This window comes from Zootoca vivipara, chromosome 13 (assembly GCF_963506605.1).
Source record: "Zootoca vivipara chromosome 13, rZooViv1.1, whole genome shotgun sequence".
Lineage (NCBI taxonomy): Eukaryota > Metazoa > Chordata > Lepidosauria > Squamata > Lacertidae > Zootoca > Zootoca vivipara.
In genome coordinates, this window is record NC_083288.1 from 31079412 (window position 1) to 31140359 (window position 60948).

Genomic DNA, 60948 nt, shown 5'->3' on the forward strand with positions numbered 1-60948 from the left:
AAAGGCATGGCTAGCTTGCTGGAACCCTGAACAGGAGCACTCTTAATCCAATCCAAATCTTTATTACAGGCATAGACCAGCATATAGGAGCACCCTATGCTGCAACAGTTTGTTGCAGGACCCACTTGTTCCTCCAGTCTCTCATAGCTGTCAACCCTCCCCCCCCTTTTTTGCGGGAAACTCCCTTATTCCAAGCCACAGCTGTCAACCTTCCCTTTTTTTTGCTGGAAATTCCCTTATTCCAGCACCGTTTCCCGCTGCTATCCTGGATTGTTAGATAATACCGTAGACTGTCCCCGGGACAGGTGAGACTGCTGATCCCTTATTTTCAAATCCGAAAGTTGACAGCTATGATTCTGATATAGTGGCAAAGAATGTGCAGTATGGTTTGGGTAGTTCTAGGTTAAAATCTCACCTCGAGCATAATCAAGTTACTCTGCTTTCAGCCTCATCCCTGCTACTGCAATATGGGGATGAGAATAATGGGCCGTTGAGAGGATTACAGTGGTACCTCTACTTACGAGTTTAATGTGTTCCGAACACACATTTGTAAGTCGAAAAAAATTGTAAGTCGAATCCCATAGGAATGCATTGGGAGAAAAAATCCGTAAGTCGAAGCAACCCTATCTTAAAGTTCGTAAGTAGAATAAATCCTATCTAAACCCCATCCAAGATGGAGGACGGAGCTCCATTCGTAAGTAGAAACATTCGTAAGTAGAGTTATTCATAAGTAGAGGTACCACTGTACTGAGGTAATCTGTGCAAAACACTTTGCACGCTTGAAATGTACTATATGAAATTATTAGGCCATTTCACAGAGAACCCAGTTATGGCAATATTTTCACCCCCCATTCTGATTTGTGGTATGAAGAAACTGTTTTGAGCAGAGCTGAGGCAGCCTCCTCAGCCACGAAGCATCTAAGGGTCTTTGACACTTTAACTCGCCTCACAGGGTTGTTGTGAGGATGAAATGAGATAAGGCACTGTTCCAAGAGCCTTAGATAAAGGGTGGGGAACAAATGTAGTTGAACAAGTCAAATAGCCGCAGAGGCTGGGAGCTAAGAGCGTTCTCCCTCTGCAACCTTAAGGACCAAAGGGGCCCGCAACATGAACTACATCGAGTTCCAGCAAGCCATCAAGGAGCTGAGCGGAAAGCGCTTCCAGGCAAAGTCCCCAGAGGCGGCTTTATTGGCCACATACCAGCTGATGGAGGGCAAAGAACCAGCCAGCACGGGAACAGTGAGTGTGGCTCTCCTATGAAATGGGAGGCAACCACTTTTTATAAATGAATAAATAAATAAATAAATAAATAATGCATTTAAATTAATTAAGTCATTCAGGGAATATATATACTCTGCATTTCTGTGGGAGGGCAGGGGAAATGTACAGAACGTAGTACTGAGAATCCCAGCTTTATTTTATTTTTGTAAGAGAGAGAAAAAAAGTTTCCAATCCTTATGGCTGGGAATATATGCCCAAAAACTAGGAACAACAACTCCTACAATCTCAGAAGGAATTAAGACAAGGGAACAAGGCTCCAGCGCCATGCATAAATCAAAATAATTTATGTAAAATCGCAAGTCTGTAGCAGAAATGCAAAATGAGAGAATATTCAAATTCCACTTGATTTGCCTAATTTATAAAGGCTGCAGAATTCACCTCTTGGTGCAGAATTTGGATAGGAAGAAAGCTGCAGCATTGGCCTACAGACCAGCATGGGAACTTCTTTAAAAGGGCCACTGAAGAGGGGTTTATCCTGAAATTATTCGGGCCTTGCAAATTTGACGGTCTCCATTTTTCTTTGCTGCAGATTTCGAATAGCTTGTGCCTGTTTTTATTTTTGTGCATCACATGCCACCCCGCTTTCGGTGCCCTACACAAATGTGAAAGGCTTAGAGTTTAGACATTATCTCAGAGGGACGAGGCAACAAATTCCCCCACCTCATTATTTTGCATTTTTAAGCATCAGCTCAGCGCTAACCCCTCCTTCCAAACACCACTGACTTTCCACTTGCTTGTCTTGCAGAAATCTACCGCGGCTAGTGTTGTGGAGAGGCTGACAGACACCAGCAAATATACAGGCTCCCATAAGGAACGGTTCGATGAAACTGGCAAAGGCAGAGGGCTGGCTGGACGTACGGACCCGGTTGAAAGCCACACCGGCTATGTCTCTGCCTACAAGGGGGCTGGAACTTACGACAAGTACCACTAGATGTGGGGCACAGCCTTCTGAAAACCCTGCCTGTTCCCACTGCCTTGGGAGGGGAGGGCAATAAACACCTGCTCTGATATGTTGTTTGCCCTTGGGTGTGTATTTGGCTGTTTCCAGGCCTACTTTCATGCAGGTGGCAAGAAGCGAAAAAACTGGAATGGAGGAAGGGGTGTCAGAAAGAGGGGGGGGGGAAAGGCCTGCAAGGTAACACCCCCCCCCCAAGTTAGGAGTAGAGAACTTCTAGGGCGCTAGCCAATATTGGCCACAATCAACGGGTCCGGATTAAAGCCACTTGGAGGCCCAGGGCTATGAGACCTCGGGAGGCCCAAAACTTAGCATCTGCTCATGAGAAACAAAACCTTGTTCTCTTCTTTATATCTGCAATGAAATTAGAACGCTGCCGTAATGTTAGCATTGATAAAAAGATTGTTTCCTTAGATGCTTCCCGCTTTTTTCTTGTTGGATTTGTCTGGGTTTGGGCGTTCAAAATTTCATCTTTAAGAATCGCCCATCTATCTTGGACTCCCTTCTCTTTGAGTATTTCTGACCATGGGATCTCACTCGGTAGCTCCTTCAGCTTTTTGAAATTGGCCTTCTTAAAGTCCAGAGTGCATGTCCGGCTACATTCCGCTTCCCCTTGCCTCTGTATCCTGAAACCCAGGAGGACATGATCACTTCCTCCCAAGTTTCTGAATACTTCCACTTCTTCGATCAGCTCCTCCCTGTTGGTGAGTACCAGGCCCAAGATAGATGATCGGCTAGTTGCTTTTTCCATCTTCTGGGAAATGAAATTGTTAGCAAGGCAATGTCAATCTAGCACTGCCAATGTAAATCCGGCACTCCCTGTCAGGGGGGCCAGTTTGGCCAGTGATGCCATTTCCCCTAAAACATTCCCACTGGTGTGCTGGCAAAGCAAGACCACCCACCTATCAATCTCCTGGTGTCATCATGATCTCAATTGATTAATATGTGGGTGGCTGTACCCAGTTATCAAATTTGGCCCACAGGGTGGGAGGATATTAAGATCTGTCCCGCTAGGCCAAAAGGTTTACCATCCCATCATTTTCTCGTCTATAAACCCAACATGGTATGTTGCTTTGAGATTCCTTTATACTGTATTTGATTTTTATGTCATATACAGGGTAATCTCAATTTACGCGGGGGTTCTGTTTCTGGAAGACACGCGCAAGGGATTCCCTTCTGCTCCCGTCCCGCCCCCTTTCAGTGCCGAAAAGGCACGCGTGTTGGCAGGAGAGCGTGTGCTGATTGCACGCAAGTGGGGGAGATGCCAGTGTTGATTTTGAGATCTTGTTTGTTTGAGATTTGGTCCCCATTTTGCACGTTGTTTTGACAGGCTTTTGTAAAGTACTGGACCTCCACGTTGTATAATGTTCTGAAACTGTTACATATGATTTATATTTTCTGCACACCACTCTGAAATTATTTAGAATATAAAATGATTAAGGGATTTTCTATGGAAGTCACTTTACAATGTTAAGAAAAGAAAAGGATAAGTAAGAAATTTTTAGTATTGTTTATTGTTGTAGTTTCTTTTTTGTTAGTGTTTATTTTGTTGTATGTTCTTATTTGTTTATGTTGTGTTTTTATAAAATGAATAATTTTTTTGGGGGGGGAAGGAATTTTATAAATGGAATAAAATCAATCAATCAAACAAACAAACTGATAGCCGATGCTCTAAAATGTACCCGAATTTCAAGAGTCTGTAAACCAGATTGTGAATCTCTGTGTAACCAGCAACTCTCTGGGTGCCATCTCGATTTCAAGTATGTACAAGAACAGCTATGTGAAATACCTTCCTTTCTGGTCACGCCTCTCTGTATTTCTCGCTCCAAAATAGTGTGATGTTGGACCAGAAGCTAGATGGCTTTCCTTTTACATGGAAAAACAACCAAAACCCTGCCAATCTGCAATGCAGAGCAAACTATGATGTCATAGAGAACTTGACACAGTCACAATGGCCGCCACAACTTATACCATCAAGCCAGTGGTGCTTCTGGCTCAGACCAGGCTATCCTTCCTAGGAGGAACAGGGCAGGGGCAGAACATCTAACTCAGGTAATCCCAACCTCAAATTAGAGCAGGGGTGGTGAAAATGTGGACTCCTGGAAGTTGTTGGTATACAACTCCCACCACCCTTCATTCATCATTGGCTACTCCGACTGGAACTGATGGGCATTGGTGGCCAACAATATCCAGAGAGCCACAGGCTCTCCATCCTTGATCGGTATAGATGGTTTTATTTGTTTTGTTTTGATCCTGCCCTTCCTCCCAGAGAGCCACCATTCCATGTTGTCATCTTATACGTAGAAGTGCTGAGCGTTGGTTCCAGGGTCATCATAACTAGACCTAACTTCTGGGTCCTGGCCCTACCCCACTATCCATTTTTTGAAGAAGATTGACTATTCCAAAAACATTGCTTTCTGGAATATTAAGGCATTTTGGGAAATGGAGGTGGGAAATTAGGCAGGGCATAAAAGAAAACATTTCCCCTCAACCTCTGCTATTTCCCCAGCCCAGTTCAGCAGAATGCTGTGCTCAGCATAGATGCTCCTTACCCTATCCAACCCTGGCTATATTCCTCAGTGTCTGCTTAAATATATGTAATAATAGATAACCCTTACAGTGATTGAAGGTGTGTGTGTGTGTGTGTGTGTGTGTGTGTGAGAGAGAGAGAGAGAGAGAGAGAGAGAGAGAGAGAGAGAGAGAGAGAGAGAGAGAGAGAGAAAGTGTGTTTGGGAGGCTTAATGTGGGAAAGGGTTGGATGCTTATTTGCACTGATAAGAAAGTGAAAACATTGTGATGTTACATACCTTAAGTCAATGTGATGTAGTATCAGAGCAGAACTGGGGGCACCCAGGTTCAAATCCTTTCTCACCTGTGAAACTCACTAGGTGACTTGGAACAGTCATTCTCCCTCAGCCTGACCTACCTTAATGAGGATTGAATGGAGAAGGGAGAACAGTGTATATTTCCTTTTGGAGGACAATGAGGATATGCATGCAATAAAAACATAATACACATAAATAATATATATTTCTTGTTACAGGTAGGTAGCCGTGTTGGTCTGGTGTAGTCGAAACAAAATAAAAAAATTCCTTCCAGTAGCACCTTAGAGTTTTGGGGGCCAAAAGGCTTTACAAATGTGTTTTATCATCTCAATTAAGGCAAGTGCCACAGGGTGCCACTTCAAATTTCAGTTGTTGGGAGTAAGATTCAGGGCAAGGGCGGAAGGCCAACCCTTGTATACAAGCGGTACATTTCAACAGCATTTGTACCTCATAATATACCTCAGGAAAATAGGTGCTTTAAAGGAATAACCAGGTGTGTTTGTTTGATAGACCTGTGTGTGCATGAGAGGGGGAGATTTCGCTCCCAAATGTTTACCCCCGGACCTTCTTACACAGTTGCCAAGGAGGCACAGCATAAAACAATGATGCCATCACTACAACACTGTTTACCCTCTGCCATTTTAATAGTTCAAAGAGGGCTTTCGAGATCGTCTTGCTGGAGGGAACCAGAAACCCACACCCCTTTTCATTCCCATTTCCTTCTATTGCAGGAGGCATGGCAACTGAGCTGGAAAAGGCTTTCCACAGATATGCTGTGTATGGAGACACAGCTGCCACTGGAACCGACATGACGGGCAAGAACTTCTCCAAGATGTTGAAGGAGTGTGGTGTGATGGATGGGAAGCTCGTAACCAGCACTGATGTGGACATCCTCTTCAATAAAGTCAAGTGAGCTGAGGGTGTGAGGGCTGGGTGGATTTGAGTTTGAACAGGCCTATTGGGCCAACCTCATAGCTAAGGGCCACTGGAAGGTTGTCCTGGTCCAAGCCCTGTATCCTCTCTTCTGTGGAGCGGCTCAACAATCCGGCAAGCAAAATCAGTCCAGCCTTTCTGTATGCTGTGAGGGAGATAACAGCACTTGACTTACCCTTCAGTAAGATCATAAGAACCTGCTGAATCAGGCCAGTGACCCACCTAATCCACCATCCTGTTCTCATAGTGGCTGACCAGATGCTTATGGGAACCCAAAACCAGGACCTGAATTTGGCAGGAAACCCATATGTTAACCCTACTTAGAGCTGACCCGTTGAAATTAATGAATCTAAGTTAGCCAGGCTCAATAACTCCAATGAGTCTATTCTGAGTAGGACTGGCATTGGATACATCCCATAAGCAATCTTGCACAGCTGATTCTAGATCTACACTGGAAACAAAATGAGATGGCAGAGTCCTGAGCTGGACAGATCTCTGAATGCTTCTGTGCTTTGTTTTGTTTTTAAATTCCTATGCAAGTAGAAAATGAGCACATAAGGAAAACTGCAAGCCTGGAACTTTCCTCATGGATTTACTGGTTTCTTTGTTTGTTTGTTTAACTTGAGATGCGATTAAAACTGGTTTCTCCCACCTGCGATGTAAAGTGGTGTAAATCCACACCCAGGATTCATGTCATCTGTGGATATGACACTGTGTGTGGATCTGTGAGCAATTGGGAGGGTCTGCTGTAGGTGGGGCTCAAAGATGATGCCGTTCTCTTGTCTCCAGGAGCAAGGGTGCCCGCAACATCACATTCCCAGAGTTCCAGGAAGCCCTGAAGGAGCTGAGCATGAAACGCTTCAAAGGAAAGTCACCAGATGATGCTTTGGCAGCCACACACCAGCTGCTGGAAGGCAAAGAGCCGGCCAACGCGGGGGTAACGGTGAGTGACAAAGAGCTGCCCTGTGAAGGAAGAGCACATCCAAACAGTCCTGCTTCCACCCCCACCCCCCAAAAAAGTTATTGGGCTCTTTTAGGCAAAAGCACCACACAAACTGCCATCCTAAGGACCTGACTACAAAACCAGATTTCCTTGAGGCAGGGCTGGGAATCTCAGCTGGAATGTGCCCTTAAACTTTGAAAATGCCTCTTGCTTATAGCAGGCACGTCCAACAGGTAGATCGCGATCTACCGGTAGATCACTGGACGTCTGTGGTAGATCACTGGCTCCCCCCAAAGCAGCTCAACAACTTTGTTTCCCTTAAAAAAAGCTCAACGTTTTTGCCCTGCACCCCCCAAAAATGTGGCTTTCCTCCCTAAAAGAAGCTCAATAACTTTGACCTGAACCCCCAGAAAGGGGGTAGGTCACTGCCAGTTTTTAACTCTGTGAGTAGATCACAGTCTCTTGTGAGTTGGCCACCCCTGGCTTATAGGAATGGGGGAGTGGGTAGCAGTGGGTGTAGAGACTAGTCAACTGCACTATCACGGAGCTCTCCTGAGGTTCAGCTGACCTTTACCTGCAGCCCAACCGTTATTGTGGCAGGCCCTGCCCTGCAGAACACCTTGCCAACAGAAGTCTGGCAGGAGCCACCCCTGCTCATTTTTGGACTTTTTCTAAAAACTGTATCATTCAGACGAACCTTTCAGATTTGCCAACCAGCTCCTCCTGATGTGCTTGACATTATTATTGTTTTCGTTGTAACGCTTTGTTTTCCGTCCGAATATTTTAGATGAAAGAGCGGTTCACGAATATTTAAAGAAATAATTACATTTGTTGTGGTGCCCACATTTGCCTCTGGTTTGGCCAACTATTGGCATGTGGCCCTCAGGAAGTTTCCCAGGTGGTAATATGGCCCTCGGGCTGAATCCACCCTGCTTTACTATCTCCACATTGGCAGGTGTCAGCACACATGTTATCATTGGGCAGCTGCTAGGGCCCCTACTGATGTGTGTCCTAATTCACCTCTATTTCCCCCTCTGGCTGCTCTTTAAATTTTCCACAATGCCCCTCAGCAAGCATTATATGTGGCACAAAAGGAAACTGAACAGATGGCTACTTCCAGCCCCTTTGTGCTGCTAGGGTCACTGCCACAACAGCCAGACCAATTGGGCCTCACCAGACCTCTTCCCATTATTAGACCTCTTACCAATATATAACAGGAATAGACTCAATGCAATCCTTAGAGCCCAGCCACTTTAGGGATATAGTTCCATCCTACCCACGAGCCTTTGCTGTACAGTCAAGGGTTGTGCGGACCAGCTACAGTTTGTGCACGTAGTTACCTGCCCCACCCCTGAACTTTCCGTAGGCAGGAATAATCCCACGACTCAGGCCCGCCAGCTTGGCCCAGTGTTGTGGGGGCTGGAGCACACCACCCACCTATGGCACCTATGCCATGACTAATCAGCACCCACCACAACCACCACCACTTAAGCGTTCTGCTTGCTTGTCTTGCAGAAAACTGTCGCGGCTGGTGCAGTGGACCGGCTGACAGACACCAGCAAATACACAGGCTCCCACAAGGAACGTTTTGACGAAAGCGGCAAGGGCAAGGGCATCGCAGGACGTGCTGACCTGGTCAGTAACAGCGGCTATGTGGGTAACTACAAGGGAGCTGGGACCTACGACAAGTCCCACTAGATGTGGGGCACAGCCTTCTGAAAACTCTGCCTGTTCCCACTGCCTTGGAAGGGTAGACAATAAACATCTGGCCTGATCTGTTGCTCTCCTGCGTCTTGTGTGTGCCTCTGGTGCCTGAAAGAGGAGAATGTTAAAACTCCCTTCTCCCGATCTTAAGAGCATAAGAACTTAAGGAGAGCCTGCTGGATGGGGCCAATGGCCCATCTGAGCCTGCAGCCTTTTTTCACAATGGACAACCAGAAGCTGCAGGGAAACCAGCAAGCAGGATTCTACCACAAGAGCGCTCTCGTCTGCCGTGATTTCCAGTTGCTGTTATTCCAAAGCATTGCTGCCTCCCAACTGTGGTGAACAGAGCACAGCGATCATGGCTAGTAGCCATCAACAGCCCTATTCTCCATGAATTTACCAAATCCATCCTATGCACTGGAGGAAAAAGTACTTTCTGTCCTGATTTTTCCCAGTTTGGTGTCACCTGCAAATTTGATCAGCACCCCCTCAATTCATTCTTCCAAGTCGTTTATATAGACGTTGAACAACAAAGGGCCCAGAACAGAACCCTGTGGCACCACACTTGTCACTTTATTCAAAGCTGTGTGTGGCAGACACCAGCAAATAAAACTTTCCCAGTTGCATGCTATGCTGCAATTGTGGCGGTCCCTATGCCCTTTTTTGCTGTGCAGTTTCCATCATGGCCAGCAGAGAGCAGCAGCCTACCACCAATAACCCTAGGCAATAGGCGCTCAAGTCAAAAACATGCCAGTACTCGCCTCTCATCTCCATAGGGTGTGTCTGCACCAGCTGTTTTTCATGGAACAGCTGGTCCAGTCTTTAGCTCCTCTTTGTTAGTGTCCGTAATTAGGGCTCGATTTCTTCTGCGGCTCATCATCCCCCGCCCCAATAATGTGATTAGCATTTTTAATAAGGAAATTGCTTTTTCCTGCACAGACAGAACATTTACCGTTCAGATGTATAAGCGAGTGCCAGCATTCATTGCTTAAAGAAAAGCTGGAAAAGGTCAAGAAAAGATGGAAACTAGGGAATGAAGAGTAGAGGATTTTCTACAGGGGCTAGCACCGTTATGGTTAAATGCTATGAGTTGTATCTAGTGTTAGACTCATTGGGATTAAGGGGCCTAAATTAGTAAATTAGAATTGACATTGGATACAGTCAATGGTTGTCCATGAATACTCAGAAGTAAACACCACTAAAAGTGCCAAGAGGTTTAGTCTCATGATGTAAGTGTGGCTAGACGTTTAGCCATAATTGGCTTCCTCATAGTTAACAAATAAATGGACTTGTTCATATTTTGAAGATAAAACTATTCTGGTATGTTAGCTAGATTCAATGAGAATGGGAGATACAGCTGTTTCTTCTAACCACAGAAGAAAGTTATTTATTAAATTGTAGATTACATTTCCTTTCATATATGTATCTCAGAGGTATTGATACTGAAGTTTTGAGAGATCTATTTTGAGATAGAAATAACTGAGTGGTTTAGAAAATAGATGATGAATAGGGTTGCCAGACTCAATGGAGGACAGGACTTCTGTGCCTTTAATTGCCCTGCTCTCTTTTGAGTCTGGAAACCTTGCAGACCCTTTGCTTGGAAATTAAACAAAGGGTCTGCTGGTTTCTCTTTAAGGTTTCCAGACTCAACTCAAAAGAGAGCAGGGCAATTAAAGGCACAGAAGTCCTGTCCTCTATTGAGCCTGGCAACCCTAATGATGAATCAATTAAAAATTATTTAATTAGTTAATAGCGTAGCTTCCACATGACATGCAAGAGCCCATCTCGCGGTATTTACACGTGTAGGCTGCCTATTTGGAGACAGAGCCTGGAGGAGTGTGATACTTCTTTTCACTTTGTTGAGCTGATACTTTAGCTTGATTTGAGCACAGCTGCAGACGAGAGACAAATGCTGTAACATCAAGGCCACCATCCTATACAGAGTTAAGCATGTTTAAGCTCATGGATTTCAATGGCTTCGAGCGCAAACTTCTTTGAATTGCAGTGGCTTGATCTCTGACAGAACATTACGTTCCCACCTTCCCCTTCCTTCTGAAGTGTCAAGCCTGCAGCCCAGTCTGCTTTTTGGGAAGCTGAGGGACCCTTGTGAATTAGGCAGGAAGATGCAGAGAAGAGGGAAATTGGCAGAAATAATCTTCTCCCACTTACATTAATGGGGGGAGCAGCTAGGATCTGGAGCAAGCCAATGCATCTAAAAGAGATCGTAACTCTCTGGCTGATTTCCCCCTCAAATATACAGAAGCGCCACTTTTTGACTGAGATGCTGGGAGTCGGGGAAGTGTGGTGCCCAAGCCAACTTTAGTTGCACATAGTTAAATGGGAATAGTGTGATAATATAATTCAGATAAGAGGACACCTGCCTTCCTTTGTGCTTCCGCAGACCTGAATCAAGTGCACAGCAGATCAATGTGGATTGTTTCCCACCTGTCATTTCTTCCACTTGCAGACATCCAAATTATGGGTTTGCTAGTCACATGGAAAATTGTGCCTGACTTGAAATAGATTGAGTCTAAGAGTCAGGGAATAAGCTGAAAGAGGCTTGTTTTTCAGCCATGGCCTAATTAAAAGGTCTCCAATAGGACTGCTTGCCCCCCCCCCACCCCCAGGATACCATGGCTTCAGCCTTAGAGGACGTTGTTTGGCATTCCAATCTCAACTTTTTTTGCTCTGCTGCCTTTTTAAACAAAAGGCCTTCCAGCCTCCTTGCTGGAAGCGGAGATGGGGCCCAAATTCAGTTTTTAGTGAAAACATTGGACACAGTCACATGGCCTCGAACTGGGATGAAGGCCCAGGCCTTTGCAGAGACAGGTTCAAAACTTCCCCATTCCACAATGATGGATACTCCTTTTGTTCCTTGAAACTAACAACTAACAAAGGCTTTGACCCTGCCCCCCCCCTCTCTTTTTGGAAGCAGTGGGGGAGAGGGAGCACTTGGCAGCATGAGTGGTGTTTTGGTCTTGGAGCTGCTTGCTTGGAGCACAATGGCAGAGGGAAAAGATTTACACTTTTGGCTCCTGGTGAAAGGTTAGCCCTGCAAAGAGGAATGTCAGCTCCACTGGGAGGAAGGCTTGGATGGAAAACAGATCTGCAAAGGGGAATTCTGCTGCAAGGGAGTCTCTAAAATCCCTTCCATGGGTGCGGGTTCTTTGAATGCTCACCTACATAATAAAAACTCCTCATGCGTATTAATTATTAGCTCAGGTATCTGGGTCCAAATTTGCTATCTGCAGGAAGCGTTTTAGTAGGGGGGGGGGGTTAGCATTAAACACCCCACCCACCTGCATGTTACAGTCCAAGCAGGACAGTATCATATTGCTCTACAGGCTCATCCATGCTTGTGTGATTTCTAGTCACAGGTCCAAGAGGTTCTTCTTTTGTCCTGCTGCTTTTCCTGGGAAAACTTGCTGTTTACTGCTGAATCAGAACAAATGTCAATCAAGTTTTCTGGGCATTGTCGTTTGTTCTGATTTACAAGTAAACGCTGGGTTTCCCTGGGGGAAAACCAAAACCTCTAGAACCTGTGACTGGAACTCATGACACAAACGGGAGTGTGGATGAGCCTTACCCCTTCCAAGCCCAAATACAATGAAAGAGAACTTTGGGATCTCCCACAGGAATATCGGCAAAGTTTTTGTTTGCTCGTTTTTAGACCTGTAAGAAATGATTTGAAGATCAGCAAGTTAAGTTCCCTAAACTTAACTCTCTCCTCAACTGAACTGGCTATTCAGACGATTCCCTCACCTGAAATCTGTACATGTCTCTCCCAGCTGTGGGGGGGGGGGTGAGGTGGGGGGGAAAATATTTGGAGAAGGGCATGGGGTTAAAGGTTACATACTGCCTTCCAGAGCACCAGATGCCAGTGTTGAAAGCAAAATAAAACGAATTAGCTAAGCATGACATGCAGATCCTAATCATTGGCTTGTGGTCTTCCTTGATGCATCACATCTGGCTTGGCCACCAATTCTCAGCCTTTTGCTGTCCAGATGTTGCTGAACTACAAATCCCATCAGCCCCAGCCAGCAATACCAATGGTCAAAGATGATGGGAACTGTAGCGCAACAGCATCTGAAGGGCCACTGGTTCCTCACCCATGATGCAGACTGTGAAGATGAGCTTCAGATTTTATGGGAAAATATAGGGGAGTGGATTTCCCCAGCCTTTCAAGCCAAAGTGGAGGTCCTAATCACCACTGAGGGTTGTGAGCAATGATCCGTTTTAGATTATTTGGTCTGGGACCAAAGTATTTCCTGCCCCCTCCCAGCCATAAGGAGGGCAGCAGAAACTTTCTGAGCTCTGTGGAAAGAAAAAAAATGGACCTGGGGTTTCTATAGAGTCATGGGTAAATGTGGGCAGGCAAGTGTCCATCACAAATCTTACTCTACACATCAGTTTCCTACATGGCCTTATCTCCCTCCCGCAATATGGAGGCAATAATATAGAAGAACTACCTTAGAGACTGTTGTGAAGATAAGCTAAGTCTCATAGGTGGCACCTGCAACGAAATGTTAGAGAGTGCATCCTTACCTCCCAGCCCAAGAGCTTCTGTTCAAGGTTCAGGTCGACTAAGTATTCCTTTAGGATATGGTAAACTGTAAGGGGCTCCATGCTCCCACCCAACTTCCCTTTTTCATTTGACATTCAACATTTCCAGGCTACCGAGTATCCTCAATCTTCAGTGGGCTGGGTTGCCTGCTTATGGGTTTTGTGGTTTGGGTTTATAGTGTACTTCTGCAAGCCTCAGGAAGCATGCTAGTTTGGGGCTACAAAGCCAGTGCCACTTACTACTAGGAGATGTGAATTGCTTGCGCATTTCCTCGAGGCATCCGATTGGCCAGTGCAAGAAGATGGCATGGTGAGGCTGAGCCTCGGTCTCAGTCTCCGACCCTCCCTACCTGGAAACTTTGGTGTTTCATTTTTATCACAGTGTGCTGGGAACTTCCCTGTCCTGTGGGAAATGGCCCTGGCTTGTTGCATGAAAGTGCCACCTTGGCCATAAGAAAAGAAGCAAAAACTCATTCCTCTAGAGACTTTATTGTTAAGAGTCAGAATTCACCATCAATGGCTCTGGGGAGAAGGAAAAAAAAAACACACAGAGCCCACACATTCTCAAATACAACAGGATCCCATTACATGGTGGAGTTTAAATTCCAGCTGGAATCCATTTCAAACAATGCCCATATATACAGGCAGCTAAACCATTAACCCCCAGTGCCTATTCAGGTTTGCAGAATAGGTAAGGTGACTTTCTAACTGGACCATTGTCTTTTGGGTTCACAAACAACTCTTTATTCTGGGTTTCGACGAAGCGTTCTGTGCCACTCAGAAGTTTACATACTGGATACCCTCACCTACAGCTGGTTCCAAGAAATTATTTTACCTTATTTGTTTTGGATTCCTTATTCTGTGAGATCAACATGGCAAACACTATCGATACATTTAGGTTGGTTCTTTTTTAAAAAAAAAATACAGCTGATGACATTCAGCGAACTGAAACAGTTGGAATCCCGTTACAGAGTTAAACTGACGCAAAGTTTCGCCCTCCACGGCACCACAAGAGCCCTGCTCAAAGCCAGCACCCAGAACCCACTACAGTCAGCCCTTGTTGCAAAAATAATAATAATTATAATAATAATAATCACAGCCGATAACAGTCGGGAGTCTCCTCCACTCATCTCATTACACAAAGCCAGTATGACTGTAGCCTGTTGACATATGTGCCTGGCACAGTCACAACAAAGCAATCCAGCTCAAGCCTCCAGCAAGTCTCCCCTCCCAGCATCCCCCCTAAAACATCCTGAAAAAGGAACAACCCCACCCTCCCCAACCCCTAATTTTAGCTTTGCCCAGCCTCCCAAAATGCCCCCAACTGCCCAAATCACTCGCTGTCTTAGCAGGAACCGTACATGCATATCACAACGCAGCTACCATCTACAAGGGGTTTCGGGTGGGAAAGAAAATGGCTAAGGTGAGGTGTCTGCATGGGGAAGATGAGAAACGAAAGCGAGAGAGATGACGGGCGAGGAGGAGCGGCTGAGGGCTCCGTTTCTATTGAAGTGAGAATGGGGAAGAATAGAAGTTGTCTAAGCCCTGGAGAAGGAACTCTAACCTCCCAAGGCAGACGGAATGGACAGAAATCTCAGGAGATGAGGCGGGCAATGAGGGCAGAGGGGTGATGGAGTTGGGGTGAAGCAACCGCCATGCTGGGGGGGCACTACGTCAGCATGACAGGAGCATAACAAGTCCTTCTAAGGGGGGCTTGTGCGTCTCTCTTGTGAGGTCCTGCTTTTTTTGCCTACGTACACTCCGGAGGGGACAGAGAGAGAGAGAGAGCTAGCAAGGCAATCTGTTGCCCATCCAGGCTACTCCAAGAACGAATCACTCAGAAATCAAGGGGAGGAGGAACCATGGTTAGTTATGATCTAGACAGGAGAGAAAGACAGAAAGAAACCCAACGCTAATCCAGACTTCCCTTATTAAGGAACCTAAGTGTGCAAAAGGAAGGAGGACCGAGGAGAAATTCAGAACAGGTGCAGGATGATTTAACACTTTAGAAAATGTATAGCATTCCATCCATACCTCCCTAGGTGCCAAGGGGGGGGGGTCACTAAGGGAACTGGGGTGGGGGGCCGACACTAGTCTTGAGGTTACGGGAGAGAAGAGGGCAGGGTTGGCGAGGGAGGGTGTGTATGTGTTGGGCGAGAAGGAAGGGTCATGGGGAGTTAATGTTTGTTTTAAAAAGAGTACAATTGCATCCCATCTGGGCCTCCCTGGACGTTTAGTACCGTTAGGGGAGATCGTCACATGGCCCAGTGGCCGGAGTGCATTGTGGGATAGCAGAAGAAGTCCTGTTTAGAGGTGGGAGGCGGCCTCGTCCCCTGGCCCGGCGCTCAGCAGGACACCTCCATGGTGGGGGCTGGCGGCTGAGGTGCCCCCACCTCGCTGCTCTGGGACAGCGTGCGCGAGCGGGAGCGGTTCCCGTCCCCTGAGGCTGCACTGGACAGAGAGGCGGTGCGCGAGCGGGAGAGGCGCGTCATGCAGGACGAAGCCACTGTGGGGAGGAGAAAAAAGAAATGGGCAGTCAGACATAGGTCGCTCCTCCCAGGTCTTGCTGCTCCAAGGCAGGCTGAGCAATCAGCCCAAGGTCAGCAGAGTCTTCACATGGCACTACAGCTTCTAAGACACATTTGGGGCTGAGCACCTTTGGGTGTGAAATACGGATCTGGAACTACCAGGGAATTGTGCAACACTTGTTGGTTTTATATGTGTGTACAAGTTCACCTTTCTTCAAATTCTCAGCACCTGTGTGCACTGAGACCCGCAGAGCAAGTTAAGGGCTGACTAGGGCGGTGGGAAGGGAGAAGCCCATCTCTGGGGGACCCTGGGTTCTGGGGCATCCACAAAATTTCCACTGTGGTTGCCCGTTGGGGCTTTTGGGGCCGATCACAGCCACAGAAGGGTCTGATGGGGCCTGTTGAGTCATGTGCGCCCCACACTGTGTGACGTCACACATGTGGCATGTGTGACATCACGCACGCACACCAGGCACCCCCAATGTGAGGCAGAACCCAGTGCAACTGGGCGGGGGGAGGGAGAAAGGCCTTAAGGCAGACTCCTCTGGGGAAGGCTCATGCAGATGATTTCAGATCTTGTGAATAACTTGCATCAACAAGGCCTGCGGTCCTGCTCCCTCGATCACTTATTGCCATTTTGCATTGTATCCCTTCTCCAAAACAAAGCCATGCATCATCACCACTTTCTTTCCCCCACCCCCAAATATTTTGCACAGTCAAGGCCTAGATTGGGGTGCAAATTGATCGAATTTGTACATAATTAGGTCATTTGCAAAGCATGTTGATAATGTGAGCAAATTTGTTTTGGAATGCAAACTTAGGGTTTGCATGGTGCAGAACTGCGGTAGTCCTTGTTGTCCGATAGTGTCATACAGCGTACAATATTATACAAAGGCACATCACCAGCCTTATTGACTTAGGTGCACGACAGAAATCCAAATAAACCTAATTTAGCTTTCTCATCGTCACTGCAAACAGCTCGCTGTGTCCTAACGGGAGGTGGTGTAAGTGTGAGTTTTAGAGAACAAGGGAGTGAGGAAGTCACAAGGGAGGGTGTGGCAGGCAAGCTGGGGAGAGAGTGTGTCAAAGGGTTATAGGTGGTTGGGTGGAAATACCACAGAAGGTACCTGACCCCTGACTCAGTTTCTTGTCCAGTACATAAGGGACTGAGGAGAAACAGGAAAATATACCTCAGTCTACAAAGAAAAGACACCCCCCCCCCCCGGACAAGAATTCGCTGCTGGCCACTTTTCAAGGGCCAACTGGCTTCAGTTTCCGGACATCCCCAGTTCCCAGGCAACTTAATCTAAGAGGCCCCCAGGAATGTCACAAGGAGGAGAATGTCAGCTGTGGGAAGGATGGAGGGAACTTTGTGCTTGGAAAAAGACTAATCCCTTCGTTACTGCAAGGGGCTATGGGGAGCACTGTAACTGGGTGCAGGGCCCAGTCAAGGTAGAGACAGTGGACAGGGTCTTCTGATGCTCACAGAGGAAGGAAGAAGATGGATCTCTTAGTGATCAGCCCTGGCAATCACACAATTGGATCAGGAAACCACACAGCTGAGGTATTGAGGGGACGGGTATTCTGAGAAATCTCTGCTCTGGCTCAAACATTCCCAGTAATGCATGCCCTCTGAGGGATGTATGGGGGAGGGGCAGAAGGTCTAGGATCGAATACTCACTGTATCCCATGCCTTGTACGAAGTACTTGAAAGCCTCAGTCAGTTTACCAGGCTGAAGGACGGAAAAGAGGGAAGAAAGAGAAAGAGCGAAGGAAAACATTAGAGGTGTGCTAATGTCAAGGTGGAAACATAACCAGCCAATCCTTTTTCACATCATGTTTGTAATCTTGCCTCCCTCTTTACAAGGTAAGTACTTAAAAAAAACAAAACACCCCACACCAATGCTTGGGGTTGGAGGTAGAAGAACCCACAATAAGTTAAAAAGCAACAATTGGACATAAGTTCAGTCACATTTTGGGAAGGGGTCTATACCCAGTTTCAGGACAAAGACAATTATTCTATGAATGTTGAATTTTATTTTTTATTATCCCCAAAAGTCTCATATTCTGGGGAAGCAGGTTTCTTGTACAAGATCTGCCAATCAATTGTAATTGATTGATCCTACTAGAAAACAGCAACAGTCCAGAAGCACCCACAGGTATATATTTGCAAGTTATTGGGACCTTGAAAACTTTTGTGAGATGCATCTGGAGCTGGAGAAACAGCAGCAGGGAAGGGGAAATTACGGTAAGTGCTTCCTCTTCTAACTCTAAACCACCCCTTCCCAAAGTGACTTTTCTGTTTAAATCGAAGTAGTGTGCACAAACTTTTGAAGCATGCCCTAGCAGAGGGTACAATGCATTGAGGAACATTAGGGAGGGTTTAACTGAGTGCAGCAGAATGGACAGAATCCAGTCCTGCCCCCAACCCTCCCACCAGTTGTGCCATCCTGTCTTACCTGGGTCAGCTGTGGTTGTCCTCCAGAATCTGCCATCTGAAAGATACAAAGAGAAATCTAAATGGGGAGCAACTGTCTACAGGCTGGAGAATATGCAAGACTAACTAAGGAGGAAGATCTGGCCTTTACTCTTAAGTGGCTGCCTCCCACTCCCAACGATTCTCTGTAAAGCACAGGTTGTTGTTTAGCGACAGCAGACGATGAGGAAAAGTTGAAATTGGTTTGTATGTGTGTGTGAAAATCTGAGCTGATTTCTGTATAAACATGAATAGACACACCAAAGCCTTGACACCAGTGGGACCTCAGTCACAATCTACCAAGAATACTCCCATGCCTTACCTCCTGGCACAGAGAATCTGTGTTCAGAAAAATCCTGCCCTACCCCAAAAGGAAGCCTTAAGAAAGCATTTATGCACTCATCCTTCAAAGATTTGAAGTTATATAAACAAAGAGGTAGCTGTGGTGTGTGGGAGGCAGCAAAAAAGATTTAGGCAAACTTTAGGAATCTCAAAAGTGATGTTATTGGGATGGTAGACCAGCCCTGAAAGACAGAGGTAGAGGAAGCAGAAGGTGTGGGGAGACAAAATGATGGTCCTAGAAGAAACATGGAGCAACCAGGTTTTTAACATTGAATTTCATGGGTATTCTTAATAGGTTATATTGCTTTATGTAAGGTGCTTAGAGGTTTTTGTCGGTGATTGTATACAAGTCTAGCCCAGGCATCCCCAAACTGTGGCCCTCCAGATGTTTTGGCCTACAACTCCCATGATCCCTAGCTAACAGGACCAGTGATCAGGGGAGATGGGAATTGTAGTCCAAAACATCTGGAGGGCCAAAGTTTGGGAAAGCCTGGTCTAGCCTAATAAAATAACAAATGGGAGAAGTGATGATAGAATATTTGATTTCTGCACTTCTTGCCTGTAAAATCTATGCAGACGATCAAATCGGATTGGTGACTTGTATTATCTGAAAATTTCCAGGCAGGACTTCTGAATGGTAACTGGCCTACCTTTTGGCAGATTCAAACAAGTTATTAACAGAGATTGTGGCTAGCTTTCTCTTTCTGACTGCAAAGCATAAAAGGAGATCTCTCCTGATCAAACCTATCCTGTATGGCTGCTGTTCTCGTGCATTACAGTTTTTAATCTGGTTATGTTATTTATTTTGTTCGGCTCACGTTTAAGTTCCACATTTTAAGGTATCATGTTATAGATCTCATTTTAGACATTCCTGGTATTTTATATCATTTATGCATTGCAACCCACTGTAATGTCTTTTGAATATTGTGCCATGTATCGCTGTTGGCTTAATTTTGTTCAGGTCTACAAAATAACAAAGGTACAGCAGCAAAGTTAATGGAAGCCAAAAGCTAGACTGGCTTCCTCTGCAGTGGCCTCGAGAGGCATTGCTTACCTTGAGGAAAGAGGTCTGGGTAGGGTCCAGTTTGGAATTGCACTCCACCTGGCGGGAAAGATAATGGCAGCGTGAGGATAAAGAGCAGAGCCAAAGTGAGACAATAGGTATCTTACGGTAGGTAGAGGTAAAGGGACCCCTGACCATTAGGTCCAGTCGTGACCGACTCTGGGGTTGCGGCACTCATCTCACGTTATTGGCTGAGGGAGCCGGCATACAGCTTCCAGGTCATGAGGCCAGCATGACAAAGCCACTTCTGACAAGCCAGAGCAGCACACGGAAACACCTTTTTATCTACTTGCACTTTGATGCGCTTTTGAACTGCTAGGTTGGCAGGAGCAGGGACCGAGCAACGGAAGCTCACCCCATTGCCGGGATTCGAACCACCAACCTTCTGATCAGCAAGCCCTAGGCTCAGTGGTTTAACCCACAGCGCCACCCACATCCCAATAGATATCTTAGTTCCTGTCAAAACCAGAAAGTAGAGGATGGGCTGAAGGTCCAATGGCTCCATAGTCTTTTGGTGCTGTGGAACTTTTGAGAAGATATCTGGCACCATCAATGACTCACCACTGCATCTTCATGAGGGGCCTGGTCTCCCACCACCAGCATCACAGGACATCTGGCAAGGTGGAGAAGAAGAAAAACATGTCAGAAAGCTAAAGCTGTAGTAAAGGTTGCAACTCAGCTTACTTGGGACTTGCAAAACAGGTGAACAGCTTTTGAGTTGGGGCATCAAGAGCCCAACTCTACGTTACATAAAAAGGTGGTTTGTAGAGCGTGGGGGGACGGATGGACCCCCAAACCACAGTATGGCAGTACTTTTATTAGCACCAACTAAATGTCAAAAAAAATAGCAAGCAAGCTTTTGAGTTCTCCACCAGTCTTGAGCAGGCTAAGCAGAATGGGGGAGTGGAGAAGAGAAGAAATGTTTTCAGCCTGAAATAGTCTGAAGATGGGTTTCCAGGAGTCTGGGCCCTTCCAGACTCTTGCTATTTTCAGGTGGGATGCAGTCACAGAGTGGAAAATTCAAGTTGTGCAATTAAATCCGATAGGGCACTTTTTTTTTGCACAATGATGGGAAAACAGACTTGAAGTATCAGATCACATTTGCTTCCCGCAACACCCCATAATGTCCCCACAAACAAATAAAAATGGATGGTCAGTAAGCAGGCTGCCCAGAAGCGGCCTACAGACTACAACAGCCTCCTGCAGCCTGGTGCTCTCTCTCCAGATGTCTTGGACGGCTGCACTGGCGAATTGTAGTCCAAAACATCTGAAGGGCTCCTGAGGTCTCCGGGTTGGGAAAGGCTGTGTTATACTGTCCACAGGAGAGCAGCTGCACTGCAGGAGAACTCTGAAGACTCCTCTCTCTCCCACACAGGCAGAAAAAGGCAGAAACTGAAGAGTGAAGGAGTAGCTGTTGGCTGCCTCACCCCCCCCCCCCGCCCCGCCCTTGCCCCAAGTGACTAATTTTTCCCAGGCACTCAGAGGAAGAGAAGTCGGGGAAGTTAGCTGTTAAAGAAGGAAAATAAGAGGAGATAAACAACAGAGGGGGGAAAGCAGCCAATGATTCCTCCTCCACTGCAATTGATCTCTATCACGTCCCACTCTCTCTGACTCTTGGTGCAGGAGCCATTAGTAATCACACCAAACAGATCTCTCAAGTGGTCCATGTAACATGTAGTTATGCTCTCAGGTGGCCCCGTCTTCACAGGGTACTGCTGGTGATGAGCCAGGCCTCTCTGGGTGGTGGGGACAGCAGGAATCCTTGCCTCAGAGTCAATCCAGGGCATGTCTATCCTGGAAGTTTGTGTAAAAGGGGACCTGGCAATCAGCTGCACACTCTTGCCCACTGCATCAGTTCAGTTTTGTTTGGGGTGCAGAGGTGCTTCCTAAGGTTGCTTAGCAACCACAGTACCCTACTGATACCCTCCTGTCTCAGGGTCAGCTCAGCCCTAGAGGCCATACAGACCATTTTGGGTGGGTGGAGAGTGGGGTCAAACTTCGAGAGCCACACAGTTTTGCCGTCAAAAACCCTCAAGGGAGAAGCACACTACCCTCCACCCTGCGAACATTTGAGGAAGCAGGGCAGCCGCCATTTCCCCAGTAGCAGCTCCATCTCCTCACTCCATCCAATTGTGAACCAGAAGTAAAAGGTAAAGGGACCCCTGACCATTAGGTCCAGTCATGACCGACTCTGGGGTTGCGGCGCTCATCTCGCTTTATTGGCCGAGGGAGCCGGCGTACAGCTTCCAGGTCATGTGGCCAGCATGACAAAGCCGCTTCTGGCGAACCAGAGCAGCGCACGGAAACGGCGTTTACCTTCCCGCTGGAGCGGTACCTATTTATCTACTTGCACTTTGACGTGTTTTCAAACTGCTAGGTTGGCAGGAGCTGGGACCAAGCAACGGGAGCTCACCCCGTCGCGGGGATTGGAACCGCTGACCTTCTGATCGGCAAGCCCTAGGCTCTGCGGTTTAACCCACAGCGCCACCTGACTGCAATTGGGAAGACCCTTAAGGAAGGACTGTAATCTCCCTGCATATAAGGTGTCAATATTGGGAACAGCAAAATTATAATTATTGATTATTATTAATTATTGTTGTACTGTGTATTTTGGGTCTACAGACGGCAATAAGGCTGTGTGCATATTTTTCTTTTGCCTGAAGAAGCAATATAGCTTGAGCCAGCCCAGGCCCCTCATGAAATCTGGCACAAGTACCAAGGGCTATATCCAAATCCTACAGAGATGGAAGTCCTCCTTCCCATTAACTTCCCATTCCAGCAGAGTTTTGCTGTTATAAAAGGGTGTGCAGCTGAATTTTGTGTCAATTCAGGGCGTTGGTTTCTTTTTGAAAATAAAATAGCTCAATCAAAAGAATAGCTTGTGGTTCCTCAAAGGAGCAAGTGTACAAGAATGGGAAACTCATGAAGATGAGCACAATAAAATAAAATAAAATAAAATCAGGGTTATAAACAACTTTTTCTGGGTCCCTCAGAAGAGCAGTCAGAGCCCCTCCTTTTCATTGTGGATTCATGAAGATATTGGGGAAGTTGTATGTGATTCCACGTTCAATGCTGTTTGTGCCTGTGTCTTCCTGCTGAAATCCTGTAACTTTTTATACACAGATTTTCCGCTTTATTCCCCACCACCACCACTTTGTTGCACTATAGCACAAGAGTGCCCCTCCAAACGGCAATGCCATAACATTGGGGAAGCACTGCAGAAATAACTTATCAATGTGTGGACCTCTGGTATATATTCACCACTATTGCACTATTATTGTGCCAATGACACACAGAAATTTAGGAAGCTTCCTTGTACTGAGTCAGACCATTGACCCACCTAGCTCAATCCTGTCTACACTGACTGGGAGTGCCTGTCTAGCCCTACCAGGAGATGCCAGGGATTGAATTTAGGATTTTATGCATGCAAGACTTTACCACTGAGCTATAGCCCTTCCCAGAGGCAAAATGCACCTGGAGGAATCTGGAGGAGCCCCCCCCCCCCAGTTGCCTTTCCGTGTAGCCCCTGCTTGATGCCTGCAGAATTGGCGCCTTTTCCTCACTGGTGTGCCCAGAAAGCTGCCAAGTGAGCATATGACAGTAGCGAGGATTTTTGGGGTGGCAGTTACTGGGGTCTTGAGAGATGCCCAAGGACGCTGACCCACTAAGTTGGGATCAGTGAAAAAAACAAGAAAGAACAAAAACTGCAGTGCAAGATTGCCTTCGTTCAGACACAACGTAAGAAATTGCTATTTTTAGCATCTCTCTTTCCACATCCCTCTTGCCACCCTGGGAGTTATTCACAAGGTCACACCTTTTATTTTCGATTAATTAATCATGCAAGCCAGTCCCTGAAGTTTCAGAGTGTAAAGGGGGGGGGGAGAATTGCTGGGAAAACAGAGCAAGCTTGTCACTAATTAATCTAAAATAAGATTAATGAGGATGAGAAGCAATGCAGGAATAGGTGGGAAGGCACTGCTCTTCCAGCTTTTCCTCCTAGAGATTCTAAATTACTTATATAGGTTTGAATGCAGAAGTGCTTTAAAAGTACAGTTGTATCTTGTTTTTGACCGGGATCCGTTCCGGAGCCCCGGCCGCTAGCCGTAGAGGACGCAAGGCAAAGTGCTGCGTCTGTGCGCGCGGAGTGGTTTGAGCTTCTGCGCATGCGCGAAGCGCAATCTAGTGCTTCTGCGCATGCGCCAGCTGCAAACCCAGAAGTAACCCGTTCCGGTACTTCTGGGTTTGCCGCAGATGTTCGCCAGAATGGACGCTAGACGAGGCGGAGGTTCATGGAGGTTTTACTAATTGCTAATTTTTCAACTTACCACTGTTCCTATGCCTTTAAGCCAGTGTTTCCCAACCTTGTGCCTCCAGCTGTTTTTGGACTACAACTCCCATCATCCCTAGCTAGCAAGACCAGTGGTCAGGAATGATGGGAATTGTAGTCCGAAAACAGCTGGAGGCACAAGGTTGGGAAACACTGCTTTAAGCAATGCTTCATCTGCAGGCTTTAGAAGGTAATAATTTTCATATCCAGTTTCATGAATAGCTGCACTGCTAGCATCCCAAGCTGCTGTTCAAAGGCACAAGAGCAGGCCAGACCAGTTTTCCTGTTCAGCTGGCAACCCTCTTAACGTGCATCTTTTTCAGTGTTGTGTTAGGATGAACTGTGCGTCAAGTATCAACCCGAACCTCTAATCTGTATTTTTAAAAACCAATTCCCTTTGCTGCTGACAGCATGTGAGGCCTACCAGAAGCAAAGGTGGCAACTTTAGGACACAAATGTGTGAAAGAAAATGCAGGGGCTGGCTGGCACTCACTTGAAAGTGATGTCTCCTCCGCGCTCCAAGCTCAGGTCTCGGCGGCTGTAAGGGGGGAAAGAAGGGAATTGTAAGCTTATTTTTTTCCCCCCAGCCTCCTAAACAAAGACCTTCTTATGCAACCCGCTCCCTGCCCCTGCATACCAATACCATCACTGGGCTCTCCATATGCTGGTCTCCCTTGTTATATAACTCTAGGTCTTAAGAGTTGCCAACCCCTGCACTTCAAAAAAGTGCTCCTTTCACTGTGGCCCTTCCAAACATCTCCTCTCCATACAATTGTTGAAGGCACATAAATCTCCTTCTAACCCAGAGGTTGGCAACCTTGCCTCCTTTCAGGACCAAGCGTACTGGTGAAATACGAAGAAAACAAAAAAAATAATCCCAGCACAATCAGTCCGAATTCTGCAGCCAATCTACACCCTACACCAAGCAGAGCATGGTAATTCTCTAACCTGATGGCAATTTGCATCATCCTCTTATTTTGCATTGTTCAGTTGCAACTCTTTTAAAAAGTTTGCATCACTGAGGATACGATCCTGATGTTTACTCCTGGGGAGGGAGGGGCAAGGGGAATCACAACTACTTGCCTTTTCCATCTCCTTCTGCCAGTGGAGAGGAACACTGCTCTCAGTAGAAGCCCTGAGCTTTGCTCAACGGGTGGGAAGTTGGCACTGGGGCATTTGGGGGTGGCATGCTGAAGCCCTGACTCTCATGTCACATCCGCATCATGCATTCAAAATACATTTAAAGTGAATGGCTTCCCCCCAAAGAATCCTGGGAACTGTAGTTTACATCTCACAAAGATACAATTTCCAGCACCCTTAACCATCTACAGTTCCTAGGATTCTTCAGTGGAAGCGATGTGCTTTTAAAATAGGGTAGCCAAGGGTCCTCTTTTTTCCAGGCCACGTCCTCTTTTTCAGGGGTAAAATTTGGGACAAATTGCATTTACAGTGGTCCCTCGACTTACAAATGACTCAACATCCGTAGGTTTCGACTTACGATAGGGACAAATGGCCGCACACTCACGAATTTTTCTACATCCGAACGGAAACTATTGGCGGTTTTTAATACGGTTCCCTCGACTTACGAATTTTTTAATGCGGTTTCCTCAACTTATGAATCTTTCGTAATATTTCTTTTCCTATGGGAAGCCGCGCTTCAACTTACAAACTTTTTGACCTATGAATGTGCATTTGGAACGGATTAAGTTCGTAAGTCGAGGGAACACTGTATTTGCTTTGAGTGTCTGTCATAGGATCCTCTTTTTTGCTCTTCAAAATATGCCATCCCTAATATATACTATATTGGATCCCTCAGCTGCATTCACCTGGAGCTAGCCCAGGGTAGGGGGCAGCATTATTCCCACCTTATATCCCGGCTTGCAAGGCTTTAGATAAGGGATTGCTTTGTCTTTCTGTTTTTACTAGTCATATGGCGAAGCAAAGAAGTATGCAAGCCATACCCTCATGTCTGGAAATCTTATTCAGCCACTCCTCCAGCACCTGAGATTTCTCTTTGGCATTGCCAACAGACATTCAAACATATCCTCGCAGCCATGAGGCCTGGGAACTTGCTTCTTTCTTTTTCTTTTTATACATAAAGTTAAGATTTTCTGAAGATTGAATTCTACCACCAATATAACATCCTGCATTCTCCCTACCCCCCCTGGAGCTGCTGCAGAATCCCAACACACACACACTCCTCCCTGTGTCTCATCCCTTTCCCTGGGCCAACCAAATGGTGCAGTGACTAAACAACTGCAGTTATTATTTATCATTATCCCGTCTTTTCACAACCACGCACAATGCAGCTTACGTATGACTGAAATAATAAAAAGGCTTCAGTCATCTGCCTTTTGACTTGAACGGTCCATCAGTTCATTGATTTCATAGAATCATAGAATCATAGAGTCGGAAGAGACCACAAGGGCCATCCGGTCCAACCCCCTGCCAAGCAGGAAACACCTTCAAAGCATTTACCAGATTTATGTTTAAATAATACACACCAGCGTATTGTCAAAACCTTTAAACAGAGCAGCCTTTTTGAGAAGCATGAGCTTAAATTTATGAGTGAGCAAAAAAAAACACAAAAAACAACAAGCAGCAAGTTCATTAGAATGGCAACTCCTTAAACTGTGTTCCATGAGAGGAAATGAGGATTGAAGGAAATTATTAAGGGCTTCCGTGAACCTAAAACATCTACCCAGGCCCAGTTTCAGCAAGTGGCTCCTTTCAGCTCTGGTACACCAGCAGAACACAACTTACATTTAAATTAAAATAAGTGTATGGTGCGTACACAGCATCACTGTGGGTGCCTGTTTTGGGCCCTCTTTAAACAAACACTCATACTGACACCAGACGGGGGCTGTGTTTTTCCCCAAACTCTTTTTACAACAGTGCCCTGGAAGTTGAGTTATGGTGAAATAAAAGACAGGGTCGTCATCCAGAACTACAAAATTAGCCACACAGAGGCCCTATCCCCAAGACCTTGTAGGAGTGGAACGGCACCAGGTGGCACTTCTCCAAGGGCTCCCTCAACTTTGGAAACAGCCACCCCTTTCCAATCCATTTCAGATGGAGACGGGCGATTCTACTGTGATTCAGCATTGAGTCTGAACGGATGTTCGGCTATTCCCCGAAGAAGAGATGCAGCAGAACCACCCGTTCCATCCTTGCATGAGTCACACTGCCCTGGGCTTGCTGCCTTCCAGTCAGGAGACATGCTCAGAGCAGTGATCCATGCTGTAACACACAGGGCGTGCTTCTCTAAAGGCAAGTAGTTCTTTCAATAGAAAAAGCAAGCAGTTAATACCGAACAGAAAACTTGTAGCTGTCAGAAGTTCGAGGAAAGGCTGTGTGGGAATTAAAGAGTGTTTCCCCTGAAGGAGTGTCTCCACCCCCATCGTTCTGCCCAGACACTGAGGTCCAGCGCCGAGGGCCTTCTGGCGGTTCCCTCGTTGCGAGAAGCCAAGTTACAGGGAACCAGGCAGAGGGCCTTCTCGGTAGTGGCACCCGCCCTGTGGAACGCCCTCCCAGCAGATGTCAAAGAGAAAAACAACAACCAGACTTTTAGAAGACATCTGAAGGCAGCCCTGTTTAGGGAAGCTTTTAATGTTTAATAGATTCTTGTATTTTAATATTCTGTTGGAAGCCGCCCAGAGTGGCTGGAGAAACCCAGCCAGATGGGCGGGGTATAAATAATAAATTATTATTATTATTATTCAGTCACAGGGGGGCTTGCCATTAGGCAGAATGAGGCAATTGCCTCAGGCGGTAAATGCTGGTGGGGGGGCATTATCATTCTGAGCACCCCCTGGTTGTACCCTTCTGTTGCTTGTTATGCAGCCAGCACTGTGCAGCCACAATGAGCCTGCTTTCCTCAGTCCATAGCACTGTTAGAAGTGCTAAGCAAAATCGAATTGCCAGCCCAGTTAACCTCCATATGTGGAATTGTGTGTGCATGCAAATGTCTTGCGCCAGTCCTGGTTCCAGTTATTTATTTAGATACCTTAATATTTATATCCCTGCCAACTACCTAACATTGCTAAACTCTAGTCTGCTGGAGAACTAGAGGCCACCAGGGCTTGAGCAGGGAATCTGCACCTATTTTATTGTTACGTATTATTATCACCTGCAACTTTGTTGTTGCTGTTATTCATTTCATTTCTATGCCACTTTATATTTTTAAGAAGAACACCACAAAGTGCTTTACAACCTAAATTAAAACATTGCATGAAACATTCCAAAATCAAGCATAGCAGAAGAAGATAAAACATAAAATAGATGTTCAAAGCAAGGGGACAAGGGGACAAGTGTTTAATTATGTATGCAACCACATCCGCTAGACTTCTCATAGTAAAGAGATGGAAAAGTGTACAAATTCCAAAGATAGAAGACTGGCAAACCAAATTAATAAGACATCAAAATATGGCAAGGAAAATAGGATAAATCAAAGGGATACCTGAATACAAAGTCGATAAAGATTGGGAAAAATTCAATAGTTATAAGAAGAAATTTGTGGAAAACGCCAACCTCTTAGCAGACAGGTGAAGGCTTCAAGTAATATAAATAATCAAGATATAAAATATCCAAAAAGGTATACAAAAATTCTTTTGGGAAACCAATGTCGAAATAGTGAATAGTCTGGATGTCACACGGGGGGGGTGTAGGGTGAAGGGTGAAGGGTGAGAAGGAACTAATTATCTTGATTTGTTTGGTAGTTTTGGTAGTTTTTTCCCCTTTGTATTTAGTTGTATTATAATTTGTATATTTATTATCAAATGTTGTTTTGGAAGTAGGAAGTATATTTATATTTATTTCTTTATTTCTTTTTTCTGTTGTATTATGAAAATTCAAAATAAAAATTTATAAAAAAATAAATTAAAAAAACAACAAAGCAACATAACTGACAAGAAAATTAAATGTCAGTTTAAATTCAAAAGAATTTACAGAGGGAACATATTCCTGAGCAGTAAAATCTTATTGGTGTCTAGACCGCTGGCCACTGGGTGTACCTAGGCAGGAAGAGGTCTAATAAAAGACTTCCTGCTTAGTCTGGATCTGTTTCTTGCACAACAGCTATCTTCCTTGCTCTGGCTTGCTGCTGCCAACACAACCTTGACAAGCCCTCACGCTGGTCTCTGATGCTGTGTCCCCACCCAGGTAAGTCCTGCCCCCCCACACACCTGTTGTAGCTGCTCCAGTACAGGTGGATATTGGGCAAATTGGTTGCATTACTCAGGACGTGCCTCTGATGTTGCACCAGCTCAGTGTTCTTAGACAGTTCCTCCTGTGGAAGAACATAAATGGGGCATTAATGCAATATCCTAATCCCACTCAATTAAGCCATGCCGTAATTAGTACATGGAAATGCTTATTTCTGTGCTATGAAAAGCTCTGCTGTCTGATTTCCACAGATTGGAACAGGCACAAGATATTTTCTTTGGGGAATTTGGCAATCCCAATCACTTCTCTCAAATGTAAATTACATTTATTTATTTATTTTTTTGCAAAAATGCAAAGGATGCCAAACATCCCCCCCCAAAAAAACACACACCACTGGCCTGTCATCAAATCCACACTATTTTCTTTTTAAGATGCTTAATTGGACACCAACTCCAGCCACCCCTTGTTTAGAGAAAGCAAAACCATCTTCATTCATTTTCATCAAATTTGCAAAACAGGCCGTGCTCTGGCCCTCGAGTTTAGATGGTGATTGTTGAGGTAACCGAAGCTGACATTGCGATGTGCCTTTCTTCTTTCCCTTGTTCTCCAGTCATGATTCTGAACATCCAAGGTTGCTAATCCTGGCAAAACTGAAAAATGTGTGTGTCACACTCACAGGGCTAGGCATTGCTGAACCCCAGTTCAGTTGGCACTATGGTGACATGGATAACAGAGCTCCTCAGTTCTTCACTCAAACAAGGGCACTATGCTGGCATTTCCCCACATAGAGCCATTTCCCCACATAGTGGCTCAATATTATTATTCTCTATTATATTTATATCCTGCCCTCTTTCCCAAAGGAGCCCAGGGTGGCAAACAATAAGTGACAAAACAAGAAAAACCATCTTTAAAAGCAACTTAAGAAATCATGAGGTAAAGTGAAGTGGTAGCCAGATGGTGGTTTTTGAAGACAAAGGCAGCTTCTCCACTGAGGCTAGGGTCAAGTGGGAAGTTCTCCTGAGCAAGCACTATTGAGAAGAGTGGGGGCTATCAGAGCGTGCCCACCCTTCATTTGAATGGATCTTTTCCAGAAGAACAGAGGACATTTCATATTTTCTATCCCTTCTACCCACTTATGTACAGGCAGAAGCTATTCCACCCATTAGTCTTTTTCTACAGTTTTGTGCATCCTTTCCATCTTTCTTCCCTCCGTTGCTTTCTCCACTTTTTAGAAATTTAGATTTTAGTTCCTGGTTTTTGGTCATAATGCTTAAAAAAACCCCTGTTTGATAGCATAATTACTGTAGTAATTATTACCAATATACCAGTCAAGCTGAATATAAATGGGGTGGTGGTGGTACCTAACATTTAAATGTTGGAACGAAATGAATATATGTTGGCCTTGGGTTCACTGAATAGGTCTGGTGAGGCTGCTTTTAAAAAATAAAAAAAATAAAAATGGAGATTTCTTCTTTTGTTTTATTACTCTGTAAAGTGATATGCACAACCATTATACGTGCAATTACTTTTGTTATTAAAATAAACACATCGGCATAAAACTCACAAATATTAGAATCAGTGAGGATAACCAGGGAAATGCAAGCACTATAGAAAAATTACATAGTTTGGAATAAGGTGCAGGGGTAAAGCACTACCATGTAATTTCCTGGTAATTTTGCAAAACAAGAGAGAAAATAGTTGGAAAGATAATACAGAATACCTTCTGTACTGATGTGTGGCTGTTGCTGACATTATTTGCAGGGCCAGGTTGAAATTTTATTTACCCAGCCATTTTAACAGTTCACATAGTCTGCCTTATTGTTTTAGCTGCTTCTATACTGACTCCATGACGATGTCTTGTTGTTTTATTTATGTTATAAAGGTGGCCAATTCTAACCATGCTTATTATATACAGATAAAGAGCTGTCCATACAAATACGGGGTAATGTACATATAGCAAAAAGTGGATTTAAAGTATGACACTATTTTTTAATCAATAATAATAAAAAAATCCATCAAGTTCTAAATCCATGAATTTTAAAGAATGGTTTCAGCTTGATCCGACACAAACTTTTGCCAGTCTGCTGTGCTCCAAAGGTTTTGGGCTACAGGTCCAATCCACTCCAGACAGCATGGCTGTGCTGACTGAGGCCGATAGGACTTGCAGTTCAAATAATCTGGAGGGTACCAGGTTGGCAAACGCTGTCTCATCACTAGAGAGCACCTTCTCAGACAGAGGGGGGCATCCCTGGTACATTTTATCTCTGACACACTCTCCATGCACCAACTACTGTAGCCCTTCTCCCCTCCTGCACATGCTTACCTGGCTGAAGAGATGTTGCAGAATCATCTCAGAGTTGGAGGATGTGAGGCCAGTCAGCTGAAGAAAGAAACAGAATGAGATCAGAGGAGATGCAAAAGTAGACACTGGTTTGAATGGGCCAGAGTGGCACCTGCATGAGAATTACAGTATGGAGATTGGCTTACTCCCCAGAGGGAAAGCAGAGATTTCTGAGAACCTATTGTATTTCAGAGCTCAGCCAGTGCTCAAAACTAAAATCTCTTTTCAGTTTCATCCTGGAACACGCAAAGCTTCTGAGTGAATTAAGTGCTTCTGAGAATATGCAGAATGCATTTTCTTCCACTGCTGAATTACTGTATCCCATTGAGATCATGTGAGAGGGATAGCTTTTATGCATTTTTTTCCCTTTAGAAATCAGCCTTTACCTTTCCTATCTCCCAAGTTCACAGAGTCAAAAATTGGGAAAGAGGAGACTCACCAGCAAGGTTAGCCAGGTGGTGCTACCTGGCCAGAATTGTCTAAGCATCCTGCCCTTTAGGTAGTTTGCGGGAGGAGTAGGTTGCACATCTGGGTCTTCGATAAACTTGGGCCAAATGTGGAGCCATATAAACCCTTTTAAATTCTAGGAAATGTGCCAATTTATGTTTGCTTATATTCAAATGAAGTAACATAGAATATTGAGGAAAATTTGGGGGTGCGGGGCGGGAAGTAAAGCGCTTGGTGAAAGAGGGCGAAGAAAGAGTTGAAGAGAAACTAGAGGGAAAAAAAGGGGGAGAGAGGGAGGGAGACAGGGTAGGCAACCTAAGGCCCATGGGCCACAAGCGGCCCACGGGGGTCATTTAACCGGCCCCCGAGCCACCCCCGAACTGAGCTGCCCGCTCAGTGAGTCCCCCCACGCAGCACGGTGCAGGAACTCGCTTCCGTAGTGCCGGAAATCGCATCTGTGCAGACGCTGGAAATTGTGGGCGCGCATCCAGCCCACAAAGGGATCTCTGCTGGAGTGAACCGACCCAGGCGAGGTAAACCTTGCCGACCCCTGTGCAAGCACATAAAACAGGGCAGCGGACAGAGGAAGAAGAGTAGAAATGGAGGTTGCTTTCAGACAACATGTTTACGGAGCATGCATCTTGGTTTGTTGAACAAAGTTTGTGGGGACGTGATTAAATGTCAAGCAACTGTTGAGCATTCATTTGTTTGTGGGGAGATTATACATCCCATATAGTAACTGTTATACTCCACTTTCCAGTTGCATCTTCTCATCACTTTCTTTTTTTTCAAATTAGTTCCCCAATATACCCCAATAATAGCCAAATTATAACAATAACAATCAATTAAGCCTCTCATGAACTTTCTTTAGCACAACATCTCTCTCCTCCCCTCCCCTCTGGAAATGGGCTTGTTGTGCAGGAGTGCCACTTTAATTTCATGACCTCAATTTGCTGGTATGTGGTTGAATCCCATCCGCAAAAGTGCAACAGTCTAGAAGTGCCTGCAGCTGAGAGGCTGATAGACTGAAATGAATTTCTAGATAGTGATGGGTAACTGGCACCAACACCAATGTTTATGGGCTTTCTTTGTTTATTTGTCATTACAAACAGTCAAAGAATAGGTTGTGTTAGCTGTTGTAGAAATAAGAACAACGATTCAAGTGCCCATTGGACCAGCCTGCCACAACTGTGAGCTGTCCGAATGTCTAGACTACAATTCCCATCATCCCAGCCAGCATGGCAATGGTCAGGAATGATGGGAGCTCCAATCCTAATTATCTGGAGGACACCAAGTGAGCAAAAGCTGCATCAGACCCCTTCACTTCATCTGCAATTGATTACTAGGCCCATTACACAGTGGTAAGCCCCTTCACTTTCCCAGTCTCACCTTGTGAGCAGCCCAGTCCATCCAGCCCTTGGCATTGGGGTCAATGTTGACCAGAACCAAACCCTCCACGGTGTCTGCATGAGAGAGCTGTGGAAAGATCATAATAACACTCGTGACTAGTGGATAAAATGTTCGCATGGCGCTCACCATACCGCTTATGTATAATCTCATGGACCTAAAACAGAGGCTTCTCAGTGCCTCAGAGGCAGCTGGCTGGCCAGGGAAGGAAATATGGCATTTGCAGAACCCTTGGCCTGATCCAACTGGCTCTGCTTATGCTAAACTCACCCCCCCCTTTTGGTTCTGGCTGAAGTGAGATCTGAACCAGAGCATTGCTTGTCCTCTCTTCCTCTTTGTCACAGTAGCTCTCATAAATAGCTTTTGACACATATTTGAGTTGCTGTGTGTATTGCAGCAATCCTTACTGAAACCAGAGAGATAGGGTGGTATGTTTGGAGCATCAGGCTAAGCCTGAGGTTCAAATCCCTGCTCAGCCATGAAGTTTACTGGGTGACTTTGGGACAAGTACTCCCTTTCAGTCTAATCTACCTCACAGGTTGGTGTGAAGATAAAAATATATTTTTTTAAAGGGAGCTGGTAGCACACATGCAGATCTGGCCTCTCTGAAACAAATCAATTGATAACATCAGAACAAAGTTTCCCCATTCATTCTGTGGCAAAGTCTTGCCCTCTAAGAGAGAGCCACTTATGTAATTTCACCACACAAGTTCATGCCTCCCCTGGGATTTGAAACAGGAATTTCCTGTCTCTCAGCTAATTTTCTTAATTACTGCAGCACATCACACTCGCTGGAATCCAATGTTGGGCCCATCCTTCCTCTGTACTTCAGCTCAGGAAACAACAAGAACGCTGCTCTGTGGTTGTTATAGAGAACATTTACTTAATCCGACCACCACTCATGGGTCCCCCCACCCACTTACGCTGTAGCGTGCCAGGATGTAGGCGCCGGCTCCGACTCCAATTCCGATGATGCTGGTGAAGCTAGAGGAGGGAGAAAGAGACCAGTTTCAAAATCCGCAAAGGAGCAGGAGCTGCCTGGCACATTTCTGGCGCTTGGGAGCAGAAGTGGGCCCCAACCTTTTGCTTATCTTGTGCCTTTGGAAGTTTCTCTAAAGTGAACACTTCGAAATGGCACAGACTGTGTGCCTCATGTTTTCATGGCCCCCCAGGCTCCAATTCCCTTCCCCCTCTCTTTCTCCCACGTGTTAAGTGCGTGTTCAGCTATCTATCTATATTTATCTGTCTCTATATATGTATCTGTCTGCCAAACCGAATATAACACATCATGATGAAAAGGTGGGAAGCCTAGGCCATAATCACTCTGTTAGTGTTCAAGATGCCAAAAGACGCTTGCATTTCCTGTAACAGACACATGTGGCTGGCTATCGCTCTGGAAGAATGATAATAACGGGAAATACCCAAGAAGGAATCCTGCTTTGGTAGGCTTAGAAGAAGGGGCACAGTTTCCCATCTTTACCTCCAGGGTGTTAGGAATAGGCAGGAAACAGCTGGGGGGCAGGTGATGTGTTTTCTTCCCCCCTGGATTGAGAGTACAAAGGAGAACAGAGAGGAGGGGCTTATCCTTAGCTCCTCAGGGTTTCATGGAACTAGGAACTAGTGAAGTGTCTAGGAACAGTCTGGGTTTTAAGGATTAAAATGAGGAATACTTGGAGCCAGCCAGGGCTCCTGGACCGTGTCCCCAGGTTTTGGAGTGCTATGGGGTCTGGGGAATGGAGGGGAAAAGGGGGTATGGAGCAAGTTTGGAGTTTAAATTGTTAAAATAACCCCTGGCTGGTGGTGACTGGAAGGGCGAGAGAAAAGAAAAGAAAAGAAAAGAAAAGAAAAGAAAAGAAAAGAAGAAGAAGAGAAGAAGTTTGGATTTGATATCCCGCTTTATCACTACCCGAAGGGAGTCTCAAAGCGGCTAACATTCTCCTTTCCCTTCCTCCCCCACAACAAACACTCTGTGAGGAGAGTGGGGCTGAGAGACTTCAAAGAAGTGTGACTAGCCCAAGGTCACCCAGCAGCTGCATGTGGAGGAGCAGAGACACGAACCCAGTTCCCCAGATTACGAGTCTACCGCTCTTAACCACTATACCACACTGTACAGTGGTCCCTCGACTTACAAATTTAATCCATTCCGAACGGACGGAGCTCCGTTCGTAACTCGAAACATTCGTTAGTCAAGTTATTCATAAGTCGAGGTACCACTGTAGTTAATAAGCCGGATGGGAAAATAAACCTGTGGTTGCTAAATCTATGTTCTCAGGCTGTTGGTTGCATGAAACATAATTTACTATACTGCGGGGTATATAAGCAAGCCAGAAACCAACGAATTAAGCCCTTATTGGTAAATTTACCTGGAAACTCCGATATCTTTTAACTCAAGATAAGAAAAATGATATAACCCTGGCTGTGGCAAAATTTCTTTCGGGGGTAGTAAGAATTAGAAATCAACATGTCTTGGATAAAACACAGTGACTGCCTAGTAGTGCCTTTTCTGTATTTCTGCTGTACTTTGCTTTTGAAACTGTTTTTGCAGTTCTTTGGACCGTAATAAAGAATGTGTGAGAGCTAAATTCCTGCCTGCCTAACACCTGTGAAAGGCACTGAACCCCTTTCAGGGAATGAGGTAGCAACTGAACCAACAGGCTAGGAGGTGGTAGAATCTTCCGGGTTTTAACCCTGCCCCCAAGCTGTTTCTGTGCTATGTTTTGTTAATTTGATGTGAATACAAGGCTGTGCCTTTTCTGATTTTTCACTCCAGGGCGAAGAACCCTTGTTTGAGAAGGCTGACAGGTGACCCCGTCACGGGTTGTTGTCGCAAGCCACCCACCCGTGTGACCTCGCCCCGACTCACTTCACATATTGCAAGATGCACGGGATCATGTCAGCCAGCTGGTCCAGCGAGGGATACTGGTACCTAGGAAGAGAGCAGAGAGCAGGGGCTGTGTTAGACTGCTAGGCTCTTGTCCCCATCACACCCAACGATGCGGGTGGGGCAGGAATGGAGGCTGCAAGGCTCACCCCAGAGGGAAGGCCGGGGCCCCCTCCTCCATGCCAGGCGCGTCCACATGTATCACCACGAAGTTCTTTATGATCTCTTGCATGTCCTCAAAGTGGAAGAGGGTGTCGAAGCACGAAAGATCTGGGGTGGGGGTGGGGAGACAGAAGAAGTGGGTGTCAGGCTGCAGAAGGCCAAGCGGTAGTGCCGTCAAGACTGGCGAGGTGCCAAATCTAGACAGAAGCTGCCGTCTTGCTCCAGGAGTCAGTAAACAGGGCAGCAAACTGACTGTTGTTTTTTTACACGGGGAGGTGCTATTTGGATACCTCGCCTTACCATGCAAGCCTATGCAAGTTTACAGTCGTACCTTGGTTGTAGAACGCCTTCGTGCTCGGACGTTTTGGCTCACGGATGTCACAAACCCAGAAGTGAGTGTTCCGGTTTGCAAACGCCTTTTGGAAGCCGAATGTCCGACGTGGCTTCCGATTCAGTGCAGGAAGCTCCTGCAGCCAATCAAAAGCCGCGCCTTGGTTTCTGAACTGTTTTGGGAGTCGAACGGACTCCCGGAATGGATTAAGTTTGACAATCAAGGTACCACTGTACTCAGAAGTAAATCCCACTTGGTTCAGTGAGGCTTTTTTCCTAGGTAAGTATCCTAAGGGCTGCAGTCTAAGGGATCAGAATGTCTTCAGCGGGCCTGGCAAAAGGGCAAGCAAGCAACCTTGAATAGGAGAGAGCTCTTATGTTCTCCTTAACAAAGGTGAAAGCTTTTGCAGAGATGGAGAGCCTTCTAGGCCAGATTTCTCCAACCTGGTGCCCTCCAGATGTTGTGGACTACAACTGCCATCAGCCCCAGCCAGCACAGCCATGGAAGCACAGCTGGGATGGGAAAGGCTGGTCTAGGGAACATGATGGGAAAGGCTGGTCTAGATGCTTTCCAAACCAGGTGATGAGTGGCCTCAAAGGATGGTGGGAAATTCTGGAGCAGAGCACAGATCACTCGGGAAACATTAAAGATAAATAGGACAATGTTTAAAATGTCACATTAAAGTTTTAGAATGGAATCTGGCATTTCTAACGTCAAGGTATGAATCCACTTTAAAAAAAAAGAGTTAGGGAATAAAAAGCAGGCCTTTTGGGGGTACGAGAAAGTAGACCAGAGTGCACCAAAATGCAAAGCTGCATGACTGAAAGCTTTTCTCAAGTTTTCTTCTTCTTCTTAGCAGTGATAGTTTAAATGGGCCCTTGGCTGTGGAAAGAATGCAAGACACCCCATGTTTCGTTCCCATTCACATATCACTCCTGTTTTCTAGGACGGGAACTAAGGACTTGGCTAGACATTACACTCACCCTGAGAGAGCAGGCTCCACCATTCCATGGGGAATTTGGGAGACTCCCTCGCAGACCAGCAGAAATGGTTAAGAGGGAATAAAAATGTCACACGTGCTGGAGGAGGCGCTGCTGGCTGCATTTCTCTGCCCCTTGTTTTATCTCCCCTACTTGGTGGCTATTTTTCTCTAGGAGTTGGAAGGGAGAGTAGTAGGGGAAATTAGCTGCTAAAGATAACATTGAGATAAACAAAGAAAGAACAAAATCCAGCAGCTCCTTCTCCCCTGGATGAGTGTTTTCTATCTCCTCCAGCTTTCAATGCCTGTTGCAGAAGGCAGAAGGCAGGCAGGCAGGCAGGAGATGGGTGGGAAACTTCAAAGACAGCAGCAGTCAGATGCCTGCAGACAGACTCTGAGGCAGTGCGACCGACTTGCTTGGGAGTCGACCACCATGCAAGCCCACAACGTAAACTCGAGCATCCTCAAAGGCCACAAAGATCTGGTATTCTAGAACAGGAGAGTGGAAACATGCTCACAGATGTTTCTCCCCACACCCCCGCCCTCAAGCAACCCAAAGGCATGATCAGAGTTCAGGGACATATTCCAGCCAGCCAATAACTCTCAAGGACAGTGGTGAGGGGAGTGGCCGAAGAGAGGTGTGGTCCGGGGGGGGGGAGTCCTGAGGGGCTGTATTTGCCCCTCCCCCATTGGGCCTGAGGGTCCCCCTCCCTCCTCTACATTGTAAGGAAGTGTTGGTTCTTTGTCCTCAAGCAGCTATTGTAGGATTGATTGTGATGGGTGGGGTAGAGTCCATCCCCAGGGAGCAGGCAGATCAAGGCAAATTAGGATCCACCAGTAGATCGCAGGATGATTTGCAATCAGCGAGCAAAGGCTTTTGATTCCCCATTGTTCAAGTATAGTGTCCACAAATGGTTCTCCCTCCCTACATTAATCTGATCCACACTAACTTTGATGTAGGTTTGTGCATGTACACACAGGTCTTCCCAATGTTTTTTCACAGGGGGCAGCAGGTACAAATAGGCCTTGGCATCTGTTTATAGTATTCTCCAAATAGGCCCTCGTATTTTGCACGTGATTGGTGGATCTTGGGGTTGTAGCCTGAAGTTTGCCCTCGTATTTTGCACGTGATTGGTGGATCTTGGGGTTGTAGCCTGAAGTTTGCCCACACTAATGGTACAATACCAAGGAACCTCCACACAATAGGAGACCCTGTGTGTGTGTTGCATAGGTGTGAATATGTTTTGGGACTTCCTGACCCCACCAAACCAAAAAGTTCTTGGGATTCTTCCAGAATGGCAAGATCCTTGAAGCAAACGTTCTACGAACCGGACTGTAAGGGCAAATTGCCTAGTTCTCTCTTTCCAAGTTGTACCGTTTGGAAAAACCCCAACCTGCCCTCCCTCCTGCCCCAACCAAGTGGGTGCTCCAGTCTTACGGTTTTGTCCCACATCATGGTAGGTGAGGATGGCTGGACGTTTGGGCTTGGGTGTCCCATGGATGGTGATTGTCACAATCCCATAAGGTGTCTCCACTGTGTGCTTCTGTGGAAGGGGGAAAAGAGAGATAGAAAGAAAGAAGGGTGAGCAAATGTGACACCACAGGGCTAGACCAAAACCCAGTGCAGAAAACCAGAACCAGACTTATGCTGAGTGCATGGAGGGAGAGGTCAGGTCATAAGTGGTAGTGGCCCCATCTCTGACTTCTGTGCTTAGATGGTTCCTTGTAACTCGCAAACTGATTGTATATGTGTGGGCTTCCTCTGTGAAATCTGGGATCCAGCTAAATGCAGGTGTTGCACATCGCATGTTCATAAAGATTTTGCACGCATAGATTCTATGTGTAAGGCACAATCAACATGAGGGTAGGGAGGGAGCTGGTTGCTGTGATCCTAGTCCCCCCCCCCAACACTTCCAGGCTTCCAGTGTATCCTGATCATAGCAGCTGTGTCTGCACAGAAAACATTCAGTGCATGAGTAAAGACATAGGTTCAAACCTAGTTTGTTTGCACTTTTTAAATTAGGGTACCTCAAGGGACAGGGCTGAGACTGGGTTCAGAGACAGCAGAGAAATAGGCCAAGACAAAACACCACTCAGGGCCAAGTCACTTGTTGCTTTCCCATACATCTGAGGCTGTGTGTGGTGTGTGGTTAAAAACAAGGAGCGGGAAATGAAAATTACATGCGTGCACACAAAACTGGATATTTTCGCTTATTTTGCAGAGTTTATTCTACTTATGCTAGTTATGGTGTGGTGAAAATTACTATGCATGTGCCATGGCCCATCCTGGCTGCTAGAACCTCTGCTCAAAACTTGAGTCCCTAGCATTGCCAACACAGCAACACAACACAACACAACACAGCAACACAGCACAGCAATATATAATCACCTTATCACAGTACAGAGATAAAATATTATCTCCCTTTTATTATCTGCACATCATGATACTGTTAAAGACCCAGCTACCAGTGTGATTTAAAAAATGTTAATATTCTTCTCTTCTATTCCACCACCCCCAACTTCTGATTTTCTGACCCTTCTATTCTCATGCCTATCTTCTCAGCCTTGAGGACTAGAACCTTGGTGTTGTGTTTTAAAGAAGATTCATGGGATGCTCACTTTTTTTGCACTGCCCAAGTACCCGCCAAGACCATCAAGATCACTAGTTGCTTACTCTGTCCCTACAACTACTTCAAGAGGCAACTCTCTCTTTTTTTGACCTGTAGATTAAAATCAGCATCCCTTCCAAGGCTCTCAAGATAAAATTGAGAATAGTAGCCAAACCATGGTTTAAATGTGAGTTAGGAATCAAACCCCAGAACATGCTGTTTATATGGTAAAGCCCAGTCCAGGAATATGCCAAGTAAGATAGATTATTTGTGGCTTTGAGTTATACAGGGTTCATTTTCTTCTCATCCCAATTTGGAATTTTATGAAATGACATAAATTATAATCTGCTTTCCTCTGTGCTTTTTCTTAATGTACAAATCATCTCCAAGCTATGTTGTAATCTTGAAATACATCTGAAGCGTGTGCAAGGTCAGGCGGTATGACTCATAAGTGAAGACTATGCTGGCACTCGCTGCGTTAAAAACAAAACACTGCCCACAACATTCCAGAACAAGTGCAGAATTCAGTGTCAGAGAACTGATCGTCTCCACCTTATCATTCCCATGATACACTGGGAGAAACCTGGGCCAATATTCAAAACAATCACATTTCTTCTCTCTCTTTCTCTCTCTCTCAAAGTTCCTTGTTTATTCTACAAGCCCTTCCAGCTAAGGCTTTCTCTTATAGCACACAAGGGAACTCAATGTATTCAAAAGCAATTGGACACTCAGAGAAAGGTTGAGTGATTTGGCACCCGCAGATACTCCTTCCCTCAAAGGCAATAACACAGGCGTGAAAAGGGTAAAAGGTGGAGATGAAAGAAACAGTTCAGAAGAGAGGCAAGCAACCAGGAGCCTAGATTTAAGACTTGCTGGCAAGGCTGCCACAAGCCCAAAGAGGGAAGCGGCGACTAATGGTTACAGATGATAGTCCGGGACAGCACCCACCGAGCCAAACAGAGGCCACCAGCCATGCACTGTGGCTTTGCCAGGAAGGTTGTTAGCTGAACCCCGTGTACTGTATTCAGGTCCTACACAAGCCCTATTCAGGCGCTCTCCTTGTCCCGAGCCCACATGCACAGAGGAAGAAGAGTGCTAGTTCCCTCAACCATTCCCATGGGGGTCAAGTGAGACAGAAGCAAAGAGTTAGTTGGAGGGCGAACTTTTGAGGCAGGAAGTCTTCTCTGCTCATGCGCTGTTCCTGGCATACAGCCCCGTGACATCAGGTTCTACATCCCGAAGAGAAGCTATCCCTCCAACTCATGGAGAATGGCAGGCATGGCAATGGGGGGCGGGGAAGGAGCTGTCCTTGCTTCCCCCCCTCTCACACAACTATTAAACACAACAGGAGATTACCTGAATGAAGCCCCTGTTGGTGTACAAACTGTGGGAGGCAACTAACAGGCATGTCTAATGGGGTTATATACAGCTCCCTGGTAGGACTCTTAATACAGTCCTGCAGCAGGGTTTCTACTAAGCCAGGGGTGAGGAACTTCTTTTAGCCTGAGGGTCACACTCCCTTCTAGGCAACATCAGGTGGTAGTGGCAGTGCAGGAAAAAAGTGGGCAGGATGACAAATGTTAACTTACTCACACACGGGGCGTAGGAAGATGGGGGCGGTGCGCCCCGAGTGACGTGATCCCAGGGGTGCCATCACCGCTGCCCGCCCCGCCCCAAAACGTGCACCACGTCATGGCCCCCAAAACGCGCCCCGTGCCCCACAATGCACGCCACGTCACTGGGGGCAACGCGCCTGCTCTCCGCCCCCGGTGACGGAACATGAAGCTCCGCCGCTGCTCACATACCCCTCTCTATCCTCCACCCAGGCATGGGAAAGAAGGATTATAAGAGTTTGGGGACATGTTCTAGCCAGGGAAAAACACTCAAGTAAAGGAGCCAGTGAAACATGGCCTGTGAGGAACAAGAGTCCCCAAAGTCAGACAGAAAGGCCTGGAGGCGGTTCCTGGACCTGAGGCTTCCCATTCCTGTCCTATGCCAAGGGAACATGGCAGAATGGAGGTCTGGCTTATACTTGAGGATACAACATGTAGAGAATGGACTGTGCCTAAACACAACATACTTGGCAGCTTCTGTAGTTTTGCAAACCCAGGCAGGAAGTCAAAAGAGGAAATCCCTTGTGGGTTGCGGCTGCTGCTGCTGCAGAAAAGTGTTGGGCTATGTTTGGCTTGGTGGGTTTTCGGTCATGGTACATTGCTCCCGTGTCTTTAACAGCTGTGTAGGGCTGGGGAATAATGCCAGTGAGGGAGTGTGCAAAATGGTACCAGCTGACAATACACAGAGGCCTCTTCCCTTTTTGCATCTTGTCACTCAACTAGCCATAAACCCCTTGAGAAGTTTTTGCTTCATCCATGTCGGCACACCAGCTACTGTTGTTTATTGCAGCCTAATCTAATCTTACGTTTTTCTTATCTACTCTCCTGCATTCTGATTTGTTTTATGGGATGTAGGTTTTACTGCTTTTGTGTTGACTTTGGATGATTTGGCACCTGTGTGCATGTTTGTCTTCCCAAAAAACATTTCAATAGAAATATTGTGATTAATGCAACAGTGTGGTGGAACAGGGAGGGGCAGGGATGTTGGCATCATCTCGGGGGGGGGCGTTACTTGCTAGTTCTTTATGTGCCAAATAATTCAGCTTAACTCAAAGAGAAACCCACCAAATAAACCTAACAGAGGAAGAGGGAGGTAGCCTTAGCAAACATAGCTAAGAGGCTAAAACTGGCACTTTTCTTTCTGAAAAAAAATCCCAGATCCCTATATCATGACCAACCAGAATGCCACAAAATACTAACCAAGACTTTGAGCCCACCCAAACTGTTCAAAGTGGGGGAATGTGTTGGGGGGGGGTATGCTGTCAAAAGTTTTTCTTCTTCTTTTATAAAGGCTTAGGAGGGGCTTGGCTATCAGGAAGCATGCACGAACATCAGCATTTACCTACTACACCACTGAATGAATGATCAAATGAATAAATAAGGTGGAACTGCAACAAAATTTTGCAGTACATCCTCCCCCTAACGGCTTGGGTTGGGTTTTATTTTTTTTGTCCATCTAGGTTTCTTTCTCTCTCTATTTTTTGGTCAATTGGGTTTTGTTGCGTTCTTTTAAAATATATTTTTGGACTTGGGAAAACACCAGGGCTACCAATACTGCCGCTCCTGCTACTCAGCAACCTCATTTTGGCTCCATTTTTTCTTGGCACACCCCACCTCCGTTCACTCTTAGAAGGAGCAGTAAATAAAGCTAAACTTGTCACCCACCAAATGCAGCTTAGAATCCTAACAGCCGGTAAGGTTTGAAAGCCAAGCCTCCAGGAGTCTGCCTCTAACTCTGGGATGAAATGTGAATAAAGTTTAAGAATTTGACCTGTCCAGGGATTAACCTGGACAGATCCATGTCATACTGGGTGGTCTTGAACAGACCTAAGTTTCCTGAGCTTTAGTTCCTCGTTTGGAAAATGGGCACAATAATGACTTACCTTGTGTGTGGGTGGACTGGTGCAATAAGATTTTTGCAATCAGGAAGAGCAGCTATTATTTGGCATTTCCATTATGTAAAGGGTTGCCTCCTTCCGTTTACACCTGCTATGTCACCAAACCTCGTAATAACCCTATAATTATATTTTCCTATTTTACCAAATGGGACTTTGCCTTGCCTAAGACTGGTCAATGAGGTCATGAGATAAGAGTTGCCACCTTTTTAGCCAGATGACGAGCAGGGATTTCAACAGGTGCAGCTTTCCTCAACATGGTGGTGGTGACAGAACTTGTCCCGGCTGCTCCTGCATTTTTGAAAGCAGCTAGATTTACAGAAGTCAGCAGCTAAAGTTTTCATAACATAAAGGATGAGCATGGCTGGACTTGCCCTTTAAAGGCATAGGAGCAGGGATATTTCTAAGACCTGGCAACCCAAGTGATGGAATAAGCTGCAGATGTTGAGGTTCTGCACATCCCACAGCCATTTAAGGCCAGAGAGTGGAAGCAAGGATGGTAGAAGCCTTAATTCCATGGTCCTGGCACTGACCAAGGAACTGACTGGTAGATGGCAAGTAAGAATAGTGTGTGTAAGTAAGTAAGTAAGTAAGTAAGTAAGTAAGTAAGTAAGTAAGTAAGTAAGAACTCCTGCTGGAGTTGGCAAAGGTGCCTCCAATATATCTCAAAGACAAGAAACAAGAAACAGGCTGGGCCAGAGCCAAGATTCCATGGGAGAGCTGTTGTGCATTTAATGATTATATAATGGAGAGATTAAAGGTGGCTCATTGCGAGATCTTTTGAACCTCCACGTAAGGCTAGGAAAGACCCCTGCTTGAGACCCTGCAGAGTATAAGAGCATAGTCAGCAAGCATAGGCAATAAGAAAGCTAGACAGATAGGGTTTCCAGACTCAATAGAGGACAGGACTTCTGTGCCTTTAATTGCCCTGCTCTCTTTTGTGTCTGGGAACCTTAAAGAGCAACCAGCAGACCCTTTGTTTAATTTCCAAGCAAAGGGTCTGCTGGTTTCTCTTTAAGGTTTCCAGACTCAAAAGAGAGCAGGGCAATTAAAGGCACAGAAGTCCTGTCCTCTACTGAGTCTGGCAACCCTATAGACCAGGCATCCCCAAACTGCGGCCCTCCAGATGTTTTGGCCTACAACTCCCATGATCCCTAGCTAACAGGACCAGTGGTCAGGGATGATGGGAATTGTAGTCCAAAACATCTGGAGGGCCGAAGTTTGGGGATGCCTGCTATAGACAGACCAGTGGTCTGACACACTCTAGGGCAGTGCTCTGTTTCAGTGTGACAGAGGCATCTTTTCTCAGCATACAGAGAAAGGTGGCAATCCCAGAAGTGCCCTCAGCTCAAGAAGTCTTAAGTTGGTTACACAGAAGTCATGACTCGATTATCTGCTTACGTTAGATGTGGGGAACCTTTGACCCTCCAGATGTTGCAAAACTACATCTCCTGTCTTCCCTGGCCATTGGCTACACTTGCCGGGGCTGATGGGAGTTGTAGTTCTGCAACATCTGGAGGGCCAAAGGTTCCCAATACCTGGCTTACACTGACTTGCTAAATAACCTGTGGTGATGTGGACCCTCCAGAAGGACTCCAACTCCCACCAGTCCTGACCAGCATGACCAGTGGTCAGAGGTGATGGGAGTTGCGGGGTCCAACAACAACTGGAAGGCCACAGGCCTCTCTTCCTTCACAGACTGGGGTTGCTGCTTCTCCCTCAGGAAGGACTCAGTGTCTTATCCCAGAGTAGCAAATTAACAGGAGTTGTTGGCAGGAATTCAACAGGAGTAGAACCGGGGGCGCCAATTATAGGGGGCTCTGGGTGCCTGAGCACCCACAAAAAATGTGTTGTGGGTGCTCAGCACCCACACTGTAGAGCCCCCAACGCAACTTCTGGTGCCTTGAAAGCACCAGAAGTCATGTCCAAGGTCTTGTGAGACAGGCACCCCCAAAGTGCGGCCCTCCAGATGTTTTGGCCTACAACTCCCATGATCCCTAGCTAACAGGACCAGTGGTCGGGGAAGATGGGAATTGTAGTCCAAAACATCTGGAGGGCTGAAGTTTGGGGATGCCTGTTGTGAGACCTCGGTGATGCTGTCCGAGGCCTTGCGAGACCTTGGTACCTGACTTCTGGTGGCACCACAAATCAGGTTCCGAGGCAGGGGCACATATGACATGATGACGTCACCAGCACCCATAACTTTGGGCCCAAGTTGGCTCCCCTGGGTATAACTCTGAAACTTCAGGCTGAGGGAAAGTTGCCCTTGCAAGATTTCTGCTCAATCCATCAGGCAGCAACTGCGATGCTTGGATGTACAGTATACCCAGCGTGGATGGAACAAGGAGAGAAGGAACGATCACTGAGGGGTTAACATAGCTTCTTTCTGTTTGGCATTTCTGGCATCAGGGCGTTCTGCAGGGTTCGGGGCAACAGTTCTGTCCCCGTGAACAAGAGGGGAAGGGGTGGTGATTACCTGGCCTTGTTCCTGCAGAAGTTTGGCTGCTATCAGTTCAGCATCCTAGAACACAGAGAAGGAGAGAAAGAGAAAGGAGGGGGGGGGAAGACAGACAGACAGGCGGAGAATGCAGGGTGGGAAGTAAGTGAGGAAAAAGAATCAGAGTTATGGGAATTGGGCAGGGGAGGGGAAATCAAGGGGGTGCAGAGACTCCCTGCTAATTGATAGGGGCCCTTTTTACCAGCACGGGCAATGAGCAGACATTGAGCAAAACTGGACTCACCAGAAAGCTAACTGCACTGTAGAGCTGTAAGGGTTCAACCTGCTTCCTTACATGCTTCCTGCTAAATGATGCATTGCTTAGCTGAGGTCATACTGTGTCTTTGGGGAAAGGGAAAGGCCTGCTCCCTACCCATGCTTCCCCAAGGAAACTAGCCATTTAGACTGTACCAGAGCAGTCCTGGCAACCTGTCTCCAATGGTAAGGACACCTGGGCTAAAAGCACACCTGTGCCAGATGTTTTCCCTGCCACATATCCCAGGACTTCTATGATTATGACTTCCTGGGAACATTTGCACACACCCACACCTTACTTAACCCAGGTGATTTCACAGTTTTGAGATCAGTTGATGGCACACGATTAGCAGCGGAATAAAAAGGAATTAACTTGACTGCACTGTCCCTTGCAAGGGCTGAGCCGCTGTCGCATGGAACACAAGCTTGGGGGCGGGGAGATCCTTTGTTGACAGCCCCCTAAGTATTGAGTACAACAAAGTAGATAGCGCCAAGGCATTTGGATATAAAGCAACCCATTGATCGTATAAATCAATGGTTTGATTTCTATCCAAATACACTCTGTGGCTTATTAAAACTGATACCGCAACATCTCTTCGGTCAGGTCAAACTGTGTTGTCTCCGAAAATTAAAATAAGTAGTCTAGGGGCTCTATTCACCTAACTTTTACTCAAAAGGAGACCCACTGAAATTAATGTACCTATGTTAGCCATTTTAACGGGTCTAATCTGAGTAAGACTAACACTGGGTACAGTTCATAATGTCTGTGGATTTGCAGTGCAGCTCCAGAAACACAACAACAGGCTGGACAAGTCTGGACCTAAATCTCCCCCAGCAGCAAAGGATTTTAAGTGTAACATTTCTGCAAGTGTTTTTTGCTGTTTTATTTACTGCATTGATTCATATTCCAGCGTTTACGTCTGGAAGCTCAAGGCTCTGCTGGATATCCAAGAACAAGCCAGCTTAGGCAACCCTGATAATGCCCTGGACCTGGTACTGTATGTGGTTCTCCGGTCAACCAGTTTATATAAATGTCTCACTTCATCATCAATGGAAGGCAAAACCACTCCTCTGCATAGACCAAGGGAGGATAAGGGTTTATACCACTATTCATAGAGTTAAAGCTCTCAAATAGTCACTGCCAGGGAAGGGCTGCAGCGCAGTGGTAGAGCGTGAGTTTCTGAATTTTGCCCCTTCCTCCTTAGAGGAGGAGATGGTCCAGCTGTTGCATCTCTGTCCTGCAGTGCTTTGAAAGAGACATGCTTTGTCTCTCAGTAGAGCTCTGTCACCTCTATGGATGTGGCCAGCAGAATTGGTGGATTGACAGAGGCTGCAGTTTTTAGGTATCTGGAGGGGCCATGGATTGGTGGTAGTCAGTGGCGGTGGCTGTCCATTGGGATTGGTAGGGTGGAAGGCAGGGAGGCCACCAGTAGGTGGAGCCAGAGCCAGAGCCAAAGCCAACTAATTCTGGTTTTGTCCCCCTCCTGCATTCTGCAAGGGCAACACTTGAGATTGAGGGGGAAAGAAACAGACACCCAGAGCTGGATGTAAGGAAGAAGGCAGGCAGGTAAGGTTGGTGGAGCATTTGCGATAATGGACCAGCCTCCAATGGGTAGAGCACATATTTTCCACAGACTTTACACATGAAGGAGCCCAAGCTCATTTGCCATCCTCTCCATATAGAAGGATGTAGCAACAGTGCGATGGGGAAAAACAAAACGAAACAAACAAAACTTCTGCCTGAAGCACTGGGCCCTTCCACTCTTGGGCCAGATGGACTGACTATTGAGCTCAGCACAAGGGAGACTTTGTACGCATCTGCTTTGCCAATCTGCTTCAGATGGAAAAGAACAAGGAGAGAAACAGGCAAGACTGGACAGCTTTGGGTACACTGGTAAGAAGGACAAAGAGGGGTGGGCAGGGAAGGGGAGAGTCGGGGGAATCCTGTCCTTTTGCTGACCTTGCCCGGATCAGGTGCTCCTGGGGCTCGCAGAAGCGGCTTCTCCTCAGTTATCTGCACTTCCTGAAGCTCCGTCATGGCTCCTGAAGCAAAATATAAGAGACATAGACATCAAGCGGTGTATTAGCTGGGGCATCTGATAAGTCACTGGCTGAGGATGAGGCTCCTGTCAAGGGACTCTACTTCATGGCAGAGCCAGATTTAGGCCAGTACAAGCAGTTCCCCTGCACAGAATGCAGAGCCAAGGGGGCACAAAATGATGATGACGATCACCACCACCACCTATATTTATACGGGTACCTACTAAGAAGATTGATTCAAAAAAGCAATTGTACCAAAAGGAATGATTGTGAAAATAATAAATATTTAGGGGGTGTGCCAGATTTTGCCCTTGCTCAGGGCGCTGTATTACCAAAGTACACCCCTGCTCGTGGCTTTCCTCAAAGCTGGCTTTCTGCTGTATTTTAGTGGTGGCTCACACAGAAATAGTCCTCACCTGATGGCTATTCCATCAAGCAGGGATGGCAGATGTGAATCAGTCATCCTGGATCCAAATGCCAGCCAATGGAACTTGCATATTACCCAGTGTGAGCTCAACTGCGATGCTTTCCAATGTGGCATCACTTCACAGTGACACATCTATCTGCTGGCCATTTAAGTGACAAGAGGTCAAGAAATGTATCTGTGAGCCAACTCAGAGTCTTGGCCTTACTTTAACAAAGAGATGAGCCTCATTGTCCATCAAAGAGTGCTTTTGCACACAACACATAAAACTCCCCATGGATCTCTGGCAGGTTGTATTGATTTTATTGTATAGCAACTGCATGTGTATTATTTCTGCTAGACACTTTTGAGACCATTCCTCAGAAAGGCAGGATATAAATTTAACTAATAAATAATTGAAAACAAATGTGCGCCAGGTTGTGAGTGTGGGATTGAAAGTGGAACAGAGCCCATATGAGAACAGTTGTAGGTGTTACTTTCAAATTACTGATGCAGGTGATCCAAAATAAATTTCAAAATCTCAAACACTCTGCATCTTGATTACTTGTGAAAATAACTGAAGCCTATAAGGATCCTATTACAGGTGAAACCCGGAAAATTAGAATATCGTCAAAAAGTGCATTTATTTCAGTAATGCAACTTAAAAGGTGAAACCAATATATGAGATAGATGCTTGACATTCAAAGCAAGATATGTCAAGCCTTTATTTGTTGTAATTATAATTATTTGTCGTTAGGCGGATCAATTATAAATGGAATGTAATTAATGAAATGTAATAGCGAGGTTTATTTTTGTATTATTGTAACTATTTGTTTTATTACTGTGGAATTTCCAAAAGAAAGCATTTGTAAAAATTAAAAGAAAAATAAAAAATAAAAAGTTACATTACTGTACTGAAATAAATGCACTATTCAACGATATTCTCATTTTCCGAGTTTCACCTGTATTTTGTTGCAACTATCACGGAGGCAGCAGCAAAGACAAAGTGTAAGCTTGTCAAAGAACAGAGGACATAACAGAAGTTGTAAAAATATCATACCTAAAATGGTATTCTGTGTTTTTGTTGTTGTTGTTGAAATAAGATACTTTGCGGCACTGTGCTACTGCTTGATCTAAGGCATTTATGTGACTGTGTTTAGATCAATGGCCCTATGCCTAATGCAATAAACCTCTCATTTTACAGGTTGTGGGACTGAGGGAGAGAGACTAGTCTAAGGGTCCTGGGCAGAGCTGAAGAAGTGAAGCCAGCTGCCTTAGATCCAAATCCTCTGGTTATGTAACTGAGTGTAACTTTATATAAAGGACCATTCCTTGGCAGGGGCCCAGAGTCAGCCTGACATCAAAAAGGACCCAAGTGGTATTGCTTAGCTTAAGGGTTCCAATTAAAAAGACAGTGCTCTGAAAGGTGTTCCCCAGAATCTTTTGCAATATGCCAATGGGTGTCAGGATGCAATTCCGACGGACGCCATTGCACCCCATCATTCTCGGCAAAGGAGCAAGAGATTGTGGGAAGGCGCTTCTTGAACTGCGCCATGCTGTTGCTTCCTGTGGCAGCGGAACCCCTTGGCTAAGCCCTGCAGCTGGCACAGCACCAGCCCTGCTCATTCCTGCTGGGAGCGCAACACATGATCAAGCGCTACAGTAGTTAACGAGAGCCGCTGTGACATGTGGAGCAGAGTGGCACACCAGCAGAGACAAGGAGGCTGCCTTATACCACACCAAGCCATTGGTCCATCCAGCTCAGTATTACCTGCACTGACTGGCAGAGGCTCCCCAGGGTGCTGGGAAAGCCCTACATGGAGATGCCAGGGATTGAACCTGTGACCTTCTTCGTGCAAAGCAGAGGTTACAAGCGTGCATACAATTAAGGTGTCTATGGCCTGTGGTGCTATCCTCCCCAATCCAAATTCTGCACCGAGGGAACCTAATTTCTGTACTAAGCACAACTGTGATCTTTCCAATCATACAAAAAAGAAATCTATGCTTATATTGCACAATTTATTTTCTTTTTCGGTAACTACCTGGAGGGGCCAGAAGTAAAAAAAACTGAACGCCTAGCTGAAAGATTAGCTCTCCAACCCTAAATTCTGAGGTTTCCTCAAGCCAACGTCATCCTTATCCCAATTCCTCCCTTCCCCCTTCTCTGGATTGGTATGTTCAGTGGCTAGGCTATTCCCTGTTCAGTTGATGCAGAAAGCTACCCCCCTTCAGGATGCATAAAAATCAGTATGATTGTTTTAAGATTGACTTTTTAACAAAACATTTCAAAATACATCATAGGTCTCTTCCTCCCTCCCCAAGCAACCCGTCTAAAATAACACCTGAATGGAACAGGTTCCAGTTCATACTGCCAACCTCTTCAAACTGAATCACGGCCACCTATCAAATAGATTATAAGTTACAGCCTGGTCTTCTGCTTAAAAAAAGCTCTGGTGGGCAGAGGGCGCTTGACTGCTGAGGTTAAGCATTATAACGATGCAATAAGTTTTGTGTATCCTGTTTATTGGCAGGGACGCAGGTGGCACTGTGGGTTAAACCACAGAGCCTAGGGCTTGCTGATCAGAAGGTCAGCGGTTCGAATCCCTGCAACGGGGTGAGCTCCCGTTGCTCGGTCCCAGCTGCTGCCAACCTAGCAGTTCGAAAGCACGTCAAAGTGCAAGTAGATAAATAGGTCCCACTACAGCGGGAAGGTAAACGGCGTTTCCGTGTGCTGCTCTGGTTCGCCAGAAGCGGCTTTGTCATGCTGGCCACATGACCTGGAAGCTGTACACCGGCTCCCTCGGCCAATAATGCAAGATGAGCATGCAACCCCAGAGTGGGTCACGACTGGACCTAATGGTAAGGGGTCCCTTTACCTTTATCCTGTTTATTGCCAAGGGCTTCCTAATGCACCTGGTGACTGTAGACATGAGGGTAAAGGTGTGCTCTCCTACATACCACCAGGATCATCCACAGGAGACCCTACTGGTGATATTAGGCTCTTTTATAGTGTGCACCTTCCAACTATCAAAGCTCTTCAGCATGTCCCAGTTCTCAAATAAGGAATATTTGTGTATCGGCCTCTACAAATCCACTTGCCAGCTCCCCCAGGATGGGCACCCTCTGCCCTCTAGCAAACAGGACATTCAGCACCTGACAGGTTCAATTGCTACTGCAGTTTTTGAGCAGGTAAGAAACAGCAGGAGTGCCTTCCAATCAGCCTGAGACTTGAGCTGTTTCTTGTCCTCTCCATGCCAGACACAGACAACAGGTCATCCTGCCTTGCAGGGGGTTGGACTAGATGAGCCTTGGGGTCCCTTACAACTCTACAATTCTATGATTCTATGACCCTGCCTCTCCCAAAGCCCTCTGTGCATGCCAGAGTACTCAAGGGAGGGAATAGGTGGCGACTGCATATAATAGTTGACTAGAAGAAGTGTGCATGCACACGAAAGCTCATACCAATGACAAACTTAGTTGGTCTCTAAGGTGCAACTGGAAGGAATTATTTTATTTTATTTTTATTTTGTTTCGACTACAACAGACCAACACGACTACCTACCTGTAACTAGTTGACTAGTAAGACACTTGTTTTTGAACCTGCTAAATAAACTATGTGGATATTTATTTTTCATCTTATGCACAAACAGTGTTTTGCCCAGCAATGACTAACCTATGTTTACAGAAAGCTCTGGACATTTACAGCTCAGTCCTATGCTTGTTTACTGGAAGTATATCCCACTTTGTTCAACAGGACTTTGCTCCAAATACATATGCACATGATTGCAACCTTAACTTCCAAGTAAGTGATCTTGCTTAGTATTCTCACATAGCACAGAGAGAGTCCAAAAGAAATTAATCTTCTAACAGATGTAGTTATGCTGTGCATGTGAATACCATGACCACGCATTTTGGATCATGTTCCTAGCTTATATTAAGACTTTATTTAGTTTCAAACCAGCAGGTTAGATCCAGACTAAGTTGACTGAAGTTAGGCTGCAACCCTATGCACATTTACTTGGGAGAAAGTTTCAGAATTCAGCAGGGCTTACTTCTGGGAATATGCACTGAAATATGATTTCAGTGGGAATTAAGGGTGCCAAAGGCAAACTGTTTGAGCATTCCTCCTGATTCGTTTGCAGGAAAATTAGACAACGTGGGCCATTTAATAAGCATTTGTACGTACTAATTTGTTTGCAGAGAAAGCTTTATCCCATACTTCCCTGTGCATTTTTTTTAAAAAAAATTGCAGAAAGTCCAACCATTGGGGGAGGAAGTGTGTTTGTTGCGCAAGCTCTCCCAGTCAACTCTAATTGCACTACCCAAATTTGCCAGTATGCGATTGAATTCCACTTGAGAATAGCAACAGCCTGGAAGTGCCCAGAATGTACAACTGACTTGAGCCTGGATGCAAGCCAATGTTTGAATTGTGCTATAGCAATCCGCCAGCTTGCTCATGCCTGTTCAGGAAATATGTGAATTTCAAAATGTAAAAGTTGATTTATTTAAGTCAATGATCTAAGCCTGTCTTCTTCTTTTCTTTATAATTTAAATCATCCTGACCGTGCCTAGGAAAAAAATGCTGTATGTGATATAGCCCTAAGCTACTACGAAGTTCATTGGGTGGTCTTGGGCAAATCTCTCTCCCCGGGCTGATTCACACATGCAGGTGTTTCAGAATTTCTCTCTGTGCCTGCAACACGGCATAATGCATTTTAGTCCCACTATGGGGCTAGTTCACAAATACAGGGACAGCCAAGGTAGACTACAACTCCCATCATCCCTGGCCATGCTGGCTGGGACTGAAAGGAGCTGGGAGTCCAACAACTTTGGCTATCACGGTACACGTGTTGAGGACTGCAGCCTTTATTACTGTTCATGTGGTGACTGTCAATGGATTATGTGAACATACACACTCCTGAGGAAGACGATCCATAAAGGAAGTTCTATCTGAGGGGAGTTAGAAGCACGGCAGCTCATTCAAACATGCAATTCATCCCTTGATGGTACAGGCATCCCCTTGAGGAGTAGCCCTTGGGGCTATTGGGAGGATTACAAAGAAGAAGGGAAAAAAAGGAACTGTGAAGCTCTTTGGACCATTCTGGAACATGCATTAATGAACTGTGCTCGTAAGGGGTGTGTCTGCATATAGTCTGCCAACACTCACATATTTCGACGCATCTGAAAAATGGAACTGTTCTCCCTCCTGCCCCAGGGCACTCTGGAGAAGGGGAAAGTTTGTGTGCGGGTGTCTGTGTGTGCATGCACGCACGCACACACACAGAGTCCAAGAGCACATCAAACAACCACCACGAATACATAGACCCCCTAGAACCATGGAAGGGCCGGTCCCCAATATCTGGCAGCTAACCAAAGACACAGGAACCTGTGACCCAATCTAGGGTTTTTTATCCAAACTGGGGCAACATCTATTTCCTTTCTTCTCCTTGGTAGATACCTTCAAGCAAGCCTTACCATGCTGCTGAGGGTTTGCTTGTCTTGCTTATTTTGCACTGGAGTTAAATTTTATGAACAGAAAAAGGACAGGAGCAACGAGGGAGCAGGATGGCTAGGCATCCTCTTCCCCGGCCCTCTTTTGCTCTTTCAAACTAGGCTACTTTTCGCTTGCTGAGCTGCGAACCTTCTTTCCTTACTTCCCTCCCTCCTTCCCTCTCTCCCACCACCAGGTGCCACTCCATTGCTGGCACAAGCAGAGGGGCTGCCAGGAGCCCCATAAAAGCAGGAGGTTCCCCCCTTTTCCCAGGCTCCCTCTCCTCCTCCTCCTCCTCTCTCCCTCTCTTCTTCTCCCTCCCAGGTGCTATGGCTGGTTTCCACTCTGGCCTCCATCCAAGGATCCCCCTCCTGGGCCATAAATAGCTGTTTTGATCACCCTGGCACGGGCAGAGATCCAGTTCCCCCGGGGTGCTCCTTGCCACTCTGGGGCCCTTCACGGGGCCTGGAAGGAACAGGCATCCAAAAGAGAATTCTTCCAGCCAATTGCTGAAGCAGCAGCTGTACAGAGAGACCTTCCCAGAGCAAAGGCCAGGCCGAAGTGGGGGAAGCCAGGATCTCCCCGGTCCCTGGCTAGGAAGGTACAAAAGGAATAATGAGGTTTGCAGAGAGAATGGCGGCCAATCTGCTGGCACAGAATGCAATAAAGTACTTTTGGAGCTAGGTATTCTACTCTTGACAAACCATACATTTAAAGCACATATCCCCCTTCCCCGAAGAATCATGTGAATTGTAGTTTGTTAAGGGTGCTGGGAATTGTAGCCCTGCAAGGGGTGAACTATCATTCCCAGGATTCTTGGGTGGGTGGGTGCTTTAGATGTATGGTGCATGCACAGATTTTGTCTCACTTGCTGTATAGTGCTTTCTACAGTCACTGGGGTTTTTGTTTTGCTATTCTTCTTCACCTTGGTAGGGCTCCAGTGTTTTCAGGTGCTGAATGGTAAGCCAAGAAATCGGACAGGTGCAGTTTCCTTGGCACAGAGCTGCTCTTCTGGAAGGAAATCCCCACCTGTTGAATGTACGCCTGCTGCACAGCTGTAAAAGACACAGGGAGCCCTGCCAGGAAGAAGGTTTCCATTCACCAAGCCAATGCTGCACTGAACCTCAGAAGCCATGGTTAAAAGGTTGCTGAGCTGGGTAGGGGTATCCTCCCTTTCTATTTCTCTCTCTCACTCACTCACTCACTCAGCCAGGTTTGATCCAGGGCTGAATAAGCCTGAGAATCTCCCTCCCTCCCTGGCCCTGCTTTCACAACCAGCCTTTATGAAACGTAAAGAGTGCAGTGCAGTGAGCACGTGCAGTGATTTTTCTACCCCACTTCCCCAACTTTACCAAAGGCAGATCTGAGCCCTGGCAACACCTATATTAGAAAAGAAGTCCTACAAGGGGGTGGAGGTGTATTCAGCCTTCTCATGTGCTTGTCAACCTCCTCCCTGTTTTGGAGGTCCCAGGCCAGCAGCAGTTTACTGAGCCCATCGTGGGCTGTACTTCGTTTTGCGGCTCAGAGGCCTAGGCTACGCACATATCATCCCCAGACCCAAACAAACAGGTGCTCCAATTTTAAAACAACAACAATACTGTAGCTACTTGTGTATACTAGGACATGTGTGTTTGTGTGTGGGGAGTCTTAATGTCCATGCACATTTTGACTAAAACTGGTCTGTTTTCCCTTCATTGCTCGCTCCAAATAAACCCAATTATTCCCAGACCTTCTGTTTGGAAAGTGGGCAATGGGGATTCCTAGATGTGCTCAAATCTAGTACAGTACAGTCAAGAGGTTATGTGTGAGGTGCTCAGGAAAGGCTAAAGAAAGGTTCTCTTTCTACATGTGGGAAAGATCCTTGGTGTCTTCAGCACATGGCAAGGGGGCGGGAGACTGTGCTGCTGCTCTGCTGAAGACTTCCAGGTGCCCACAGGTGCCAACACAGGGAGGGCCTACATGCCAGGCGGCTTTGGCACTCACACCAGAGGAGCTGGAAACACAGGCACACACCTGCAGTGGAGGCCACGTGAAGCCCCACCAGGCTTGGGGGCTGGGAACATGCAGCAAAACAAGAAAAAAAAGCCCAAACCCAGGCACCCTCCTTGCTCCGAAGGGGATGAGCAGCTTCCTATCTCTTTGGGCCCTGACCCCATGAGACCCAGCTCCCTTCTCAGAGCCAGGAATAAAAAAAAAAAACAGGCACCCCAGCCTTGGACTTCAAACCCTCTGGCTCTTCTCTCCAACAAGCCAGGAGCTTCAGCTGAACTCCCAGCACATGGCTTCGACAGCACGGTACACCTCTGGAAGTCTTCTTCTGCACAGCCAGGGCAGAATCTGGATGCTCGCCCCACTGCCTCCTCTCCCAGACAACCCTGGGTTTTATGGTCCTTAACATTAGATCCCAGAGATCCCAAGGCGGCAACATCCACCTGTTCTCACCTGATCACACACCTCCCAGAGGACCCAGGAGTGCTGACTCCACCAGCGATTGCTCTCCAACCTGCCAAGCCTTGCAGAGAGAGCCCCAGAGCTCCTTGCACTCTGCCTCCTGCCCCTTCAGAGGACCTAGGAGTGCTGCCTCCCGGATCCAACCCCCTTGCGACCCACTAGCATCCTCACCCCCTCACCTGGAAGCCTGACCTCCTAGCCCCACCTGCCTTGCTTCTACCCACTGGGGCTTACTGCTCTCTCCCAGAAATAGGACCAACCTGACGGCGGATTTGGGACACGCACATAGACGCCAGTTTCACGTCTCCTCGCTTCCAGCAGAGCTCAGGGACCCTGCAGCTTGCAAATCCTCCTCTGGTTGCAACCCACTTAATCCTCCGAGCGACCCCCCCCCCCTTCTCCCTCCAGCAGAAGGCAAAAATCCCTCAGCCACCCCACCCCTCTTTCCCGGCTCCATCCTGACAGACCCCCCTCTCACATGGAGACCAGGGGGGCAAACCGCCTCTCCTCCTTCTCTCTTTACCCCCCTCCCCAATACGCATAAGCAATCTGTCCCTTCGAGGTCTGGGGGGGAGGGGTGCCTCCCATCCGGAGTGTTTTTCCATTTGACATTTGAGTCTGTTGATCGTGTCAATCGCAAAGCGAATCGAGGAAGCAGGCAGGAAATCAAATCAAAGCAGCTCATGGCGCGGGCGAGGAGGAGGATGAGAGGGGTGGGGGCTCCTACATACACAAGACATTCCCCCGAAAATACTCACAGCAATGGCAACGAAATGCAACTGAGCATTCGTCTGGTTTAGGGTTTGTTTTTTAAGAGGCGGGGGGCGGCAGGCAGCTTTTGTATACAGTAGTTAGCTGCAGGGAGGTTAGGCACCCGATTTAGGGGTGTGCGCGGGGGGAGGGAAGCGGGAGATTCTGCTTGCAGGGGCATTTAATCTCCTATAAAACTAGGCAACATCTGGCAACAGATTTCTCCTCCCTCCCTTTCGGGGTGCTCGCAAGGGATCGGGGGAGGTCAGAGGCGAAGAAGAAGAAGGAGCCGGGGATAGAAAAAAGGACAGCCGCGCTTTGCAGACTGGCAGCCCCTCCCACCCACAAAATGTCACCCCCTTTTTTTCCTGGTACCCACTGTCCGCGCGTCTGTCTGTCTGTCTGTCTGTTTGCCTCTCTCTCGTCCGCGGCGGCTGCGCTCGGTCGCTCCGTCTGTCTTTCCACCTTCACTTGCCTTTGACTCTCTGACTGCAAACACCACTTCCCCCCACCCCCAGGGAGAGACCCCTCCCCCCAGATCCCCTCCCCCCCCAGCTCCGCCTCTGCCAATCCAGACTGCCAGCAAGGAAGGGAAAGGGGGTGGGGGGAGGAAATCAGGGGAGGGGAAGAAGGAGGGGGAGGAGAGACCGGCAACCATCTTTCCCCAGATCCTTGGTAACAAAGGGGGATCCCTACAAAGGCAGAGAAAGACCCCCCGCTCTCCTCTCGAGGTGACCCGAGCACTTTGTTCCCCGCAGACAGCCAGATTCGGTTCGAGCGCAGTATACTTAAAAAAAAAAAAGTACGTGCAAATACAAAATGAGGCGAAACAATGTGTGGGGAGCGGAGACCCTGCGCCCCCTACAGGGCAAAGGTCCCCATACTTCCCTTCCCCCCCCCCCGCAACCTATGGCCAGCCCTAGGGGGCGTTCCCGAAAGCAGCGAACAGCCAAAACAAAACCTGTAGTATTTAATCCGGAACTAATAATGAAATAAAATAATAATCGCTCAGTCACACAACCGATCCCGTCTCCCCTTGCAGTAATCTCAGCGAGGATTACAGAGCTCCAGTTAAGCGCCAGGCTCAGCTCAGGCACAGAAAAAGCAGCTACAGTATTTTGGAGTGTGAGCCCCGGAAAACGTGGAAGAGGCGGCACCACAGAGCATGTGCAAAATGCATTTCCGCTCAGCTGTTAGCAACCGGAGCCCATCTTCACAAATCTTGAGATTAGGTAGCAGGCAGCGCTTGATCTTTAAAACCGGTGATTCTTCAAAAACTATATTGAAGTAACATTTGTTAGATATGTGTTGTTTGCGCGGGGGAGGACGGCCCAGGATTCCTCCATAGGTTTCAGGAAACACTCTGCACATGCTCTTTACCTGCTCTCAAAGAAAAAGGGTTCCAGGAGAGAAGGTTTGATTTCTTAGCAGGCTTTGCGTCTTGGTATAACTCTTCTTTCTCCTCTTGCTTTTTAAAAGTTAACTACAGCAGGGTACCAATTATTTTTCCCCCCCCCCCATGCTATGACGAACCTGGGACAACATAAAAGATCAAGAGTCAGATTTCAACTTAACCATCAACTTGCTGAATGCTGCTGCCAAGCATGTCTCTCTGGTCTGCAGCCTCCATCTGCCCATCAAAACTTGCAATCAGATGAGACAAGAAAAAGCCCTCTTTGCAATGCATGTTTATTCAGAGTTAAGTTCCACTACTTACTCCCAGTGAAGGATTTTGAAGCTTTAAAACCCACACGTGCTTTCAAACAAACAGTGATTTCATGGTGGTCGATCCCCAGCTCTAAAACCCTCTTCCTCTTGAAGTTCACCAAATGTTGAGTCTGAGCATTTTAGGATTCTGATGCTGGTGTCAGAAATGGATCTGAAATGAAATGTTGTTGTTTCAACATCTGGAAAAAAATACACCGGTGTTTAATTTTTCTTTTGAAGGGGGGGGGAATGCAACAGAGCTGGTTTCACACATGTTGAAGTGGGTTGAAGTAATATACAGTGGTACCTTGGTTTAAGTACACAATTGGTTCCGGAAGTCTGTACTTAACCTGAAGTGTACTTAACCTGAAGCGAACTTTCCCATTGAAAGTAATGGAAAGTAGATTAATCCGTTCCAGAGGGGTCTGCGGAGTACTTAAACAGAAGCGTACTTAACCTGAAGCGAACTTTCCCATTGAAAGTAATGGAAAGTGGATTAATCCGTTCCAGACGGGTCCGCAGAGTACTCAACCTGAAGCGTACTTAACCTGAAGTGAACTTTCCCATTGAAAGTGATGGAAAGTGGATTAATCCGTTCCAGATGGGTCCGTGGAGTACTTAAACTGAAAGTCCTCAAACCGAAGCGTACTTAAACCGAGGTATGACTGTACATTATGATCTACCGGTATAGAACTCTTCTCTATAAGACCATCAACACCCAGAGTCTAAAATTACTTAACTGCGTCTTAAAGCAACCATCTTGCCAAATTCAGTTGGTCTTCCCCCACCCTATCCAGCAGTATCCACAACCATGGGCATAGCTGGGGGGGGGAATCAATCAAAATCAATGCAAATCTGAGGTTCTGCCCCCCCTAACAAAAGCCTCCCCCCCAAAAAAAACCCCTCACTACGCCCATGTCTATAACTGGGAAGACTGAAAGCCATTCTAAGCAGGAGAGTATACATTTTAATTTTTGAACGCCAAAACAGGAATTTAGGAAGCTGCCTTTATCTGAGCTAAACCACTGGTGTAAACTGTGCATTGTTTGTGCATAATAATCAAATTATTATTAATAATAAACCATGGTTTTGCTTACTGTTAGATGCAAAGGGGTTCTCAGGCAAACTCTCCTGTTTCATGGGGAAGGATATTAGCTCAGAGGTAGAGCATCTGCTATGAATGAAGATCTCAGGTTCAAACCTGGCTTTTCCATTTAGGGCTGGGAATGTCCCTGTCTGAAATCCTGGAGATCCCTTGCCAGTCAGTGCAGAAATTGTTCAACTTGATAGACCAATAATTTTACAGAGCGTCCCCCTCTTTTTCTTTTCTTTTTGAAGTGCCAAGGTTTTGTTACTGACACCAGTGTACAGTAGTTACATTCACTGGCCAGAATACTGGGAGACAGGTTTGTTTTATGGGTAGCAGGGTGCCTGTATCTTTCCCCTTATCTACCTTTGTTTATTCTGTTGCAATAACTTTGAGGTTAACCCCATTTCTGAGCCAGATTGACTAACCTAACGGGGGGGGGGGGGGACAGTTCCCAGCATTTGATTGCAAAAAGGCATGCTCAAAACACAGAACATGG

The 60948-nt window shown here is 46.4% G+C and overlaps 3 protein-coding genes across 7 annotated transcripts in view; 2 read left to right on the forward strand and 1 right to left on the reverse strand.

The window, feature by feature from the left end:
* Positions 1–2212, forward strand: part of LOC118095063 (tubulin polymerization-promoting protein family member 2-like) — a 3500-nt gene extending 1288 nt beyond the window's left edge. The window contains exons 2-3 of the mRNA XM_035135953.2: positions 1089–1239; positions 2027–2212. Coding sequence (XP_034991844.1) covers positions 1089–1239; positions 2027–2212 — 337 coding nt within the window. The remainder of the gene's footprint in view (positions 1–1088; positions 1240–2026) is intronic.
* Positions 2213–5797: 3585 nt separating this feature from the next.
* Positions 5798–8654, forward strand: LOC118095876 (tubulin polymerization-promoting protein family member 2-like). The gene is made up of 3 exons (XM_035137181.2): positions 5798–5970; positions 6784–6937; positions 8453–8654. The coding sequence occupies exons 1-3, from the start codon at positions 5798–5800 to the stop codon at positions 8633–8635; spliced, it is 510 nt and encodes a 169-aa protein (XP_034993072.1). The 3' UTR covers positions 8636–8654.
* A 5020-nt stretch (positions 8655–13674) lies between these two features.
* NDRG2 (NDRG family member 2) lies at positions 13675–58167 on the reverse strand. Of its 5 annotated transcripts, none has more exons than XM_035134311.2 (16): positions 58035–58167; positions 48481–48563; positions 46245–46289; positions 39090–39195; positions 36329–36449; positions 36162–36224; positions 34222–34282; positions 33281–33367; positions 31427–31483; positions 29124–29227; positions 24434–24478; positions 20175–20226; positions 19605–19652; positions 18192–18227; positions 17414–17465; positions 13675–15710 (listed from the first exon to the last, which is right to left on the reverse strand). In XM_035134311.2, exons 2-16 carry the CDS (start codon positions 48556–48558, stop codon positions 15550–15552), a joined length of 1116 nt encoding a protein of 371 aa, XP_034990202.1. In that variant the 5' UTR covers positions 48559–48563; positions 58035–58167; the 3' UTR covers positions 13675–15549. The 5 variants fall into 5 exon arrangements, with proteins under 5 accessions (XP_034990202.1, XP_034990203.1, XP_034990204.1 ...); XM_035134312.2 differs by having other exon boundaries at positions 58031–58164; XM_035134313.2 differs by lacking the exon at positions 46245–46289.
* Between the last annotated feature and the right edge of the window lie 2781 nt (positions 58168–60948).

What these genes read in the sequence shown, in the direction of transcription:
- NDRG2 (XM_035134311.2), bottom strand. Translation starts at nt 48,558, where the DNA reads ATGACGGAGCTTCAGGAAGTGCAGATAACTGAGGAGAAGCCGCTTCTG. An exon ending in TTCTGCAGGAACAAGGCCAG is followed by an intron (nt 39,196 to 46,244) that starts GTAATCACCACC and finishes CCCCTTCCACAG; the next exon opens with AAGCACACAGTGGAGACACC. An exon ending in CGTACAAGGCATGGGATACA is followed by an intron (nt 15,711 to 17,413) that starts GTGAGTATTCGA and finishes TCCTCCCCACAG; the next exon opens with TGGCTTCGTCCTGCATGACG.
- LOC118095876 (XM_035137181.2), top strand. Translation starts at nt 5,798, where the DNA reads ATGGCAACTGAGCTGGAAAAGGCTTTCCACAGATATGCTGTGTATGGA. An exon ending in ATCCTCTTCAATAAAGTCAA is followed by an intron (nt 5,971 to 6,783) that starts GTGAGCTGAGGG and finishes TCTTGTCTCCAG; the next exon opens with GAGCAAGGGTGCCCGCAACA. An exon ending in CGGCCAACGCGGGGGTAACG is followed by an intron (nt 6,938 to 8,452) that starts GTGAGTGACAAA and finishes CTTGTCTTGCAG; the next exon opens with AAAACTGTCGCGGCTGGTGC.